Source organism: Chanodichthys erythropterus, chromosome 3 (assembly GCF_024489055.1).
Source record: "Chanodichthys erythropterus isolate Z2021 chromosome 3, ASM2448905v1, whole genome shotgun sequence".
Classification (NCBI taxonomy): Eukaryota; Metazoa; Chordata; class Actinopteri; order Cypriniformes; family Xenocyprididae; genus Chanodichthys; species Chanodichthys erythropterus.
In genome coordinates, this window is record NC_090223.1 from 19,536,366 (window position 1) to 19,603,873 (window position 67,508).

General features: G+C 37.7%; 4 protein-coding genes across 4 annotated transcripts; all 4 read right to left on the minus strand.

Moving 5' to 3' along the window:
* Positions 1-8,990: 8,990 nt before the first annotated feature.
* Positions 8,991-12,323, minus strand: LOC137017227 (gastrula zinc finger protein XlCGF8.2DB-like). Its single transcript, XM_067381248.1, has 2 exons — positions 12,057-12,323; positions 8,991-10,841 (listed from the first exon to the last, which is right to left on the minus strand). The coding sequence occupies exons 1-2, from the start codon at positions 12,133-12,135 to the stop codon at positions 10,096-10,098; spliced, it is 825 nt and encodes a 274-aa protein (XP_067237349.1). The 5' UTR covers positions 12,136-12,323; the 3' UTR covers positions 8,991-10,095.
* A 599-nt stretch (positions 12,324-12,922) lies between these two features.
* Positions 12,923-15,908, minus strand: LOC137017225 (gastrula zinc finger protein XlCGF57.1-like). The gene is made up of 2 exons (XM_067381245.1): positions 15,654-15,908; positions 12,923-14,272 (listed from the first exon to the last, which is right to left on the minus strand). The coding sequence occupies exons 1-2, from the start codon at positions 15,727-15,729 to the stop codon at positions 13,107-13,109; spliced, it is 1,242 nt and encodes a 413-aa protein (XP_067237346.1). The 5' UTR covers positions 15,730-15,908; the 3' UTR covers positions 12,923-13,106.
* Positions 15,909-18,619: 2,711 nt separating this feature from the next.
* Positions 18,620-30,097, minus strand: LOC137003916 (zinc finger protein 84-like). The gene is made up of 4 exons (XM_067364216.1): positions 29,828-30,097; positions 25,438-26,345; positions 22,779-22,917; positions 18,620-19,701 (listed from the first exon to the last, which is right to left on the minus strand). Exons 1-4 carry the CDS (start codon positions 29,904-29,906, stop codon positions 18,956-18,958), a joined length of 1,872 nt encoding a protein of 623 aa, XP_067220317.1. The 5' UTR covers positions 29,907-30,097; the 3' UTR covers positions 18,620-18,955.
* Positions 30,098-35,580: 5,483 nt separating this feature from the next.
* LOC137003921 (uncharacterized) lies at positions 35,581-54,749 on the minus strand. Its single transcript, XM_067364229.1, has 9 exons — positions 54,479-54,749; positions 45,482-45,826; positions 45,032-45,382; positions 44,590-44,694; positions 44,417-44,512; positions 36,480-36,620; positions 36,179-36,436; positions 35,709-35,715; positions 35,581-35,614 (listed from the first exon to the last, which is right to left on the minus strand). The coding sequence occupies exons 1-9, from the start codon at positions 54,555-54,557 to the stop codon at positions 35,581-35,583; spliced, it is 1,416 nt and encodes a 471-aa protein (XP_067220330.1). The 5' UTR covers positions 54,558-54,749.
* Between the last annotated feature and the right edge of the window lie 12,759 nt (positions 54,750-67,508).

Genomic DNA, 67,508 nt, shown 5'->3' on the forward strand with positions numbered 1-67,508 from the left:
TGTGTTTACTAACTGTTTATTCAGTTAAACATGAATTTTTAACTGTATGCCTACATAAGAGGTTGTGTTTACAGTCAGTAGCTTTGTGTCAATCAGTCCAAGCTCTATTTCTCCTCCTTCCACCAGTCACTCAGACAGACGAGCTTGTTCACATTTTCTGGTGACAAACTAGATGCACAATATGGCCTGCTAAAGAAAAAAGTCTCTCGCCTCGCAGGTAGTTTGTAAGATGGGTCACCTGTGGCCGCTTGGAGAACAAGCTCGAGCCCATCATCTTCAACCATGCTGATGGGCCGGCAGCTGGTGGCAATCCACTGAGCGAGGAGATTAGTTAGCTTGGCTGATAGAGCTGTGCTGACGAGCTTGCCTCGGTTGCACTCAAACGTAGTAGTTTGACAATGACTCTTCCCCTGGGCTACATCAGTGCTTGGCCCAGCATCTTCCACATTAGCTAAGGGGATGCTTTGCATTTAGGTGGTACTTGGGACTGGAAGAACTCCTGCAGTAAACTAATTCCGCATTGCGCAAGGTGCAAACAACCTTAGTCTTGTCAAGGTTTCCATTGGGAAGCTTCTTAAAAATAAATTTTCCTTGAAGCAAACCTGGCAGCTTCATAGCTGCATCCATGTTAGCAAGTCTTCTTCTTCTTCTTGTGTGATTTGCGGCCCCTTAGATGCTCCAAAGGCGTATTTGCTGCCCTCCTCATGTTAGCAAGTCACGTTTGATGTGGTAATTTCACAGTAGGCATACACAAAGGTACAAAGATTCTTTCTCGCCCCTTAAGGCCGGAACACACCAAGCCGACGGCGACGAACTAGTGGCGACGAAAGCAGACTGCGGGGTCGGCTGGCGTCGGCTGGCGTCGGCAGCGTCTGGGTCCAAAGTTGCCCTGACACACCAAGCCGACGTTCGACAGCCGACGGCCAAATAGCACGTCCGTTCTGCGCCTGCGTGAGATGAAATGCCTTTCCATGCCAGCAGGTGGCAGTAGTTTGTGTTCGTTGCTATGGTTCGTTGCTAGGGAGACCGGAAGAGCTACAGGGATACAAAACATAAACAAAGGTGCATGAAAAACCAGTTCTCGCTCATCACATACGGATTCGTGTTATTTCAAAAATGTCCGACACGTTGCAAATGGCACTGGCTTTGTCAGCCCTTGGTCTTTTGCTTGTGGAAGAGGAAAAGAAGAAGCGGATGAGAAAAAATACGGAGAAAGCGCACTAAATGGGTGAAACCATGGATACTCCAGAGACAGGCCCAAGGTGCTTTCCCGAACCTGTGTCGAGAGCTCGAGTTACAGGAAACTTGTGGTTTTAAAAATTTCGCTCGGCTTTTTCCCACTCAATTTCACATGTTAAAAGAACTTATTAGTCCAATCATACAGAGAACAAACACGAACTACCGGGATTGTATCTCCGTGGGGGAACGTCTGATGATTACACTACGGTTCTTGGCAACAGGTAAGGTTATTCGTTGTTTGAACATTTCATTAAAACACCTTTTCAGTTGTGTTTATTTTGGTGTATTATGAAGCATTATAAAAGTGAAAAGAATTTTATTATTTTGTATCCAGTTGTAGCCTACTTTAAAAAGACACAATGTATAAAACATTATTATGGTTGTTTGTAGCACAATGTCTTTAATAACTGATAAAAAAAATATTTGCTTTAATGTAGTGTAGTACAAATGCATTAAAAGTGTTAGATTTGACTCTGTAAAAGGTGTGGAAAATTAATAGTGGAGTTATGTGTTTGTAATCTTTGCAGGAGAAAGCTTCAAGAGCCTTTCTTACCAATTCCGGGTGGGAATGTCCACAATTCAGCAATTTGTTCCTGAAACCTGTGCAGCAATCTACCAAGTCTTAAAAGAGAAATACCTAAAGGTATACATGTATCTGTTTAATGTTTTTTGTTTTAGCCCAAAAATGAGCAATTTTTTTGATCTCTCAGATATTGTTTTAGGTGGCCTCTTATTTATAAATTAATTATTTTTATTTTTTTTTACATTTTAATATGGTTAATTTTAGGGTCTTATATTGTAGTAGATAAACTGAAAGAATAGACAGGATGGTAGACCATGTGTCGAGGGCAGAGATCTAAGTATTATCCATCAAATTATAATTTCAATGCAAATAAAATTCCACTACTACATTCAAACAATACAGTCTGGCTGGCCTATTATGCTCTCTACTTATCATACTAAAAGAACACATTCATCCCCCCAGAGCACTTACAGGTTCATATTCAAGACCATTCATACCTGTCCCTGAACAATGCAACAGGCATCTCCCCCCAAAATCCAAAACATAAAGAGCCTAATGCTGACCTATAAACACTTCTTCAACCCAATAGCATTGTGAGGACGAACAATAGAACCCATTAACTATGTAAATGTGATCTTGAGAGAAAAAAACATTTGCAGGCATTTTTTTTTAAATTTTTGAAAGTGATGTTGTAATTCTGCAGAAGTGGGCTTTGCAGGGTTAATTCAAGAATGTCAAAATCACTGGAGTTATTAATGGTCTGACGAGTTAAACTAATTTCTTTTAATTATATTGTTTTTTAGTGCCCAGACACAGTGGAAGAGTGGCAGCAAGTAGCCGTTGGATTCCAGAATCAGTGGCATTTCCCAAATTGCCTGGGTGCTCTGGATGGAAAGCACATTAACATTCGTCCCCCTCCAGGATCTGGATCTAAATTCTTCAACTACAAGCATACATTCTCAATAGTGCTTATGGCACTGGTAGACAGCAACTACAGATTTCTGTATGTTGATGTGGGCTACAACGGGCGCATTTCAGATGGTGGAGTGTTTGGGGGATGCTCATTGCAGGATGCCTTGGAGAAAAGAACATCCAACATTCCTGCACCTGCACCACTTCCTGAATCAGACCAGCTGGCCCCTTACTGCATTGTGGCTGATGAGGCATTCCCCTTAAAGGAATACCTCATGAAGCCATACCCGAACCGCAAGCTGTCTGTAGAGCAACGCATATTCAATTACAGACTTTCGCGAGCTCGAAGGGTGGTTGAAAATGCATTTGGCATCCTGGCAAATCGTTTTCGCGTCCTACTAACCACCATTAATATTCAAAGCACTGCCAAAGTGGAGGACATTGTTTTGTCTTGCTGTGCTCTGCACAACTTTCTGCGCAAAGAGTGCTGTGAAGTGTACATGGCAGGAATCGACCAGGAAGAACAAGATCATGACACTGTCCCTGGAAGATGGAGAGAAGACCCTGGCCTACAGCAGGCCTCTCTGCCACGCACAACCAACAGTACAACACACGCCAAACAGCTCAGGGATAAACTGTGCCAGTACTTTAGTCGGACACCGGTGCAGTGCCCTTTCAGTGGGGCAAAATATAAGCATGTAGCAAACTTGTTTCTTTCCCCCCTTGACCTTGGTTTATGTTTTATAACAATGGTGTGAATTTGCAAAATAAAGTTTATATTTTTACATCATTGTGTTTTGTGATTTTTTTTTTACATAAAGAACAGTGAAGTACCTTTTACACAAAGTCAGTGTTTTATTTTCAAATGTGCAAAAATAGCATTAAGGTAATTTACAGAAAAATATCAACAGTTGGTATTTAAAATAAATAAAATGTACAGAAATATAAACTTTGCATAAGTACTCTAATATAACGTACAACTAAGCGTGACATATTTACTAAATGCTACAATATCTGTTTACAATTTTGCTACATAAAAAATTACAAGTGTGTATACTGATTGGAAGATGCATCCAGTGCATGGTTGTGGCCCACTGAATATTTGAAAATGCAATTATCAACCTCATGCTGGAAATGTGGCAGTAGATGTGGTGGCAAATTCCGCATTCTGTGTTCAAGATTTTTGCAGTAAGCTGAGATGGCATCATTGGTGTTTTCCTGTGATGCCAACTTTTCCAGAGTTTTGCCGATGGTGCGCATCAAGTTTGTGGATTCCTCGCTGGAGGATTCGTCTTGCATCTTCCTGCGCTTCCCTGGAGGCTTTGGTTTTATGTTGGAGCTTTGCAAATGGTCCTTTCTCATGGCTGTGGACTCAGTTCCACAGATGGTGGATTCAGCCAAGGGTGTACTTGACCGTAGGTCAGCATCACTGAAGCTGGGGTCTTCATGGGTGCCAGTCCAGGTGTCACTGTTGGTACCATCTGAGGGTGAACAGGAATCACTATCAGCCGCAGGTTCCTTAAAAAACATAAGATACAAATGTGACAAGTTAATGTAATGGCTTGACTTAATATGCGGAGTTACTTGTGAATAGACTCTTTTAAAGAAGCACTTGCCATCTTACAAAAAGCAAAATGTTTATTTTATTCTGAAATTAAACAATAAATAAATAAATAAATATAAATATATTTGTTTATTTACCATGATCATTAGATTTGAAGTGCTCTCCTTCCTTTTGTGTGAGGCTCTAGAAACTGCAGGCGGTTCAGGATCCATTGCTGCCTGCCAGTCTTCTGAGCTCCAGAACTTCCTGAGGGTCCTTGTTTCTTATAACGCATGTATTGGGTTCGCAATGAATCCCACCGCTTCTTGAGCTCTTTTCTGATGGACAAAGTAAAATTTTGTAAGCATTAAGTGTTATGGCTGCTTATTTTGTCACTTTAATGAGTATTTGTTATGCCAACAAATGTTACTTTTTGCTGTATTGTTAATTATATTATTAACAATTTGATTAACTTTAATATTATTATGAAATATGAGATGCTAGCACAGCACATATTAATTACTGTCTGTTTCCATAAACAAACTTAGTTTGGTACACACAAAACACTAAAATGGTTATATTAGTTTTACTATGGACTATTGAACAATTACAAACAAGCTTTCTCAATTGCCAAAAAGGAAATCTTACCTGATATGACGAGTTTATTTTCGATCTCACGCCACAGTTCAGCTTTCAGCACACGGTTGACATAACATTTTTCCGTAATGTCATACAAACCCGGCCTTTCCTGGATCATGTTGATCAATTCGTCTTCACTTGCCTCGTTCCAGATAGCCATGTCTTTCACGTACCTAAGGTAAACAATGTGTGTTCCCTCTTGACTTCGTCGTTTACTTGCTTCGTCACTTCCGTTTTTCTTTTCTCATGCACTGGTTCGCTAGCTGAACAGCCAATCAGAATGATCATATGGCCCGACGGCCCGACGAGGTCCAACGCCGATTCAACATTTCGAATCGGCCGAAACAAAGCCGACGAGGACCAACTTCAGCCGACGGTGCAGAACACACCGAGGAAACTTAGTCGGCCGACGAAGAAAAACTGCCCGACGGCCGACCGTCGGCTTGGTGTGTTCCGGCCTTTACAGTGCAATTCGGCTGGGTATACATCCGCGCTAAAATATCAAGGTGAAAGTCATCATAGCTTGCGTAGTATAGACCCAGCTTCCAACCCAACTTTGAGAATAGATAAACGGCAATATTTTTTTTATCACCCGATAAGAGTCTCATGTTAACACAGCACGTTAACGCCGATAACGGCCCACCACTAATATATATACACGTGACTCGCTATACATGGAGAAAAGTAGCTCCGGCTACAATGTTCTTCAGCAAGACGCATGCAGTCCTGTTTATTAACCGCTAGAGGGCCAAAAATCGTGGACTGCAGCCTTAAAAAGGTGCGCTAAGTATAAGGGTACGATAACACCACAACAATGTACATAGGCTGCGTTTACACTGGCACAAAAAATCTGATCTTTTGCTCACATCTGACACAGATCGGAATTAGGTGCACACGTGTAAATCAGATTTTTTCGCATCCGATCTGAGCCACTTCCAAATGTGGTTTTAAATTCGATACATATCCGATCTCTGGACCTACGTCTAAACATGTCTTCACTGTAGCTACTCTCTCTGTCTCTCTCTCATGTGCGCTACCTCTCCACAAAAAAAAAATAAAAATAAAAATAATGGAATTATAAAACTAATAATACTGTAGATAAAACATCAAAACACAAATGACCCATTTTCCGGTCTATATCCGTTCAGTCATATTTTAGATGAATGCCCATGATCTTCGGGCCCTTAGACGGCACTGCATCACATACAGGAATGCTCCTTTAATGGAAATCACAACATGGGCTCAGGAATACTTCCAGAAAACATTGTCTGTGAACACAATCCAGTTCAGATCCGCTCAGTTCAGAAGCCAGCATCTCTGATGGTATGGGGTTGCATGAGTGCGTGTGGCATGGGCAGCTTACACATCTGGAAAGGCACCATCAATGCTGAAAGGTATATCCAAGTTCTAGAAGAACATATGCTCCCATCCAGATGTCGTCTCTTTCAGGGAAGACCTTGTATTTTCCAACATGACAATGCCAGACCACATGCTGCATCACAATTTTATTCACAATTTGTTCAGTGTTTTCTTGGCATCTGGTTTATAAATAAAAATATAAAATGCATTGAAAATGAAATAAAAAAGAAAAAGAGTTAAAAGAATAAAAAGATAGTATGTATAAAATAAAGTACAAACAGTTTGGACATAGCACATTGCTCAATCAGTAAATGCATAGATAAAAAGATGTGTTTTGAGCAGGGCTCTAAACCGGTTCAAGGAACGAAAACGAAAACTGGAAACGAACGAAATTTTGACCGGAACGTGACCAGAAATGGAAAGGAAATCAAATTTAATCTGCAGCGCTTCTGAACGGAGAAAACTAGGCCTACCTACATAACACATATAAAATAAAAGGCAATATTTAGTCCTATAGGCTTAAAAATTAGGTCTACAGATTAAGAAAACAAAATTTCTTAGACTTAAGAATAAATGTGATTCATAAAGGTTCCTAAGTGTCAAGACTAGGTCTTAGCTCCTAAATTATTTAGGAGAGCTGTAGAGGTGTCCTAACCTAGGTAAGTGTAACAAGATGGCAGCAGAGAAGAGGAGATACACGCTTCCCAATGAAGATATGATGTATTGGAATTATATGAGGACATGGAGTTGACAAAATTATATAAACTTGATTGTCAATTCTTTTTGTAACTGACCTAATAAGAAATGTAATAACTTTAAATAAATGTAATAAATTTAGAAAATATTACTTAAACAAAAATCAATGCATTTTAATACATTTAAAGGTGCTGTATTCAATTTCTCCAATTCGTTGTTGAACACTGTTGATATCTGAAATAAACCCAAACAAACACAGCCCTCTCTTCAATGCTAACCCTGGCCTGATCACTGCTGTCATGTGAGGCGAATGCACTACCAATGACTCTAAACACCTCTTTCTCTAGCGGGCGTCAGTGTGCAGTTGTTTACTTGCAAAGCTCTCACTATCTGGCTAGGGCTGGGCGATATATCGAATGCTTTTGTCACGCGCATTTCGTCAGTAAAGCCGGTTCCCTGATTGCCGCTAAATCGCCATCACCTGCTTTCAAATGGAGCGGCATTTAATAGACAGAGCCGAAGTTCACTGATAAGCCACGCAATATCGCGTTCAGTATCGATATGAATCGCCATCGATATACAGCTACACGATATGCTTACATCTTTTAACACATTTTTAAAAATATTTGAATTAAGGTTAAAGGTGTCAATTTTCATATGGCTGGACATCACATTTGGCCACTAGTTCATTGACTTTACAACTGAAAATCAAACCATGCAGCAAAAGAAAGCCACTTTTATGTTGACTGTGGGCTTACCTGGAGTTGTTGGAGCATTTGATGAATTGTGCAAGCTGCACCTTTTTTTTAACATATTGTACTTTTTGTTAAAGTACAATGTCGTTTTGACCGTAATAATGTATCAAATCTAACTTGTATAAATATTACAGTAGTATAGAAAAATACTATACATTTATAGTTAAAATCGAACTCCAAGCCACCTGTACCCATTCTGTTATGTCAAACAACTTCCCTGTACAAAGGATCATGGGGGCCCGAAGTGTCCATCAGTTGTACCCTTTGAAATCCTTCATTCCGAAGGGCCCTTTGAAGTGATTAGTTTTGAGCAGTTCAGTTTGGAACGACCCTTCAATATGGCAGCCATGATTATTTTCAACTCCAAAGTGCCCTTCAGATTGCCTGGAAAATCCAGCCTCACCACTGTACCAGCGGATGAGTCTGGTCGGCCATTGAATCAATTAGATTTCTTGGGCGGAGCAAATCCGAGCAAACAGGAAGCGGAGTAAACCAATCAGAGAAGGGTGGATATGACGTTAGCAAAGCGCCAAGAGAGTCAACAGCGAAAAGTAAATAATGTGTTTTTGTTCATTTAAAACTGAATTCACGGCTGAATAGAACAAACTCTTAGGTCTCGTGTGCGCAATCTTTGTTGATATTGAAGGGACTTTCGCCACACTAGAGTGACGCTGATGCAGCAAAAGAAAGCCACTTTTATGTTGACTGTGGGCTTACCTGGAGTTGTTGGAGTCGTTGATGAACTCGTGTTGTTCACATCATTGCTCCAATTGTAAATGAGACAGATATCAATAGAAAAATATTCCACACCATCAACACTACTTTGTGATAATTTTGCACAATGCATAGCTATTTTTAAAAATTAAATTTTAAAATATTAAAACGTTTTAAATGTCTTTTTCAATTTTTTTTTTTTATAATAACATTAAATGATTGCTGTTGTGCTGCTGTGACTTCACCCTTGTAGAGTCGCTATTGACTGATTCAGAGGTTGAGGGCGGCCATTTTGAGTTGACATCATTGTATTCCTTAGTTCACAACACTTAAGTCAGCACTTAAGAATCAGTCTTACACTTTACTAAAAGTTGATTTTAGCTTCTTCTTAAAAGTCTCCTACTCTTAAAAAAGGTCCTACTCTTTAACAAGAATTTTTCGACACTTAAATCAAAACTTAAAAACTATTCTTAAAAGCATTTCTGAGAAGTTTTATACATAAGGGCCCATTAAGACTTGCAGTGTAAATGCAGCCATATAGACGACTGTTACGTGCTGGTATAGATGAGGCGTATACGGAAATCCATAATTATATAGGCTTTATTAATAATCCAGGAGCAGGTAGACAACGTCAACACAATAACTAACAATAAGAACGGACAAGGGGTGCTTCTCAATTCTTATTTGTGCATCCTCGTTTCCTTTCCTCGCGTCTTAGCTCCACCCCTCCAGGATGCGAGGGAAGGACACAAGGAAAAGACGAGAGGACGGAGGAATTGAATCAAGTGAAATGATAAATCCTCGCTCCCTTTAGCGTCACTTCAAAGCGTCATCAGCTGCGCTCGAGGGATCTACCAACATGTTGTTAAAGCTTGGTTATTTAAAAAAATATAATAAATATTAATAAAGCAAGATGCCTAGTTGAAATATATAAAGTTTATTTAATCTGTAAAAGTAAAGCATACATTTAAATTATTGTGACAGATAAGAAGGGGGAGGAGAATTTATGCGTGCGCCAGGTTACTCGATGAGAAAGACTTCCGCAAAGGATGCACCTGCGTATCCTCGCTCATGACTCCTCAGGAAGCCTCCTCACTCCTCACTCCTCGCCTCCTCGCGGTGCAATTAGAGAATTGAGATGTCCTTCAAGATGGCTGAGCTCAATCGTTTTCCAGGTCAGAGGATGGAGGACGGAGGATCGAGGAGGGATATTGAGAAGCACCCAGGGAGTGCAGAGAGTAATGCTGCGTTCCAGGCAGGTTTTTGAGCCCGTAAGTCACAATTTCAAATCACTTGCATAAACACCGCATCCGTAGGGGCTGCCATTGTTGTTTCGCGGGCTATGTGACGTCAGAACCCGTAACTGGGAGTACATCAATCCAGTACGAGTTCACGGGTGTGAAGTCACGGGTTTGACTGCCGTTCCAGTGCGCTTTCACGGTAGAAGGTTGGAAAAACACGGGTTACGGGTTGCCTGGAACGCGGCATAAGTCCAACTTAAAGGGAGTGCTGACGAGGACAACAGGTGCTGGGAATCCGGGGAGATGGCGGGAAGACTGATAAGGGAAGTGCAGACAAGTGTGCAGAACAGGAGGATGCTGGGCTCTGGAGTCCGGGAAAGCGTGAATGTAACTATGACAACATTATCAAAAACACGAATCTGTGTGAGAAACATCTCATGGCGTTATACAGTGAGAACAGGTGAAATGCCTTTTTCAAGTATGAATTAACATGTGCCTTTTCAGGCTTCTTTTATGTCTGAAAGTGTTTCCACACTGAGAGCAGGTGAAAGGCTTTTCTTCATTGTGAATTAGTACATGTCCATTAAGGTGTCCTTTCTTTTTAAAACTCTTTCCACACTGGGAGCAGGTGAAAGGCTTTTTTCCAGTATGAATTAACATGTGATTCTTAAGATTTTCTTTACGTGTGAATGTTTTTCCACACTGAGGGCAGGTGGAAGGCTTTTCTTCAGTGTGAATTAGTACATGTCTATTAAGGTGCCCTTTTTGTGTAAAACTCTTTCCACACTGGGAACAGGTATAAGGCTTTTTTCCTGTGTGAATCAACATGTGCTTCTTAAGGCTTTGTTTTTGTGTGAAAGTATTTCCACACTGAGAGCAGGTGAAAGGCTTTTCTGAAGTGTGAGTTACCACATGATCATTAAGGTGTCCTTTCTGTGTAAAACCCTTTCCACATTGAGAGCAGGTGAAAGGATTTTTTTCTGTATGAATTAACATGTGACTCTTAAGGCTTCCTTTTTGTTTAAAACTCTTTCCACACTGAGAACAGGTGAATAGACTTGTGACTTCTGTTATTTGAATGCTGCTTTGTGAGCAACTGTTTTCAGTTTTGGAGCAACTCAATGGTTTTTCTTCAGCGGTGACATCATGAGCTTTCTGAAGCTGATATTTCTCCTCCACTTCATTCAGATCTTCTCTTTCCTCTTTCACTTTCACCAGGCCTAAAAAGAAAACATTAAAAGTACAATATGTAAGATATTTGCAGTAAAATATCCAAAAACCACTAGGCTAGTGTTATATATTTTGTCCAGCTGATTACTAACAATATCTCTAATGTTTTCAACTACTTGTAAATCATGAGAAAATTCCCATTCTAAACAGTGACACGGGGCAGTGCAGTCCCCTGTTAATGACGTCAGTTACCCTTTGTTACCGCCTTTACTGACGTAGAAACCACATGACAACAGTGTCGTGGACAAATGCGGAAGTAGTGTCTAGCATCCAGCAAACCACTAGCTTGCTTCAAGCAGTTCCTTATTTACTTCTTGCACGTTTTATGGTGGATTGTGTTACTTATTTATGGAACATAATTACTGTTTATTATGAAAGTAAAACAGTAGCAAAACCCGAGAGGTTGCTGATTTGAATGTGAGAACTTGTTGTATTAATATTTGTATTTGTATTTGTAAATTGAAATTTACACTCACAGCCCTGAAGTGAAAAGCTGAATGTTTCGATTTGCTCACGCAGACAACAATCAAAACACCCGTGTTACGAAGTTGTAGTTGCAGATTAATAATTACAAATGTGTCATTCACATAAACAAAATGACAGACACAAATGTGTGAGACATATTTACTGTTGCACTTTACTTCAGTTTCGCTGTACAGCTTCAAGTCGGCGCTTACAAACTCTCAGATCTGGCCATACAAGTTCAATTCCTGGCACTTTGACTTTTGCTACTCTTTTTGCGATATTCCTGGTGCAAAACTGACTTGTGCACCTGAAAGCAGATGTGAGAGCAGAAGGGGGTGGGAGTGGGGGGTGAGGCCGTTTTATTGGTTGATGCCTGACCAATGAACAACACCATCCAGTGCGACTTGGCATGCTGTAATAAATATTTGCATATGTATGAGACACTATTTTCATTAGAATATCATTAGTTTTAACAGGTTTTTATATTACAGTAAAAAAGAAGTAAAGTCATTTAATTGTGTGGCTGCTACATGGACCATCAAAACAGCATGATCTGCTTTATGTAGTCATGACATTGCTTACAAAAACGTCCCATTTCATTGGCTGACGCCAACCAATAAACGACTTTACTACTCTTTTACTGTAATATAAAACTCAGTTAAAAATGATATTTTAATGAAAACAGGGATTTTTATCTCAGGGCACAGAACTAGAACTAGAACAGAAGAATAGACACCAACCTCCTTGTTCCTCGTGTTTTATTCTCCAGGGTTCTGGTTCACTCATGTCCTCCTCACTCTCTTCTTTAACAAACACCATCTTCACAGTAGCAGATCTCAGTTCAGTTGATGCTCCTCCAGATATTCCTGCTTGCTTCAAACCTTACTACCGTCTGTGAGGATGATTTATTGATCTGATTCAACATCTTTCTATTTACTAAAAGTACACTTTTAACAGTTTGTATTGAGTCAGTATCACAACAACACCAGAGATCATTCTGAAACTAATCTTCTTCCTCTGTGGTTTAATGGTGGTTGACAAACACACGCATATGTCTTACTGCCACCCACTGGACTGGAGTGTGAAGCGTCGATAGGCGGGAAAATAATTTGGGATGGGATGGGGGAACTGTTTTCTTTCTTTTTTTTTAAAGATTTTTTTGTTACTGTGAAAAATCGCATACAGCACTCTAAAACTGCTGGGTTAAATATGGACAAAACCAGGGATTGGGTTGTTTTCACCCAGCCATTTTGTTCAACCAATTTTGGATTTATTTTTTTAGCCAACAATATAATAGTAATATAGTAAAAAGCATGTTTTTGCTCACCCCAAAATAGGGGCAAATTTGTGGGGTATTTTACGCTGAAACTTGACCAGACCAGAGAGTTATATTACATCATATGAAAGAGGGCATAATAGGTGCCTTTTAACCCAACCTGCTGGGTTTGTCCATATTTTACCCAGCTTGGGTTTTTTTAACCCAGCATTTTTTAGAGTGAGCACCTTTAAATGTACTAAAATGCATTAAACATATTAATGTTTAAGTAATATTTATTACATTTATAATAACATTTACATTGTGTTGTTTTACTCTTAAGTGCCTTTATAACTTGAATCAAAACTTAAGAGTATTCATAACAGCATTTCTGTGAAGTTTAATACATATAGGCCCTGTGCATTAAGACTTGCAGTGTAAATGCAGCCATATAGACGACAACATTACCAAAACCACGCATCTGTGAAAAAAATTCTCACGGCGTTACACAGTGAGAGCAGGTGAAACGCCTTTTTCAAGTATGAATTAACAAGTGCTTTTTCAGGCTTCTTTTATGTCTGAAAGTGTTTCCACATTGAGAGCAGGTAAAAGGCTTTTCTCCAGTATGAATTAACAAATGATCCTTAAGGTGTATTTTCTTTTTAAAACTCTTTCCACACAGAGAGCAGGAGAAAGGCTTTTCTCCAGTATGAATTAACAAATGATCCTTAAGGTGTGAGCTCTTTTTAAAATTCTTTCCACACTGGGAGCAGGTGTAAGGCTTTTTTCCAGTATGAATTAACATGTGATTCTTAAGGTTTGCTTTACGTGTGAAAGTTTTTCCACACTGAGGGCAGGTGGAAGGCTTTTTTTCAGCGTGAATTAGTACATGTCTATTAAAGTGTCCTTTCTGTGTAAAACTCTTTCCACACTGGGAGCAGGTGAAAGGCTTTTTTCCAGTATGAATTAACATGTGAGTCTTAAGGTTTGCTTTACGTGTGAAAGTTTTTCCACACTGAGGGCAGGTGGAAGGCTTTTCTGAAGTGTGAATTAGTACATGTCTATTAAGGGGTTCTTTCTGTGTAAAACTCTTTCCACACTGGGAACAGGTATAAGGCTTTTTTCCAGTATGAATTAACATGTGAGTCTGAAGGTTTGCATTACGTGTGAATGTTTTTCCACACTGAGGGCAGTTGGAAGGCTTTTCTTCAGTGTGAATTAGTACATGTCTATTAAGGTGCCCTTTTTGTGTAAAACTCTTTCCACACTGTGAACAGGTATAAGGCTTTTTCCCTGTGTGAATAATCATGTGCTTCTTAAGGCTTTGTTTACGTGTGAAAGTGTTTCCACACTGAGAACAGGTGAAAGGCTTTTCTGAAGTGTGAGTTACCAAGTGCTCATTGAGGTGTCCTTTCTGTGTAAAACTCTTTCCACACTGGGAGCAGGTGAAAGGATTTTTTTCTGTATGAATTATCATGTGAGTCTTAAGGCTTCTTTTTTGTTTAAAAGTCTTTCCACACTGAGAGCAGGTGAAAGGTCTTGTGACTTCTGTTATTTGAATGCTGCTTTGTGAACAACTGTTTTCAGTTTTGGAGCAACTCGATGATTTTTCTTCAGCGGTGTCATCATGAGCTTCCTGAAGCTGATATTTCTCCTCCACTTCATTCAGATCTGCTCTTTCCTCTTTCACTTTTACCAGGCCTAAAAAGAAAACATTAAAATTACAAAAATAAATTGGGACAATTGGAAAATAAAAGGAAATTAGGGTACATTTACACAACAATGTACTAAAACGGGAAGTTTTTCCCTTTTCCTTACTGAAAAGTACAGATGAAAACAGTGTCAAAACAGTCCCAGTTCAAACAGATCTGCAAAAATGGAAAAAAAAACCCACTCTTATTCATGCCAGGCCAGCAGTTGGCGATGACAACTTTGTAATGACACAGGGCTCCAGACTGCGACTAAATACTCGCATTTTGCGACCATTTTTCCTGCTGGTGCGATCTAAATTTGCTAGCACTCGCACGACCACCATAACGTTGCTCAATCTCAAATGGCAAACATAATTAAAGCAGAACGAAACTGCCCTACTCATTTGTGCTTCACGGACCGTTTATCGGTTTGGACCAGTCCAGCCGCGAGCTCTCATGAGCTGATCTTGATCACGCGACACTGTTACTACTCAGCGCTGGGAGATCCAGAAAGCATTTGAATTCGCCACAGAGTTAATAACATCGCTGTGAGATCTAATTCAAATTTGGTACAGAGTTCTCCATTATTAACCATAAGATCAAACAGCCCTGATGTGTAAAACCAGGAGAAACATTGTTTCATGAATGAACAAGTTATAGGGCTTTCAGTCCACAAATTGACAACATTCGCCATGGATTTAATGTAATGGAAATTTGGCAGGAATAGTAAAACGCTTTAGATAAATTGTTCAGTGGGGTTTGACCAGTATGCAGTTAGAATAGTTTATTTATGTACAAATCATCCAAGCACCCCAATCTGAGTAATTTCTTATACAATTGATTCAACTGATTACATATTAAACTGTAAAGATATTAAAGATTAATAATTGTGGAATGAATTCCAGGCGCAGTTCACTCTCAGCCAATAAGATTCAATGAGGTATTTTCATCTATTCTGACTGGTTAATTACTTTTGACAACGTTTCCAGAAGCAAAAAACTATTAATTTCTTGTGCAAGAACACAGAGATTCACGAGTGCACAGGACAGTTTAGGCGCACACAATATCTGAGAGAAAGGAGAATCAGGTCAAAAGAGAGCACTGCATACAGTGGAGAGCGCGTCCAGTTCTGTGGACGAGCTAAGGAATCCCGCGAGCTCTCGCGCTACAAAAAACAGTGTTATGACAAAACAAAGTCTGTATGATGATTAACACATGATGATTTACGATTCCAAAATTGAATTCGTATCGCTGCCTGTTCCTCTTGCATGTTTAAGACATTTGAAACGTGGATTAAATACGTTTTAATGTTAATTAACGCCTTGTATTAACATTAAATAATTTAAGACTAACCACAACAGGTAATTTATGAATGAAGAATAGACACCAACCTCCATGTTCCTCGTGTTTTATTCTCCAGGGTTCTGGTTCACTCATGTCCTCACTCTCCTCTTTAACAAACACCATCTTCACAGCAGCAGATCTCAGTTCAGTTGATGCTCCTCCAGATATTCCTGCTCGCTTTAAACCTTACTACCGTCTATGAGGATGATTTATTGACCCGATTCAACATATATGTTTCTATTTACTAAAAGTACACTTCTAACAGTTTGTAGACAGTATCACAACACAACTAATATTCTTCCTCTGAGGTTGAATGGTGGTTGGCAAACAAACGCATGTGTCTTACCGCCACCTACTGGACTGGAGTGTGAAGCGTCCATAGGCGGGAAAATAATGTGGGATGGGATTGGGTGGGGGTAAGGGCGTAGATTTGGTTTCAACATTGGGGGGTGGGGGGGCTGAACGTTGGTATGCTGCCTGTTATTATTTTTTAAATTAAAAAATACAAATATTCTGTTTTATTTGTAGCGTTATTTGATCATTTATTTCTTCTCTATGTATATATACTTCATAACTTTATGAAATTTATGTATAATCATTCATCAAATTCTAACATAACTGTGATTCTAAAAAGAAAGAAATTATATTAAATATCCCAGATAGCACACATTCGTCTGCAAAGATCACTTTGTCTGGAAAGCTGCTGTTTACAAACATCTGAAAGACTCTTTAAGACTTTAACACTCTAAAAAATACATCTTCCAGACATAAACACACACATCAAATAGACATCTCTGAGATGTACGTGTGCTATCAAACCGCGAGTAGGCACCTACCCCTGATAGCACACGTACAACTCGGAGACGTCTATAGACGTTTAGAAGACATCTTTAAGATGTTTATGATTTAGAATGAATGTAAAACTGACATCTTAAAGACGTCTATTAGATGTTTGTAAACAGCAGATGCTTTCCAGATGAAGTGATCTTTAACAGACGTCTTGCAGACGTACGTGTGCTATCTGGGACGTCTGCCTACGTACGTCTGCAAGATGTCTATTAAAGATCACTTCATCTTGAAAGCATCTGCTGTTTACAAACATCTGATAGATGTCTTCCCTGATAGCACATGTACATCTAGGAGACGTCTATTTGATGTGCGTGTTTACGTCTGGAAGACGTATTATTTAGGGTGTTTGCTCATCTGGAATACGTCTATAGGACGTATCCTGTCAGATGTCAAATAGACGTTTAGAAGACATCTTTAAGATGTTTATGATTTAGAATGTATGTAAAACTGACATCTTAAAGACGTCTATTAGATGTTTGTAAACAGCAGATGCTTTCCAGATGAAGTGATCTTTAACAGACATCTTGCAGACGTACGTGTGCTATCTGGGTTTAAGAGGTCAGTTTTACATACATTCTAAATCATAAACATCTTAAAGACATCTTCTAAATGTCTATTTGACATCTGCCAGGAAGCGTATAGACGTATTGCAGATGAGCAAACACTCTAAAAAATACATCTTCCAGGCGTAAACACACACATCAAGACGCCTCCGAGATGTACGTGTGCTATCAAACTGCCAGTAGGTGCCCGATAGCACACGTACGTCTGCAAGATGCCTATTAAAGATCACTTCATCTGGAAATCATCTGTTTACAAACATCTGATATACATCTTTAAGATGTCAGTTTTACATACATTCTAAATCACAAACATCTTAAAGACATCTTCTAAACGTCTATTTGACATCTGACAGGAAACGTCCTATAGACGTATAGCAGATGAGCAAACACTCTAAAAAATACGTCTTCCAGATGTAAACACACACATTAAATAGACGCCTCCGAGATGTACGTGTGCTATCAGGGTGGCAGTGATCACTTTTTAATTGAGTGGGTCACTTTAATCGTTCATTTAGCCAATTCGTAAGTCAGACTTAGGAAGAAAACAAACACCGATCCGATGTGAATACTTTTGTCATTGCTAATTACAGACACTATTGAAAAATTAACTAACAAAACAGACGGCTGTTTTGGTAACTGGTTACAGTAACACTGATAGTTATGGCTGAATTGCAATGGATTAGCTAGCTAAAATATACGTGGAGTGTACTTAGCTTTTGCAATATTCTCATACCTCTTTCTCAGTACATGCTTTATTCTTTTTAACGTCCTTCTTTGACCAGCAGTTTAATATAGTCTGCTGGGCAGCAGTTTTCTTCATTCTCTTCTCGTGCTCTCTCATTCAAGAAACATTAGAGCACCACTCGTGTTGTGTTGGTGAAAGTGTGACGTGCATTGGTTGGGTGTTAGCAATCTGTTCAATGAAGGGGGAGTATATTTTGTCTAATTTATAATGGACAAACTCATATTTGAAAAGAAACAAAATTGTTACAAAATAAATGAGTTCTACATATTTTTCATTAGATCTACTGTGATTTTCATTTTGATCTACTGTGATTTTCATCCCCCCACAAACTACTAAAAGATTTTTTAAATACAAATATTTTACACTACTTATATTTTATACAAATGCTCAGGTTGTCTTTTATATCCAGTGATCTTGGAAGGAATTGGAAGGAATCTGAAATGTTTAAAAATGGATCAGGGCCCAAATATATAAAACTTTTCAGAAATGCTTTTAAGAATAGTCTTAAGTGTCAAAATTCTTAGTTAAGAGTAGGACTTTTCTAAGAGTAGGATACTTTTATAAAGGAACTAAAATCAACTTTTAGTAAAGTACAAGACTGATTCTTAAGTGCTGATTTAAGTGTTGTGAACTAAGGACTACAATGATGTCAACTCAAAATGGCCGCCCTCAACCTCTGAATCAGCCAATAGCAAGTCTGCAAGGGTGAAGTCACAGCAGCACACTGCCAATAATTATTAATACATTTTATTTAAAAAAAAATTATTATTAAATAATCATTAAAAAAAAAGACACTGTAACATTTTAATATTTTATTTTTTTTAAATAGCTTTGCATTGTGCAAAATGATCACAAATTAGTATTGATGGTGTGGAATCTTTTTCTATTGATATATGTCTCCTCATTTACAATTGGAGCAATGATGTGTCATGAGTTCATCAACGGCTCCAACAACTCCAGGGAAGCCCAATATCAACATAAAAGTGGCTTTCTTTTGCTGCATGGTTTGATTGTCAGTCAGAAATTGCTGATTGGCTACAAGTGTTATGCTGCTTGATCTGATCTGAATAGTGCAGATGAGATCTGAGACTCGTGATCTATTTAAAAATTCTCACACAGATGACGTGTGTAAGACATCTCTTCAGTGTGGATTCTCATGTTGTTACACATTGAGAGCAGGTAAAATGCCTTTTCAAGTATGAATTAACATGTGATTCTTAAGGCTTCCTTTATGTCTGAAAGATTTTCCACACTGAGAACAGCTGAAAGGCTTTTCTGAAGTATGAATCAACAAATGATACTTTAGGTGTGCTTTCTGTTTAAAACTCTTTCCACACTGTGAGCAACAGAAAGCCTTTGCTCCAGTATGAAATAACAAGTGATTGTCAAGGTGTCCTTTCTGTGTAAAACTCTTTCCACACTGAGAGCAGATGAAAGGCTTGTTTCCAGCATGAATCAACATGTGATTCTCAAGGCTTTGTTTACGTGTGAAAGTGTTTCCACACTGAGAGCAGCTGAAGGGCTTATTTCCAGCATGAATTAACAAGTGATTCTCAAGACTTTCTTTACGCGTGAAAGTTTTTCCACACTGAGAGCAGCTGAAAGGCTTTTCATCAATGTGAATAAGTACATGTTTATTAAGATGTCCTTTTTGTGTGAAACTCTTTCCACACTGGGAGCAGGTATAAGGCTTTTTTCCTGTGTGAATAATCATGTGATTCTTAAGGCTTCTTTTTTGTTTAAATGTCTTTCCACACTGAGAACAGGTGAATGGACTTGTGACTTCTGTTATTTGAATGCTGCTTTGTGAGCAACAGTTCTCAGTACTGGAGCAACTCAATGGTTTTTCTTCAGCGGTGTCATCATGAACTTTCTGAAGCTGATATTTCTCCTCCACTTCATTCAGATCTTCTCTTTCCTCTTTCACTTTCACCAGGCCTAAAAAGAAAAAATTAAAATAATGAAAATAAATTGGGACAATTGGAAAATAAAAGGAAATTAGGGTACGTTTACACGACAATGTACTAAAAATGGGACATTTTTCCTTTTTCCTTACTAAAAAGTTACAGACAACAACACTGTCAAAATCCCAGTTCAAACAGATTCGTAAAAACAAACCCTGGCCCCAATGCTGCTGGCAGGTGAGTGCACTACCAATGACGCTAAACACAGCATTCTCTAGCAGTTGTCAGTCTAGCAGTCGTACAAACAAGACTTTGTTGTTAGTTGCCAACAGCACAGCAGCTCCAGACAATCAGTGACACTCAAACCCAGTGTTACTCACATGTGTAACAGAATCAAAGCAGCCTCTGTGTCTGTTTTCAGGCCTTCCCGCTTAGCTCTCTCCAGTGCTGGAAAGCTTTTCTAATATTAACGCTGGTCCTAAAGTGCTTGCCCAGTCATAAACCTTCATTCCAGTGATATTCTTTTGAGCTCCTTTGTATTGTAAACATAAATTGTTGCATTTACATAATTAAACGAGATGCTGCGTGTGAAAGTAGGGAAAAATATCACACACCAAACCGATGCCAAAGAACTTGCGCTGATGAAAGCGGACAGTGTTGTCGCCTGTGTTGGTGGAAAAAAGCTGCATTTGAACACACCATTCTGCTCCTGCGTAAAGGAGACAACTGCCCATTTTTTCGTAAATTTGACCATTTTCATCATTCAAAAGGGGAAAATGGCTCTGCTGAGTTATTTGGTTACACAAACCAAATGTAATATATTATATCCATTTGATTCAAAGTAAACTGTTGTAGTTTCAGGAAAGACTAAGAACATTCATTTTTCCAGGAGCTTATTGCTTCTACCTTCATCTAAACTGCTAACAGTGAATGTAAATTAATTGCCTAAATTATTACATTATTTGCTAACTGCATTCTTTAAATTGTAATGTTAACATGCATTCTCTGTAAAGCTGCTTTGAAATTATATGTATTGTGAAAAGCGCTATACAAATAATTTGAACTGAATTGAATTATTTGACACTTGTTATATATATAATATATATAATTTAGTTTATTGAGTCGCATCAGGGTAATTATAGTTAACTAAAACCATTTTTTATTACTTAAAATAAATGTTAATACTGAAATAAAAATGTATACAAACTATACTAAAATATAAAAATATGAAAATATAAAATTTCAACTGAAACAATGACAATAATAGATAATTATATTTCCAATCAAATCAACATCAAATGCAGCGGCAGATGTGATGCACAATATCTCACAATCAATGCTCTGCTAGAATCGCTGCTTGGACATGTATTGTTTGTTTGTTCATCCAGCATTTGTTTTCGTTCAGATTTTAGTTTGATTTTTTTTTTCTCCATGAAACCCCACTTCATATTGCCTACATTTAATGCCGCTTTCCTCCATAATAGTGAATGTGACAGTTACAGTCACTACATTATCCTAAAATGCATTGAATCCATCGAATATTAATGTCATAATATTATGACTAATATGTAAAATTCACAATAGTGGTACATTTATTTAGTATAAAAGGTTTTACTTAGGGAATGATGATCTGACCCTGATCTGATCCCTGATCTTCTGTCTTAAATCAGAAGTTTTTTTATAAATATATATTTCAACACAAGTGCAAACAAAACCAAATGCTTTTTTGTTTGTTTGTTTAGATAAATTGTTCAGTGTGGATTTACCAGTATCCAGTTAGACTAGGTTTATGTACAAATCATTAAAGCGAACCCCTTTTGATTCAAATACATTTGATTCAAATTATTAAATATTAAACTGTAAAGATATTAAAGATTAATATGATTGTCAAATGAATTCCAGGTGCAGTTCACTCTGTCAATAAGATTCAATAAGGCATTTTCATCGAGGGTATGCATCAACGTCACTTTCCCGCCAGAACGCGCTCCCTCAGCTGGACTGAGTGGAAAAAAGAACCTGTTGCATGACTGGATTTAATAGAGAAAACTGCAAAAATGGGAGTAAAACAAATAAATTACACTAAATCTTGGGCTCGAAAGGATCCATGGATATTGACATGCAGTCAGGAGTCGTGTTTCCTGACATTTGCCTGATTTCGACGCTGGGGAAATACATAAAGCAAATCTGCCTGTGAATATCTTCTATAACAACAATAGGTAGGTTTAAATCCGCGTAATCACTTATATCAATGTTATATCGTCCAGCACTAAAACTTGTCATTTTTTATTAAAAAAACACATTATGCAGAATATAAGATGGTAAATATTTAATTGATGAGTTGTCAACACAATATATAACAATAAAATATATGATTTTACCTCAAAATCCAACAATTTGACACAAAATGATAACTGCAAATCCATGTTCCTCTGCCTGGAGTCCAGCGGTTTCTGTGAATTGCAGTGAATCATTTGCTTCTTTCTTTCTGTAGCTTTCGGCAGTTTTTAAATATATACCTCAGGTATAGCCATTTGTACAGTCAATCACAAAGCTCTTTCCCGTTTTGTGTTTTTTTGGGGGGCATTCATGCCGAAATCAATGCTGCCATCAGTGGGCGTGACCGCAACCATAACGGTCGACGGAGACGTCACGTGCCTCTATACTGACTAGTAATAACTTTTGACAACCTTTAATCCAGAATCAAAAATAATTAATTTCTTGTGCAAGAACACGGAGAGATTCATAAGTGCACAGGACACAGTTTAAACGCACACAATATCTCAGAGAGAGGAGCAGTTCATAAGAGAGCACTGCACACACAGTGGAGAGCGCGCGTCCAGTTCTGTGGACGAGCAAAAGAAACGAGCTCTCGCGCTACTAAAAACAGTGTTATGACAAAACAACGTCTGTATGATGATTAACACAAGTTTAACGATTCCAAACACAAAATCTTAATTCGTATCGCTGCCTGTTTCTGATGCACTTTTAAGACCTTTGAAACGTGGATTTGAGACATTTTAATGTTTATTTACGCCTTGTATTTACATTAAATAATTTAAGACTTAATGTAGCACAACAGTCATTAAATATGAATGAAGAATAGACACCAACCTCCTTGTTCCTCGTGTTTTATTCTCCAGGGTTCTGGTTCACTCATGTCCTCCTCACTCTCCTCTTTAACAAACACCATCTTCACAGCAGCAGATCTCAGTTCAGTTGATACTCCTCCAGATATTCCTGCTTGCTTCAACTTTACTCACGTCTGTGAGGATGATTTATTGACCTGATTCAAAATGTATCTTTCTATCTACTAAAAGAACACTTCTAACAGTTTGTAGTCAGTAGCACAACACAACTAATATTCTTCCTCTGAGGTTTATGGTTAGCAACACACTCATGTGTCTTACCGCCACCCACTGGACTGGAGTACGCGTGAAGCGTCGAGATGAGGGAAAATAATTTGGGATGGGATTGGGTGGGGGAATCGCTTCTTTTATTTAAAAAATAAATAAATACAAATATTCTACACTACTTATATTTTATTTAATGCTCAGGTTGTCTTTTATATCCAACTATGATCTTGGAAGGAATTAGAGTTGTTCTGAATGTTTTAAAAAGGGATCAGAATTTTTATTTGGACCACAGTTCCAACAAAGATGTTTTATAGTTTGCTTGTCTTTGTTCCTGCCATCATTAGATGTCATGATTACTAAGTATGTAACTAACAGCTAACTAGCACACCTGTTTCATCTAGTTCCTTTGCCTGTGTATTATTATTTTTTTTTTCTGTTCATTGTCTGATGTTGGTAATGTTGATACTGTTATGTTGATTCTTCTGTTATTTTATTAAAGTTGCTTGACATGACTACTCTCATCTTCATCTTTATGAACCAATTTGTGACATCAGGAGTGATGGAGGTCCAAGTGTTTTTGCACTCAATGCTACATTATGAAACCCCATAGACTGAACATAATGCGCATGTGCATGTTCACATTTTTATTGTTTACATGGAGACCATTTTTTTCAAAAACTTGCACACTGAAACCTGTTTTCGGGCCACCAAAACGCCATTATTGTGTAAATTTATGGCCAAAATGCATTAAAATGTATCAGTTTTTAGTTGAAAATGGTGTTGTGTAAACGGCCCCTTATTACCCTGTTATTCTTGGTGGACACAGGTAGATATTTATGGACAATATGTGCGTTTGACATATCTTCATAACTGAACAGGGCAGCGTTTCCCAAAAGCATCGTAAGCTTAAGTTGATCGTAAGTCCATTGAAACCAATGGAGCTACGATCATCTTAGGCTAAGATGCTTTTGGGAAACGCTACCCAGATCATTTTGAATGTGAAGGCTCACATGATGAAATAATGTTTTTGGATGTTGTCTGAGAATCAACTCATCAGTTCTGATCAGAAATCCATATACATTTAGTTATTGTGCATATTGTACAGTTGTACTTATTCTTTGTAAACATGTGCCAAAACAAATTAATTTGCTTAATGAAATAAGAAATTCAAATCAGGGGCCGTATGTATAAGGCCTCTCAGAGTAAATTTTCTCAAGAGTGTCAAAATTGTAAGAATACACACACACACACAGAGTGGTGTGAAAAAGTGCTTCCTGATTTTTTTTTTTTTTTTTTTGCATGTTTGTCACACTTTACTTTCAGATCATCAAACAAAATTGCAGTTGTTGCTGCTAAGGGTGGCCCAGGATTTTGTTTTCCCTTCATAATAAACATTCAGGCAAGCCCTTTTTCACACCACTGTATTATATATATATATATATATATATATATATATATATATATATATATATATATATATATATATATATATCCTCTTGAGCCAATTAGGAATTGAGCTCTCTGGGTTGCTCTCAACATCTGTTGAAACATAAAAATGTGATGTGTTAATTGTATGTTAATTGTGCTTTGTTACTGCTCTTCTGAATGGATACCATTGATTGCCTGTCATCACTATATCAAGGTTGATCTCTCTAGCTGACATTAGCTACTAGCTAAAACCTTTTTTTTTTTTTTTTTAAAGGTGCACTAAGTATAAGGGTACAATTACACCACAACAATGGACAATACTAGACAACAACATTATCAAAACATCCGTTCACATGCATTTGTGAGAAAAAAACTAATAACACTGCATTGTTCATGCCAGGCCAGTAGTTGGCGATGTCACTTTGTAAAGAATCACTATGCAGCTATACTGAACAAATAATACACACAATATCACGGTCTTCACAAATTTGAATTATTGTAGTTTACATGGAGAACATAACAGTATAATTTTCAAAAACGTTCAATTTGAAACCCATTTTCAAAGGTTTGCATTTTAGGCTCCCAAAACACCATTGTCATGTAAGTTAATGGATAAAATCATAACTGTTCTTTTCCAGTGATTTTCCTGTGGTCTTTTCTCTTTTGTAATGTCTCTCAGACATCTCTTTTTCTAGTTTTTTTCCCCTTTCTCACTCTCTCCTCCCCCATTATGAGTAGACACGCCCCCAATTGCTGATTGGCTACAAGTGTTATGCTGCGTGATCTGATCCTCTTTCAACAGAGTTTCTGAGAAATTCCTTACTGTACCTTTAAATTGCCTTTCTGCAGAGTGAGAATAGTGCAGATGAGATCTGAGACTCATGATCTATTTAAAACTCTTCTCACAGAGATGACGTATTTAAGACTCTCTTCAGTGTGAATTCTCATGTGGTTCCACATTGAGAGCAGGTATAAGACCTTTTTCAAGTATGAATTAACATGTGATTCTTCAGGCTTCCTTTATGTCTGAAAGATTTTCCACATTGACAGCAGGTAAAAGGCTTTTCTGAAGTATGAATTAACAAATGATACTTAAGGTGTGCTTTCTGTGTGAAACTCTTTCCACATTGAGGGCAGGTAAAAGGTTTTTCAGAAGTATGAATTAACAAATGATACTTAAGGTGTGAGCTCTGTGTAAAACTCTTTCCACACTCTGAGCAGCCGAAAGGCCTTTTTCCAGCATGAATTAACAAGTGATTGTTAAGGTTGTCTTTACGTGTGAAAGTATTTCCACACTGTGAGCAGATGAAAGGCTTTTTTCCAGAATGAATTAACAAGTGATTGTTAAGGTGTGCTTTCTGTGTAAAACTCTTTCCACAGTGAGAGCAGATAAAAGGCTTCATTCCAGTATGTATTAACATGTGCTTCTTAAGGTTTTCTTTACGTGTAAAACCCTTTCCACACTGAGAGCAGGTGAAAGGATTATTTTCAGCATGAATTAACATGTGATTCTTAAGGCTTTCTTTACGTGTGAAAGTGTTTCCACACTGAGGGCAGGTGAAAGGCTTTTCTGAAGTGTGAGATACCAAATGATCATTAAGGTGTGCTTTCTTTGTAAAACCCTTTCCACACTGGGAGCAGGTGAAAGGATTTTTTTCTGTGTGAATTATCATGTGACTCTTAAGGCTTCTTTTATGTTTAAAAGGCTTTCCACACTGAGAGCAGGTGAAAGGTCTTGTGACTTCTGTTATTTGAATGCTGCTTTGTGAGTAACTGTTTTCAGTTTTGGAGCAACTCAATGGTTTTTCTTCAGCGGTGTCATCATGAGCTTTCTGAAGCTGATATTTCTCCTCCACATCATTCAGATCTTCTCTTTCCTCTTTCACTTTCACCAGGCCTAAAATAAAACATTTAAAAGACGAAAATAAATTAGGACAATTGGAAAATAAAAGGAAATTAGGGTAAGTTTAAACGACAATTTACTAAAAACTGAAGTTTTTTCCTTTTCCTTACTGAAAAGTTTCAAGTACAGACAACAACATTGTCAAAATGATCCCAGTTCAGACAGATCTGCAAAAACGGGGAAAAAACACTGTATTATTCATGCCAGGCCAATAGTTGGCGACGACAACATTGTAAAGAATCACTACACACCTAAACACTTACACATGCGCATAACACAAGGCTCCAGACTGCAACTAAATGCTTGCATTTTGCGATCATTTTTCCTGCCGGTGCGATATAAATTGCTTTACACAGTAGTAAAGTACTTCAAAGCTCTAATTATCATATTTAAATGTTATTTTTTATGTGATGACCAAAACATTATTTGTTCATCCATCATAAATTACCCCCATTTATAAAACTAAAAGTTTCAACATGTTGGAAAACTCACACTTATTTAAAGATTTAAAAAAACATAAAATTACCATTGTAGCCAGCAGATGGCTGCATTTCCATTCCCTAATATATTTTTTCAGTTGTTTTGCTTTTCAATTCTTTAATATTATGAAGGCATAAAATGAATAATATTTAGACATTATGAGTAATGATGCTGCACTCACATGTTAATCTGGAGCCTTGCAAACTTAAAATAAAACTGCACATTGTGATTTCTGTAAGTTATTTATTACCAAGGCATTTGTCAGTAACACAGTCAAAATGGGGGAAAATGTGAAAAACTGCACTGCAGGTCGACTTAAGGTGTGCCCCTAAATTTTCAGTAAGCAAGGGGCAACAGTGCTGTTAGTAAAAAAAAAAAAGTTATTTGAAATCAACCCAAAGAAACCCACCCCTCTCTTCAATGCTCCGCCTCAAACTCACACTCCCATCCTAACCACCCAATCCTAAACACTGCATTTTCTAGTGGTCGTCAGTGTGCAGTGGTTTACCTGCACAACTCTCACTATCTGGCCACTGTTACACACGCAATGCATGTGGATGTCTGTTTAACACAGCTGACACGTAACAAAATAATGATTAACGAATAATAAAGCGCAGATGATGAATGAACGACAAGGAAGCACAAAAAATAAATGTATAGTACACAAGAGTAAATACAAACAAGACTTTGTTGTTAGTTGCCAACAGCACAGCAGCTCCAGACAATCAGTGACACTCAAACCCAGTGTTACTCACATGTGTAACAGAATCAAAGCAGCCTCTGCATCTGTTTTCAGGCCTTCCTGCTTAGCTCTCTCCAGTGCTGGAAAGCTTTTCTAATATTAACGCTGGTCCTAAAGCGCTTGCCCAGTCATAAACCTTCATTCCAGTGATATTCTTCTGAGCTCTTTTGTATAAATTCACACATTATAACTGTAAAATTTACATGTTATTTGCGTGTTCTGTGACCAGTAGCCTATCACAAATGCTGCGTGTGAAAGTAGGGAAAAATATCACACCAAACCGACGCTAAAAAACTTGCGCTAATGAAAGCGGACTGTGTAGTCGCCTACATTGTTGGAAAAAAGCTGCATTTGAACACACCGTTCTGCTCCTGCATAAAGGAGACAACTGCCCGTTTCTTGTGTTATTTCTATGTAAAGTGTTGCTCTTAATCAAGGCAGGTACTGCAGGGAGGTATGAGGGAAAGTCAGGTGCAGGAAGCTGACCTGTTTGGTGGCTGTGCATCTTGGAGCATCTCACTACTACCCCTCCCTCCGAAGAAAAGCAAAAGTGTGTGGATGAAGGTCCTTAGTAATACTGAGTTCATTCAGTGTATTTAATGTGTTGTTTCAGTTTTACTCCTCTTTAAAACTTGCCGCCGCCATTGCGCATTCTGACGACCCCTGGCCTGGTGACGTGGTGACGTAGACGCGAAGTAATAGGTTTAACTCGTTTACATGGAAGAATTTTTATTTTGTTCAGTTTATAGAAAGGTTTATCCCACTCCTCTCAAACTGATTACAATTTCATTCGGTTTGGGCATTTTTATTCCGATTAGGGCGTTTATAGCAGTTTCATTCGGATTGGACTTTTAAACTGATTACAATGTTCCATGTAAACACACCTACTGATTAGTGCACATTTGTCAACCTATTGCTAATAAATTAAGACAAAGTTTACTTTACATTATTGATATTGTAATGTGTTGTAAGCGGTTGTAACAACGTAAATTTATCTTCCTCATCCGAACTTGAGCAGCAGAAGTAAAGCACATACATTTCAAAATAAGAGTCCTGCTGTATTTCTGACTGTTCATTAATCAGTCAAGTGGTATGTATACCCATCGGTTATGAAATTAGTCTGAATTTAAAAGCATTGCAATAAATTTTAAATGAAACAAAGACAGTAATAAATAATTATGTTTCCAGCCAAATCAACATCAAATGCAGCGGTATATGTGATGCACAAGATATCACAATAAATGTTCTGCTAGAATCACTGCTTGGACATGTATGGTTTGTTTGTGCATCTGGCATTAGTTTTCAGCAATTTTAGTTTGGATTTTTTTTTTTTTTTTTTTTCACGAAAACCCACTTCACATTACCTATATTTAATGCCACTTTCCTCTATAACAGTGAACGTGACAGTTACAGTCACTGCATTGTCTTAAAATGCATTGAATCCATTAATGTTATAATCTTATGACTAATATGTGAAATTCACAATAGTGGTATATTTAGTCTAAATATTTTACTTAGGGAATGATGATCTGACCCTGATCTAAATAGTTCTGTCCTAAATCAGAACCTTTTTTATAAATATATATTTCAACACCAAACCAAATGCTTTTTTTCTTTGTTTGTTTGTTTAGATAAATTGTCCAGTGGGGATTTACCAGTATCCAGTATGTACAAATTATTCAAGCGCCCCAAACTGAGTAATTTCTTATACATTTTGATTCAAATGATTAAATATTAAACTGTAAAGATATTAAAGATTGATATGATTGTCGAAAGAATTCCAGGTGCAGTTCACTCTCAGCCAATAAGATTCAATGAGGCATTGTCATCGGTCAGTCGTCTATTCTGACTGGTTAATTACTTTTGACAACGTTTATTCCAGAAGCAAAAAGGATGTATTTGTAGTTCAAGAACAAAGAGGTTCACGAGAGCACATGATGACACAGTTTAAGGGCACACAATATCTGAGAGAGAGGAGAATCAGCTCATAATAGATCACTGCATACAGTGGAGAGCGCGCGTCCAGTTCTGTGGACGAGCAAAAAATCCGCGAGCTTTCGCGCTACAATAATGCGATCTAACGAGGGAAAAAAATATATAAATCGTATCGCTGCCTGTTTAGTTATATTTTTAAGACGTGGATTTAAGACATTTTAATGTTAATTTACGCCTTTTTTACATTAAATAATTTAAAACTTAAATTTAAAAATGTAGCACAACAGTTATTAAATATGAATGAAGAATAGACACCAACCTCCTTGTTCCTCGTGTTTTATTCTCCAGGGTTCTGGTTCACTCATGTCCTCCTCACTCTCCTCTTTAACAAACACCATCTTCACAGCAGCAGATCTCAGTTCAGCTGATGCTCCTCCAGATATTCCTGCTCGCTTCAAACTTTAGTCACATCTGTGAAGATGATTTATTGACCTGATTCAAAATGTATCTATCTATCTAATAAAAGTATACTTCTAACAGTTTGTAGTCAGTATCAAAACACAACACCAGAGATCATGCTGAAAACTAATCTTCTTCCTCTGAGGTTTAATGGTGGTCGGCAAACACACGCATGTGTCTTACCGCCACCTACTGGACTGGAGTGTGAAGCTGTAGATACAACAAGTGAATAGGGAAATAAATTATATATCAATATTACTATTAATTATTTGATATTATTATGAAAATGTTGCCAATTATTACTCCCATTATTACACTTCTTTTTTTCATTGCAAGAACACATTAATATGCAAATTAGAAACACTGTATAGATACATTGTATTTAATGGGAAAATCCATATATGACTATTTTACCCACATATTGCATGAAATAAAATGGTATATCAATTAATTCCATTATATCTTTCATAACATAGTTGAGAATCTTTATACAAAGTTTGGTTTAGAAAAATCCTGAAGCCTAAAAATTAATTGGTGATTAAAAAAATCCCATTGTTTTTGCCTATACATGTCATTTCATGCCATGTTATTTTTTAAACAACTTAGTCCTGGTGTCCACTACAGAGGACATATCATAACACATGAATAAAATATAATTTTTCAAAAATGTAATTTTTTATGCTCTAAACAATATAATGACGTGAAAAAAAAACCTTTTTTTTCTGGGTCTCAGGAGGATATAGCCTATCCTATGAGTATATTTGAGTTATACCAATAGCTTACAGGCTTGAGTGAAGAGAAGAAAAGAGAAACGAGAGATTCCAAATTTATTTCAGTAAAAAAAAATCACAAAATATTCCCCAATGTTTAAATATGTTTAACTTTTAACAAACATTGCAGAATGACTGACATTAAATAGGGGTGAAACCAGCAAAATAGGGACACTTTTTGGAAAACTGTATATTAATTACAAATATTCTACACAAATAGCTAATATGTTATACAAATGCTCAGGCATGATACTAGATACAGTATGTGAAACATAAATGTGTGGCGTCACAAAGTCTATCTGCAGCTTATTTGGTCAAGACACCCACTGCTGTACTGTTGATATGAATCAAACAACAAAAGTAAAACAGAAAATTACTCCCTGTTCTTGATTGAATTAACTTTTAATAAGAATACATTTCTTACTTGAATGCTGCTGTTAAATGCTCTGGCAAAAAGATAAACATGGTGGACTCTGCAGCCAAAGACTAGATATAGAAAGACAGTTCACTCAGATTCGTTGTGAATGTGAGAAACTGCAACACGCAATAAAGCGGAATACGTTCTGTCTTCTAAATGAAAGAGCCATTAGCTGATTGAAGTCATTGCATCACTAAAGCTACCCGGTTCCAAAAGAAACCTGAGACTCTTATGACTGCACATGTGCATTGGCTCGTCTAGCATGAAACATAAGCTTTTTAATCCTATTTGAGCGTAAGAAACAACATTTTTGGGACAGTTCCTGTGCGTTTTTGTTGCTGATTTAAAACATGTTATTTAATTGTGAGTTTGCCAAGCCTATTGAACAGACTGATTAAACAGACTTTCCTTGGAAGCATCTTTGGTACAGCTCACTGAGGGCGGGTCTAGGCTAATAGGGCAGAGGTTGTCAGCAGTTGTGGGCGGGGCCTGTGTAATTTGATGTCACATTGTACAGAAACTATAAGTATCTGTTCTGTATCTGTAATAGGTCCCCTTTAAGGTCTCTCATGAAATCAACGAGTAAAACCACTGAAACCTGGACACATTTCAAACAGAAATGTATTTATTATGAGCTTGGAGACTTCCACAGAAAGAAAACACTATTTACAATCAGTAAACATTTATTTTTATTGAACTGTGATTATACACAAATAAACTAGCATTTCACACACTTTACAAATATGTAACTGACAAAAACTTATTTTACAGTTCATTTTACACATTACATAAATATATTTTCATAATTTAAATTTGGCACAGTAAACTGTAGGTTACTTTAGTTAAAACAGGAAATAATAGGCCTATGTTATGTGTGCTAAATGCCTGATCAGGTCCTTCATATTGAACTAACAAATACTGAATTGATTAAAGACAAATAGATTCACACTTTCATTACACACCACCTTGACATAAGAGCTATACCAAAAACCCCAGAGTATACAGAAAGTAATGGGCAAAAGAAAACCAAACCTGTAGAAATAGTTTTTTGCTCTTAGTTTGTTGATTTAAGGTACTCGTGTTTTTGCAGAGCGAGAGTGCAGGATAAATGAGAGGATAGAGCCTCATTTCTGTGTTGGCGAACCAAAATGAGGTGCAGAAAGATTCTCCATTTCATGAAGTTCTGATGGATTGTCCTGTTTAAAACAACACATTGACATCTACACAACTGAACTCTAAGAGATCAGCTAAAACATCATATGATAATTATTACATTACCCTCAGATGACATCTGAATCTCTGACGTGAGTTCCATTGTTTAAATATAAATCTGTGTTAAAACATAATTAAAAATGAATTATAGAGTTAGTAGTCATTTAAAGTTTGACTCAAAAAAGAATGGGAAAAAAAACTGCACTTACTCAGGCTTAATCTTCACTATAGGACAGGAGGCATTAAAGGAAAGAAAAATATTTACATGACATGTACATTTTATGTAAATATATAACATTATTTGCATTGAGGGTATTAATAAGATTTATCAAAATTAAAACCACAGTGAGTAAATCAGGTAACTGACTACAATTTGTAAGTAACTTACACAGCACTGCCTGTTTTTTGTTACTGAGCCTATGACTTTTCAATGAACCAAACACAGATTGCACTATAATTAATGAGTCTGAGTCATTATTTATAATGTTAACTTCTCACACATTTGACAGTCGGGCTGATTTTAGTCTCTTTTAAAAAATACTTAAATAAAATAAAATAAATGTACTTACAGAAAACACATATTTGTAAAAACATCCAATATAAGGCAAAAACACATTCAGAGAAAAACACAATGGCTCTCAGTTCCTTCATGATATGCTCAAAATTTCCTAAGAATTAAAATGAAAGAACTACATAAAGAGAAAGGAAAATAAAGACATTTGAAAACAAAATTATAATTGTAATGTAATCTTGTTGTTTGTATGCATTTTCTAAAGACACAGATTGTTTTGTATATTAGATTAGATAAAACTGTATGATATTACAATATTTAAATCACTCACGTGCTTTCAGGATCAGTTCTGCTGTCGGCGTAACAGAGTTCAACAAAACAAGACCAACCGCTCCAAACATGTACATGATTTCGTAACAGAGAGGCACTATAACACACACACACACAAAAACAAATCAAGTAGTTGCAATAATACATGAAAATGTGTTATTATAGAATTGCCTTATGCATTTATACAATTAAGAGGGTTTTTATAAATATTAGGTAAATCAAGAAAATAAGAAATAAAGTAATTCATATTGTCAGTATAATTACAAGTATTTGATCCTTGTTGGTTTGTCTCAGTCTGTTGTTGTCTCTGTGCTTCTGAATGTTCTGCCTCTGTGTAAAAACAAAACTGAAATGATTCAAAAGCACAAACAAAGAGTGTGGATGGGCTCAGGACACACATCTGTTCTAATAACATGTTTATGTTCATTAATTTGTAAAATGAGACTATACTGTAACTGCTAAGCACAGCAAAACCCCCAGTGATAAATTAATGCTCTCTATGTTTATATAATCCACACTCAGCGTGTTGAAAAAGTAACACTGAAGCAGTGTTAATGATATGAGTGATTAATCTGAGCATTTTTGAAGACATCTGATGATAACAAGCAGAATCACTGAAGAAAAGAGAAACATCAAGAACGGAACAAAATAGAAGAGATGAGCAGAAACACAACAACTACAACTGACTTCAGCCCCAGCCTTAGATGGAATCAATGAACGAAAAGGAGACATTCAATCTCTCAGGATTTAAGAGGATTAAACAACTCAAAAAACAGCTAGCATTACCAGCTTATTACTTATCACTTATTACTTGCAGTTTGATTTTATTTCTGTCATACATCTACAAAAGGTCTTAATGAGAATTAACAGAGGTCTGATGGATAATACCAATAACATGATCTGGGTCTTCCAAGGCAACCATAATCCTCAGAACCTCAAGAAATGCAACCAAGCAGGTCCACTGTAAGAATTCTGTTAATTGAAAAAAGAAAGGAAAAAAAAAAAAAAAACTGTGGATCTAAAAAATGGAAAATACATTGATCAATGTCCCAGACTCCTAACCTTAACCTCACTAGAAATATTTGGCCTTACATAAAAGATTATGTATCTATGATGTATTACAATAAATCAACTTTAAAGAAATTCCAAAAAGTGGTTTTAGATCTACTTTATTAAAAAAAAAGAGAAAAAAAAGAAAAGAAAATGGTATCCATTATTACAATAGTTGCATACCTTTCTCTCCTCCAAATATGCGTACATGAACATAGACCTCTAGGACGATATATAATGTTATCATCAATTTCCCGAAAATGGCTGTGAATAAAAACAAAATGACATTTTGCATCCATAAACCTTCACAGTTCATATAATACAACTGATCTCAGATATGATACAGTTGAATTTAACATTTTGAAATGTTGATCAAATATTATAACTGCTGATTGATCAAAGCTGGTGGTTGTTAAGCTTGTTATTTATATTCTTATTCAACAGCATACATTTAAATTCATGAGAAAAAGTTTACATTTAATATTACTAAATTTAATTACACATACATAAATAACATGCACTTACTTCGCATACACGAAAGCAGTATAGCCTGAACCACTGGCACAGCTAGAAAAGCTAAAAAAAGAGACTATTGATTAATTTTTCATTCAAACAAGATTATATTACATAATATGTCATGAAAACATCTTGGTTACATATGTATTTCCTAAAAGAGGGAATGGAGGAGACATACGTTGGAACTGACAGATGAACTGGGGATCTGCTTTGAGAGACCAATCTACTTTGAGTGTAAACTAAACAAGCCAATGGACATTGGCATGCAAACTTTGCATTCGACGCTCCACCCTGGTGTGCGGGTATAAATAGGAAGCGAATGCCTTGCATATTTGTTTTTCCACTGAGGAACTGAGCTAGTGACCCAGCTGTACAGTGGAGGAACAGCAAATGTGGCGATGGGACATACGTCTGTTCCCTTTTTCAGGGAATGAGGGTTACATATGTAACCAAGACGTTCATCAGAACTGACCAACAAATTGGGAATTTTTACCTGCTTTTTTTGAGGCGTTAAATAATGCAGCAAATACCAGTAAATTCACAAGCGCAAATATTATTCAATCATGTTGTGTGATTCATTTAAATACTCTCCTCCCATAAATTTTGCATCTGAAAAGGAAACTCCTACAAATGCATATGCAATAAGGCCAGCCGCAAAAACAACCTTTTCAGTGCTAAATTTGCACTGCATGTCCTTAGTAAAGGCCAAAAGAGAGTTTTGCGCTGGTGCAAGCTGTTAGTAAATCTGGCATATTATCTACTTTTATAATTCAAATAATGTAAATTGTTAGGCTGCATAAATTAGGTCAGCCGGAACCAGATGAGATGAAGGATCTGCACCTAGACACGACAACAATGCATCTCTAAAATGTCAACTGAACTATCCCCTGAGAAGGCCTCCAGGTGAAGTCACTTTGTAAAAAAATGTGCATACCTATAGACTACACAAATAATTGAACAACACATCAAAAGTCTTCTGTTTTCAGTTAAACATATGTAATTTAAGCAGCCCCGAAGTTATAATTAATGATTTTTTTTCAACGGAAGTGATTCAATCAAAAACTTAGTTTAGCTTGATAAAAACTTTTTTGTAGAGCTGCTGTTAAGCCAAACCAATCTCTGTCCATTAATTTTCCTATTATCACTGTCAAGCTTCTTTGAAACAATCTCTATTGAAAAAAGCACTATATAAATGAAGATGACTTGACTTGACAGGGACAGCCCGAAGGGTAGGACTTCATATTGATATGCTCGACCCTCGAACACAAAGTGCAGGAATGGCCTGTGTTGAGGAAGAAAATTGTCCTTCAGGTTGATCACTGCAAAACCGTGCAAGCCGGACCAATGGGACCACAGACATACCCCGGGTAAGGCAGCTTGTGTGGTGTGTGGTGCAACACTTACGTGGTTCCAAGATTGGGCAGAGGGTGTGTGAGAAGGCTTGGTGGCACTCTTGAGCCACACACTGCTGCCTGCTGGTGATAGTAGAGTGGATGGGATGGGCAAGGCATTTTTTCAGCATTGCACTAGGCAGTTCCTGCACAATGCCAGGGTCAGAATTACCCTTGTGCAGTTCCTTGAGTGCTTTGGCCTGGTAGACCTGCAGGAGCACCATGGAATGCAGGGCGGAAGAGGCTTCTCCACTAGCTGTGCAAGCCTTGCCTGCCAGAGAGGACGAGAACTTACATGCTTGGGAGGGGATTACCCCACCAAGAAGTAGCAGTCTTGGGACACAGTTGCATCGCCATAGACCGCTCCACTGAGGGGAGCTCCACATACACCTTAAGCCCCGGGTATATTTCGGCCGTCCGCGTTCGTGCGTTTTGAGGCCTCTTGGCCTTTGTAACTGTAAGGGTCAAACAAGTTTACTTGAGCATATTTTGTTGGTAGTTTTCCACCAGACAACAGGTGGCTGTGAAATGAACAAGACCATTATTAAGGGTGTCACGTGAAGGCTTCTTGCTTCTGGGGAGTGTTGACTGTTTTGATACAATGTTTCATTTGGCCAATGGGAAAAGGGTTGACCATCAAATTGGCAGAAGGCCCATGAGAAATGAAGTCAAAAGATGTACAGTAGCTGGAAGCTGGTCACCCTTACTAAGAAAATTCTATTACATAAGCAACACCTGCAATTATATTAGTGATGTGTCTATGGCAGAAAGGTCGGGGAGTACATGGAAAGGAGGTGTGAGGGGAGCGCACGTGTAAGTGAGAATATGGGAAAATGTAAGAGCGAATATTACCAGCCAATGATATTAATTTGGTGTGTTTTAAGAGATAAGAAAAAGCCAATGATATTAATTTGGTGTGTTTTAAGAGATAAGAAAAATGTCTAAAACTGTGCCCCAGCTAAGGGAGCCTGAGATAAATAATAATAATAATAATAATAATAATAATAAGACAATAAAATTAAATACTTCTGAGACCTGAAACTTCGACTCTGCGGGTTTTTCTTCGAGACCAGATCTGAAGGGGCAAAGAAACATCAAATCTGCTACGAGGAAGAGAGACCAGACTGGCTTCAGGCAGAAAAAGGTGTCGTCCACGAACTAGTCCCCTCTTCATGCACTTCTGGAAAGAAAGGCACTGGGGCGGGGCACTGAGAAACAGCATGGGCCGCCTCAAGAAACAAGTCGTCCAGTCGCGAGGCTTTGGGACACTGTGGTGGGTTCTACTCGAGGTCCGGGAAAAGCATCGCTGTCAGCTCTGGATCTGGATCTGACTCAAGCAATGCTGCAGCACCCAAAGGGGGCAGTGCCACCGAACCTTCATCCCCAGAGGACATAAGCTCACCCTCTGATGCAGCATTTGATATCCGTTCATCTGGCGGTTCCCCAAAAGAAATGACTGGCACCGCAAGATATGGACCAGCACTCTCTCGGAAGCTCCACAGCTTGCGGTGTTGGAAAGGATTGAGGAGCCCGAAGAGGTTGACTCGGCAGGGTATTCCTCACTGTGATCCTCAGTTCATCAAGGCTATTAACTGAAGTAGGCTTCTTCTGAGGAAGCCCGGAAGAAGAACTAGATTCTGGAATATATGAAGGGACTCCACTTCTTTTGAGGTACTTGAGTCTCCACTGTAACACAGCGATGGTCATATTCCCGCAGTGGGAACATGAACCATCCATGAACGCCACCCTAGCATGCCTAAGGCCCAAGCATGTGAGACAGTGATCAAGACTGTCAGCTGAAGCCAGGTAAAGACCACATCCAGAAACACATGGTTTGAATGACGTCTTGAAAAAGAATTTGCTCTCTAGTGCTGAAGCTTAAATGGCTTTGGCTACACAAACAGGACGATAGTGCAAGCCTGTTGTGAGCACTCACACTCTAATGAAGATGCAACCTCTGTTTAAGCTGATTTTACAGCACTCTCATTGAAGGCACACAATCTAGGTGAACTGTGAAAACATTAACTTTTCCCTGCTAAGAAGACAACATAAAGAGTCTGTTTTCCTACTGTTTTCCTGTTTTCATACTTTCAGTCATCACATTCATGTCAATGTTACTCAAGTAGATTTTGTTGTTAGTATGGCTCATTCCTGTACTCGTATTAAAAAACTTCACATGAAGGGATCTGTATTGAGGTGTTGCTAACCTGGATTAGGAAGTCCAAATGAGGAAATCAGTAGGAGGAATTGTGGCAATAACAGAAAGTATAAAAAGACCCACTTTACATGCATCCTGATAAAACCTAAAGAAAAAAAAAAGGAAAAAACACAAAATGAATATATGCTTATCACATCTTTTCTCACATAACAAAATTCCAATTAAAGGAACCTGTCACAACAGTATGGTTTGCGGGTTGGTCAGAGCTTTAGTTTAGTCACATTGTAAAAGAAAAAAGAAAATTAATGTAACCTATGCTCACTTTTTCTAGTTGTGGTACTTATTGCTTTTCTTTACCTGAGCGCTGCCTTATACACTTATACACTTCAGAAGAGTGAGTCAGGCTACACTGGCATTTCCTACTACAGACTGTGGCCTTTAAAAGATTAGTTCCTGTAACGAAGCGGGACTGAGGCAGAGATCCATTTGCAAGCTTTTATTCAAAGTGAGCATAGTCGTACAGGCTGGGTCGATCAGGGGCAAACAGGAACAGTAAGGAACAGGCAGAGTCGTAGTCAGGGTACAGGCAGTAGATCGAGGCAGGCGGATATCATTCACAGAACAGTATACAAGGCAAGAGTCAGGACAGGCAGCAACGGGTCAATAAACAGGAACAGGCAAGATCAAACACAGGCAGACAGGATACAAGGAAACGCTCAGAAATTACACACTGGGTAATCAAGACTTCGCAAACTGGTGGTGTGAGTGTGAATCCTTTATAGTCCTGATAATGAGCTGCAGCTGGGTGTGGTGATCAGTGTGGTGTGCAAGGGTGGATGTGGCAACAGGTGATAGGTGGAGTGGGTGCATGTGATTAGGGGGGATGATGGGAAATGTAGTCCGGAACTGACAGGATTCGTGACAGTTCCCTTCAGAATTTCCTGATAATTTACTCATACCCATCCGAGGCGCTTATGCCTTTATTTCTTCAGTCAAACATTCCAAGATTTTTTACCATATAGTGGACTTCAACAGTTACCAATGGGTTGAAGGTCTAAATTGCAGTTTCAAAGCAGCTTCAAAGGGCTCTATATGATCCCGCCAAGGAATAAGGGTCTTATCTCACAAAACGATCAAAAGGTCAATTTATATACTTTTTAACCACAAATGCTCATCTTGCACTAGCTCTGCGATGTGCCACACATTACGTAATAACATTGGAAAGGTCACGGTGAAGTAGGCGGAAGTACCATGGTAAGGCGAAAAACTAAATCGTCCGAGTTTTTCTTCGAGACCAGATCTGAAGGGACAAAGAGACATCGAATCTGCCACGACAACATCAGAAGATGGAAGCTTTTTTTTTTTTTCTTAGCCTGACACTCAGCTATAATAACTTATGGAAACAAATAATCTAAAAACTCTTACCTCTACTCAACTTGAAAGACAGCAGCACAACATATCCAAATAACATTCCAAAAATTACACGACGTGCAGAGGTATTATAATGTGCACTCTTTTTCCAGGCATCTATAAAAAAAACTGCCAGAGGAAACAAACATTAAAAAAAAAAGGTGTGACTGTAGAAGAAAAGTCAAAATTTGTTTTAATTTAAGTTGTTTCTAATTTATGTGGAGATCACCTCATCTTATTTCAGAATGAGGAAGAATTTTAATTCTTATAGCTCAAACAGTAGAGAATGGTGCTTGCAATGCCACGGTCAATCGCATACAAAGGCTTTTTTTTCCTTTTTTTTTTTTTTTTTTTTTAACAAAAGCTACATTGGCTTTTAATTGCTTTTAATATCATAATACTGAGCATGAATTCTGCTGTGCAAAATGTGGATTCACCTACCTGAATAAACAAAAACGGTGAAAACAGCTAATTCTCTTTTTCTACTTGAAAATTTAATCCATGTTTTAAGGTTGTCTGTAAATACAAAATATTGAATATACTGTATTAAAATTTTATAAAGCAATACAATGTTTGTTCATCATGTTCTGCTTGAGTAAATTGTGTCCCCCTCTGATATAATTAAATATAGATATAAATAGATAAATACTCTTATTCCAAAAAAGCATCAAATATTGAAACATGGTTGCGAGTCACCAAGCAGACACCAAATTAATTCCTCAGTTTTACAAACTTGTTGTCTTTATGTCTTATTCTATTAGACCATGTTTCAATATTTGACATCTTAAAGGTTCTCTAAGCGATCCTGGGTGGAGTGACTTCCTGTTGACGTTCAAAGTGTTGTCAAACAAAACAGAGGCTAGCTAGACCCTCCCTCCTCCTCCTCCTCCTCCCCCTCCCCTCCGTGCTTCCTGAAACAGTCATGAACGCACATTTAAAATCATTCTTGTTGGTTATTGGCTGGAGCATGTTTAATATGTTTCGTGGTCCAGGCTGGACCAGTTTGTTTTTATTGCCGTTTTCGGAGCTTGTGGAGACTACAGAGACCGCGTTTTTTTTTACAGTGTGTTCAGGGGACAGGCAGCTAGCGGATAGTGAGGACATTTGCTGTATGTGACAAAAAATGTTTTGGCCTAAAAACGCGTGACATCGCTTAGAGCACCTTTAATGTATGTAACTGCAGCAGCATTAATATCTTACAATAGGCTAAATAATAATATGTCATCATCAGTGTTTCTTCTAATGATGCCCCCCCCCCCCCAAAAAAAAACAAACAATTTGTACATGGTAAAACATACCTTGAAGATAATTTAAATAGGACAAAGTCCAAACCAACATAAAAGACCTCAGAATATTAAGAGCACAGCAGTTGATAGTCTCATTTTGAAATCCTGGAAAAGAATATTAAATGATGGGTATTAGATGATGTAAGATTAAAAAAAATGTTTTCTTATGAAAGTTTCTCATCATGAAAATGATCACAATATTACAAGACTCTTATATTCTTAATATTGTGTGTGTGTATATATATATATATATATATATATATATATATATATATATATATATATATATATATATATTAATAAATATCTGTATATGTGTTACAATTGCTGGTTACAACAAGCACGCATGACGAGGATGATAGAAGTATAACACACTTTAATAAATCCACAAGGACCAATTAGGGGGCCAAGCACAAAGAAGGCACAACAAGTCATGCCAACATGGCTGTGAGCATCAGACCAACTGCTACAGTGAGCAATTACCGACCTATTAATTTTAGGCGAAATAGCTGAAAAATCATAGTCAACAATAAAGATTTACTGGTTTATCACATTCGACCAATAGGTGGTGCTGTGACCAAATTAATGTGGTATGGTCAGAGTGAGGTGACAATGACAATTGCAAAGTTTGGTGTCAATATGTCAAAGCACCGCAGAGATGCAGCCTCAAGAGTCTTTTTGGAATCAATGCTCTAATTCATTGCTGTGGTATACGAACATGGTTTCGTCTACCAACATGAAATAACTTTTTGCCGGCATGGTCTGAAGATGATATGATTCAATTTTGGTGAAAACTGTACCAATGGTCTTGGAGTAGTTTGAAAAAGTATGATATTAAAGAAAATCAGAATGGTGGGGAAAAAAATGGCATCAATGTGCTCAGCATGACCAACAGAATCTATTAAAAGATTAGTCCACTTTCAAATTAAAGTTTCATGATAATTTACTCACCCCCATGTCATCCAAGATGTCCATGTCCTTCTTTCTTCAGTCGAAAAGAAATTAAGTTTTTTGATGAAAACATTCTAGGATTTTTCTCCTTATAGTGGACTTAATTCAATGGACTCCAAACGGTTGAAGGTCAAAATTAAAGTTTCAGTGCAGCTTCAAAGGGCTTTAAACGATACCAGACGAGGAATAAGGGTCTTATCTAGAGAAACCATCACTCATTTTCTAAAAAAAAATTATATGTTTTAACCATAAATGCTCATCTTGAACTAGCTCTCTTCTTCTTCTTCTTCTTCTTCTTTTCTATTTGAATTCCAGCAGTGTAGACACTGTTAAGTGTATTACTGCCCTCCACAGGTCAAAGTTTGAACTAACTATTATATACTTGAACTAGCATATTGTATATGACAATTTAGTTCAAACTTTGACCTGAGGAGGGAAGAAATGGACTGTTTGGGTGGCATTGAAGTCCACCATATGGAGAAAAATCCTGGAATGTTTTCATCAAAAACCTTAATTTCTTTTCGACTGAAGAAAGAAAGACATGGACATCTTGGATGACATGGGGGTGAGTAAATTATCAAGAAATTTTAATTTGAAAGTGAACTAATCCTTTAAGACCAGACTCATTAGAATAAGCCACATTTATATAAATCTATTAGCATTTAATCTATTTGACTACAAAGAGGCGCTGTCTCAAAACCTTTTGAGTACCTTCAGAGTATGGTGCCGATGGCACATCCTGAGTTTCGTAATGGTACATCAAAGCATTCATATAATATAGCATTTTATATCATACTGTATTGTAGTTAATGGTAATTTCATGTTTTGTCACCACGTTGCACAAACCATAAGGTGAAACCTAGCATGTTTGATATCATTAAACTTGGCAAGGGTTCAGCAGTCTAAGGAGATGACTCCCATGAAAATAAGTCAACCGCATCCAAAGTTATAAGTATATAAATAATTTTTTTTCTCCACTAGGTGGCACTGGTCTATAACTTCTCAGGCTCCTTCAGGGCATCGTGCTGATGACCTATACTGAGTTTTATAAAGATACACTAATAGGTGTATTTTAACATGTCGCCCTGAATCTAACAAGACCAGATTTATGATTTTTGGAGTTATAAGCAAAAATAGCCATTTTTTTGTATCTACAGACCAGTAGGTGGCGCTGTGCTGAAATGCTGCATGTTTTCTTAGCTTATGCTTATGATGACTTACCAAGTTTGGTCTGAATGTGGTAAAGTGTTGCGGATATACAGGCTTATGTCTATTTTGTGCTTCATAAAATTAGTTCATGCATTTTTCGAAAACGGTGTGAGAAATCAATTTGAATTCCATAACTTTTTGTCAACATGGTCTGAAGATGATCTGGTTCTAGGAGGATTTCGAAAAAATAGTTTTTTTATGGAAAAATCAAAAGGGCGGGAATCTTCTTGAGCCAAGGAATCAGAGGAAAAAACTATTTTTAATTTTGTTTCTAGCCCTTACGATTCAAAAGTTATTAGCATAACTGAAACTTTGGACAGGTGGTGGCGCTAATGAGTTGCGCTACGATTTGCTATGCTGACATTTCAGACTGTCCTCTATCTGTGTGCTAAATTTCATAACTTTCCCACATGTGGTTCTATAGGCAGCCATAGATTCAAGAGGGAAAGAAGAAGAAGAAACAGAAGACTAATAAGAAAACCAACAGATACAATAGGTGCCTATGCGCCTTCGCTGCTTGGCCCCTAAATATAGCTCCAAGCAACAATTACGGGGCCAAGCCACGACCACCAATAACATAAAGTCTAACTGGTTGTAGCATTATTGTGATTATTTTTGGACAAATGGTTTAAAATTCAATGAGAAGAGGAGTTTTGAAATTATCTACCAATTAGGACATTAGTTTTATTGTTGCCCGACCTTAAGCCAAGATATTACATAAAACGCTACGCTGTGTGGAATTTACTGATGATCGGACAAATGGTATAGGATAAGTTTGGAAATGGCATACAGACATAATGGCAGACTGTTGAAAAATGTATACCACTGGATTATGTATTGGAATACACCTTTGTATTTAAACCTAAGCAAGTTTTTGCATTATGTAAGTTTTGTTATATCTTTTGATCACTAGGTGGTGCTGGCCCAAAACTTCATAGGTTGCTTCAGGGCATAGTGCCAAAGAAACATATACATTTTCATATGCATTTGGCAAAGAGTTCATAAAATACAACATTGATGACAAAATTCAAAAGTGGTAAAACTCAATATCTCAAAAAGTTTGGTACAATATGACAAAATTGGTATTGTGGTTGACAATACCAATTTTGATGACTATAGATGACTATCATTCGACTTCACATGTTGCAAAGAATCTAGATTGGTCTCCTTATTTTTGGTCAAACAAATTTTCAAAATAATACAATAACTAAGACACTAACTATTGTTCTTAACTCACCTTCAACAAAACCCCAGAAGATGAAGGCAAAGAACAAAAAGACATTTGAACAAATCACAAGAGAAACCTGAAGATTGGAAATCCTTCTGCTGGTGACTGGAGGGAAGATGTAGAATAATCAGACATTTATGGTGAAAAATACAGAGCTAAATCCCAAGAAATAAAAAAAGCACCTGTGTTTTTTGATCTGGAGTAAATCTGATAGCAGAGCAGAAGTGAAGCTCCAGATGCCTCAGCAATACAGCCAAGCAATACCATTATGTGCAAAGTAGAGAAATCTGTGAAACACAAGCACAACTTTTACATCTGAACTAATATTTGGTCATTGTTTCTAATAGAAGAATATTTAGAAAGAATTTGCAATTAAGAACATTCATTCTTTTTCTGTTATACACTATAAAATAGTTTGCACCATAAATAGCAACACATAGAATCTTGTTTACACAAAGTACAAATGGCCATTTGCAAGATAGTCACTGGCTTATTATTTATACATACATATATATATATATATATATATATATATATATATATATATATATATATATATATATATATATATATATATATATATTTATATATATATATATGTATTTCCATGTTTTGTCGACTCACCCAGTCTGTCCAGTACTACAGTTGCATTGGCTGAAAGTCCTCCAGCAAACACTTGACACATGTAAACTCCTTTATCTTCACTTCTGACACTCTTCAGTCTGAGAGAGAAGTTTCCTTTGGGGATTTCATCAGTGAAGAACTCAACTCTGTCTCTGTATTGTTCATCTGATGAATCTGGAATAATTTTGTTGTTTTGGTAGAGCAGAACCAGAATATCATCATCTGTTTTTATCCATTTAACCTCTTCAAAGTGTTCAGGTATGATGTGAGAGTCTACAGAGCAGTCCAGAGTAACATCCTCACCCACAGACGCAGATATGGAGTGACTCAATCCTGATACTAGCAAGTACTCTAAAAGAAATTAGTATTACAGAATGAAATATTACATAAATTAAGAAGCCTAGTTTTCAGTTTCAAATTTAAAGGAGGACTGAAATCATTCACACTCACCAACATCTTTTATTTCAACCAAAGTTTTGACAGCAACCTGTTGACTGTAAATTTTACATCTGTAAACCCCTTTGTCTTCTGGTCTTAAATTGTCCAGACGGAGGGAGAAGTTTCCATGTTGAATCTGATCAGTAAAGAAATGAGCTCTATCATGATACTCCTGCTGCTGAGCCTCTGGTCGACTCTCACCATCTTGATACAGATGAACCAGAGTCTCTGAGTCTGTTCTTCTCCATTCCACCTCCAGATCCTCCATTGGTAAGAGTTCATCAACATAACAAGGCAAAACCACTGAAGATCCCAGAGGAACAAACAGAGGACCAGAGGGACCGCGCACAGTGAAGCCTAAGAAGAAATAGACAAACTGATTATTGTCTAAAATGAGGAATAAAGAAAACTGCAAACAACATTTTCAACTAAAGTGATAATACGTACCATCAGCAATCATCAGCGATATTGGAATAAAAATACACTTTATATACATGTCCATGTATTAAAAAAAAAATTGACAAAACTATTAGATCATAAAATAAGTGATCATGTAACAGAACTTTGTCTGCAGGTTCTCATACCAGAAAACATGTGAAGTTATTCTTTTAGTTTCGCTTTTTTTTTTTGTGCATATCAAGGTTTAATCAGAAATTGTCACAACAATATCTTGTTGACCCACCATAACACAGCTAATGGAGAAGGTGACTTCCATTTACACTCAAAAACCTTTCATAAAATCGAATGCACATAAACACACACACAAAGAAAGAAAAAGAAAATTGCACAAAAATACAAACATTATCTGAAAATGTATCCACCATGCATTAGATTTCATTTTTAAACTTGAGTAAATTTGTATTCATGCGTTTATAGTGTGTATATAGGCTATGCGCGTGTGTGCGAGTGTTTCATAAGTGTGCTGATTATGTTTATGTATAAACATGGTTTTATGTATAAACGTGCATGCGAAAAGTGTTGTATAGGTAAATCAGTCTGCATTTCACAATAGTAGGTACCCATTGGCTTTTCTGAGATAGTATGAACTGAGGGATGTGAAATGTAAAAGCAGCGCAAATATTCAGTTTTTATTACTCAACAGGGCTAGTAAGGTTTTTTTATTGAACAGAAAAATTGCTATATGAATCTTATTGTAAAGCATTATATATTGTGAAGGGTCATTTTATTACCGTTGTTGTAAAGCTGTGCTGGAATTTATTTAAAACCATGTCTATTAATGGGTAAAGATACTGTAACGTCTTCAGCTAGTCAGCTTGAGATCTTTTCCATCTAAACTGGTTATACCTCTTAAAGCTAAGGCCTAGTGCACATGTACACTGGCATTTGCATCCACACAAGCACGTTTTTAAAAAAAAAATTCCTCATTCACATGAAAACGCAAAAACACACTTTCAAGCACTGTCAAAAGGCATGTTAGCCTATCAGAAACCTGGAAAGAAGTTTATAACCGGTTCCGGTAGGTTAACAGCATTGCCATTTTATGAAGGAATTTATTATTATTATTATTATTATTCCATAAACCAGAATAATACAAAGAGACATGTTCATTCAAAGTAAAAAAAAATAAAACATTGTCATAAGCAGTGACCTGCATAGTATTGCATTCTGTCACCTCTGTTCCACAATATAATGGGAGAACTGTGCATGTATGTTATAAGCCCTGTTAGCAGCAATAAAAGAGATAACAGCGCGCACTTCGTTGTCAATGGCCAAAAAGTTTGACGTCCACACAACAACGATGTAACCGGATTTTCTAAAAATCTTCACATTGGCCCGAGTTTTCAAAATAGATTGGTTTCAAAGACCGGATACTGCGTTTGCATGTGGACGAATGGCCAAACCGCATAGAAAAAGCGGTATTGAAAATACCCATATTCGTGTGGATAGGGCCTTAGTTTGCTCATCTTTGTTCTTATGTTTCTGCCATCATTAGTTGTCATGGTTATCAAGTATGTTATTAATTAGAGCACACCTATTTTGTAGTTACTTTGCCTGCGTATTTAAGCCCATCAGTTCTTTCAGCTCATTGTCTGATGTTGATTCTTCTGTTATTTTATTAATGTTGCTTGACTATTGGAAGCACAACTACTCTCACCACTAATGCTCATTCATCACTCCATTAACCACTGAATTATCTCATTAAATCCAACACTGATTTAGTGTTACTTTTATCACCCTGTAGTGTGCTTACTCGTCTGTTTCATCCAATTATCTGGGCAAACCCATGTGGAAACTGGGGTCAAAATTGGCTGGGCCCCAGTTAGATAGCCCATGTCTGTGCTGGCTGGAAAATTTCAATGGTAGGTAAAAGTTTACTCAGAAACGTCAATGCTGTAGTACACAGAGAAAGAATATGCACACTTGTATGTATACAATATGTATGTATGTATATATTTGTGTATCAGTTTTACATGTAAACAAATTCACACTTGCATGTTAATTTTTACACATTTCTTTCATGTCAACTCATATATAATAAAAAATTATTCTGGAAAAATGAAAGGTCTGTATTAAAAATAAATAAATTGTACCTCCTCAAAGTACATAACACTACAAGTTCCCATATTCTTGGTGGACACTGGTAGATATTAAGGAGTATACGTGCGTTTGGCATATCTTCGTAATTGAACGGATCATTTAGCATGTGAAGGCTCACATGATGAATGAATGTTTGAATGTTGTCTGAGAATCAACTCATCAGTTCTGATCACATCCAAGCTTCATAATGGCAGTGAACAGGGGTCATGAGTATGAGCTGAACAAAGTGCTTCCATTCACATCCATCCGTGATAAACATACACCACATGGCTCCGGGGGGTTAATAAAGGCCTTTTGAAGCGAAGCGATGTGTTTGTGTAAAAACCCCTGACCCCTGTTCACTGCCATTATAAAGCCCAGATATGTCAGGATATTTATTAATATTTCTCAGGTTGTGTTCATCAGAGAGAAGAAAGTCATATACATCTAGGATGGCTTGAGGGTGAGTAAAGCTTGGGCTAATTTTCATTTCAGAGTGAACTAATCCTTTAAATAATGAGAAATTCAAATCTGTTGTGAACAGGAAACTAATTGTTGAGACCAGCACTTATAGTTCTGAGAGGAAAAAAAAAAAAATCTAATTTAGGAATTGAGCCAAAGTGACTGAGAAAAAGAAAAAAAGACTAAAAACACTGCATTGTTCATGCCAGGCCAGTAGTTGGCGATGTCACTTTGTAAAGAATCACTATGCACCAACAGACTAAACGCTTAACAGGCATGATATCACCATTTTCACAAATTTGCATTATTGTAGTTTACATGGAGAAGATAACAGTACCATTTTCAAAAACTTGCAATTTGAAACCCGTTTTCAAAAGTTTGCATTTTTAGGCTCTCAAAACACCATTGTCATGTAAATGAATGGATAAAATCATAACTGTTCTTCTTCCAGTGATATTCCTGTGATCTTTTCTCCTTTGTAATGTCTCTCAGCCATCTCTTTTTCTACAGTTTTCCCTCCTTCTCACTCTCTCTCCTCCCCCATTTCAAGTGGACACGCCCCCTACTGCTGATTGGCTATGAGTTTTGTGCTGCTCGATCCGATCAACTTTCAACAGCGTTTCTCAGAAATTGCTTACTGTACCTTTAAATTGCCTTTCTGCAGAGTGAGAATAGTGCAGATGAGATCTGAGACTCGTGTTCCATTTAAAACTCTTCTCACAGAGATGACGTGTGTAAGACTCTCTTCAGTGTGAATTCTCATGTTGTTCCACATTGAGAGCAGGTGAAATTCCTTCTTTTATGTTATTTATGGCCTTTCTCAAGTATGAATCAACATGTGCTTCTTCAGGCTTCTTTTACATGTGAAAGTGTTTCCACATTGAGAACAAGTAAATGGCTTTTCTGAAGTGTGTATTAATAAATGATATGTAACAATGTGATTCTTAAGGCTTCCTTTATGTCTGAAAGTGTTTCCACATTGAGAACAGGTAAAAGCCTTTTCTCCAGTATGAATTAACAAATGATACTTAAGGTGAGCTTTCTGTGTAAAACTCTTTCCACACTGAGAGCAGGTGAAAGGCTTTTTTCCAGCATGAATTAGCATGTGAGTATTAAGGTTTTCTTTACGTGTGAAACTCTTTCCACACCGAGAGCAGGCAAAAGGCCTTTTTCCAGCATGAATTAACATGTGAGTATTAAGGCTTCCTTTACGTGTGAAAGTTTTTCCACACTGAGGGCAGGTGAAAGGCTTTTCTGAAGTGTGAGATACCAAATGATCATTAAGGTGTCCTTTCTTTGTAAATGTCCTTCCACACTGGGAGCAGGTGAAAGGCTTTTTTCCCGTATGAAGTAACATGTGAGTCGTTAGGCTTCCTTTATGTTTAAAAGTCTTTCCACACTGAGAGCAGGTGAATAGCCTTCTGACTTCTGTTATTTGAATGCTGCTTTGTGAGCAACTGTTTTCAGTTTTGGAGCAACTCAATGGTTTTTCTTCAGCGGTGACATCATGAGCTTTCTGAAGCTGATATTTCTCCTCCACTTCATTCAGATCTTCTCTTTCCTCTTTCACTTTAATCAGGCCTAAAAAGAAAACATTAAAATTATGAAAATAAATTGGGATAATTGGAAAACAAAAGGAAATTAGGGTATGTTTAGCTTAAGTGACGACTGAAGGTGGATAGTAATAGGCACTATATGTAATGTACTGGTGGTGATAGCCTGTTGCGCTGTCGAGGCTCACGCAACCTCTTGAGAAGAATTCAAAACAAATGAAGAGTTATTCAATTATCAAAAGAAACAGTTATCATGTTGCAATAAAAATTAAATATGTGGGGTTTTTATAGCCTATTTACAACATATGATAAAGTTAATCACACAACGAAAAGTGCTGAATTCCTGAATATCACCTTAATTGAAATTGTGACAAATTTCGTACAACAGTTCAATAAACAAGTAGTTAATACTAGTCACTTATGTTTTAGGTGCAATCTTGCCTGTTTTTTATTTTATTGTAGCAGTGAAAATGGTCCCAAACAAAGCAGAACCAGCGCATCTCGCAGCTCAGATGTTTTGATTGATTCAGCATTTTGAACGAATCGGTTGAGTGAAGATTCAATGGCCCAATCATAAACAACTGCTTCATTCTCAAATGATTCAGCCTTTTGATGAATCGTTTTAATAAATGACTCAATGGCTCACTCATTAAGACCAGACATCATATAGGTAGACGCCCTGTTGGCCACTGAGATTTGCGGCCGCATGAAAACATTGGATAGCCACTTTATAGTACACGAATTGTGCTTGTAAAAAAAATGAGGCAGTAACACTTTTTCATGTTTGATACTGTTAAGCTGCTTGATTTTAAGCAATGTATTGAATAAAGTGCTATATGACGTGACGTGACGTGACTGGAGTGCTACTTTGCAGAGCTCGTGCTAACATACTATGGCGTTCGGACGAGGTCAAAAATATGACGTTGCAACTTGCACTCGTCTCACTGAACGTCTCACTGACGTCTTAATTTTTTGCTATTAAATCCATTCATTTTAAGACGCAGACGAGGCGTAGACGTCACGCAGACGTCACGTAAATCACGTGTGGCAGTGAAGTGTCGAGTCAGACGTTCACGCGTGATTCACGTGTAGCAGTGAAGTTATTTATTTATTTTTTCGCTAACACGTATCAGAACACGGTCCTCACACGGCTCAGTGCAGTGTGTGAGCCAATGCAGTATTTACCTGCACTTCATTCACTGCTCTCAATGGACGTGACATCTCAGTCTGAATTGTAACGTGACTTCTGCGTCTGACTTTTTTTTAATTTTTTTGTCAGTTTTTAGTGCAACTTTTCCCCGGCAAACTCAATATACATTAATTACGTGCATATTAAATATACATATATTAATATATAACAATTTAGACTTTTTTTTTTTTACTTTTTTAAATTGTAAAAGTATAAAGATAACATAAAAAGTATAAAGCCTAAAAGCGAAGTTTGTGTTGCTCTTAGGTATACTCATGTCGTTTAGTTTAATGAAATCCGTTTTGAAATTTTTTACATTTGGGGGTTATTGTTTTTTTATCTTTTTACATTTTTAATATAGCCTACATGCTTGATGGCCAACCCATCGATCGCAATCAGCTGCTAGATCTGAGACTGTTGCTGTAAATAATAATAAAATACATGGAAAAATGCATTATGCCTGATTAATGTTCAGTTTTTCAAGCACCTCTCTTCTTATATTTTACATTTAAAATATAAATTAGGATTCTAATATTATTTTATCATGTTTTCCTTTCTTTTTTAAAAAGAAAATGTTAGCTTTTATTCAGCAATAATGTTAAATTGATAAGATTTCTATATTTTGAATAATAATCTGCCAGTATTCATCAATCAATCCTGTAAAAATATCACAGAAAAATATTAAGCAGCACGATTTTTTCCGACGTTGACATTGAAGGATCATGCGTCAAAGACGACTGGAGTATGATGCTGAGAACTCAGCTTTGCATCTCAGAAATAAATATAAAGTATATTAAAATAGAAAACCATTATTTTAAATTGTAACAATATTATAATAACACTATAAACCAGACCCCGCCTCTTCAATATATAAATAAATAAAACCTTATATAAATGATTCACCAATTGTATTTGTTTGTTTATTTATTTATTTGTCGTGTCCTCGATCCTTATCGTTGCGTGAAATGAAAATAGAGCTAAACAACGACGCTGGCACTCGCTCACCAATAGATGGCGTCGTTGGCCCATGTTTAATTCATTTTATCCGACAACAGAAATAAATGATTGGGTGCTCATACAAGTATGTAAATAAATAAATAGTTTCAGTAGCCACAAGAAGAAAAGAAAACAGATAAGTTAACAAAGAAGTCATGAATAGAAGTAAAAACTACTGGAAAGAATTCTAGCAGCTGCATTATGGACTAACTTTAACTTGTTTATTGAAGATGCAGGACAACCAGATATCGTTGAGAAAAGATAAGTTTTTTTAAGCTTTATGATCAGTGGATTGTGTACCAAACAAGAAAAGATTAATTGAATAGGCTATATAAAGGTGTGCGATAGAGACAAAAATGATATCTCGATATTTTCTGGGATTTTTAGCCATAACCATAATCAGACTATATTTTAGCTGAGTCTGTCTTTCTCTCTCTCTTTCCCAAACACAGCTGATGTGCAGCCATTACAATATTTCAGTTTTGTTTTTAATGGCAAGGTGGTCAATTTCTTTTCGTTTCTTTAGTTAATTTAGAAATATTTTGGGAACATTCTATGTTTGTTAAAATCAAGTTTTTTTTTTAAGGAACAACCGAGCGGCCAGTCGCAGGAAGCGCAATGAGCATATGTTTGATCAATTTAGCCTTCTTCACAAATCAACACGACTTGCATAAAATAATATTTATGGATGAGAAAAAAGAAAAAAGAAAAAAAAAACATGTCATGCATTTTACCATACTAATTAAAAAAAAAATTACCCTAGATAAATGTGCACTACTGATTAAAATAAATAAATAAATAAATAAATAAAAACAAAAAATAATAATAAAATGTGCTCGCTTTTGTCTTTTGAGGTGTAAATGTTTTATAGTATTCTAACAGATCGCCTGTCAATCACTTTGGCGAAACTATAAATCTAAATATTACAACTCCAAAATAAAAGATTGCAAATATTGTTTATTTTAGTAAAATTAGCCCATAATATAGCAGTGTTTAAACATTCGTTCTTTTGGTGTTGGTCTAGAGACTCCTAGTGGTGAATACATGCTAGAACAACTTTTTTATGATTTCTTCAAAACATCCGTGGATATACTTCGGTAAAGTTGGTTTTATATTCGCACATTCAGACTTCTGATAAATTCAGGCTTTCCAATAAATGTGCAATAAATTAATGTTTGCAAATTTTAAGCAGCGACATGATATTGACAACCAACGATTGTCAACTTACAACATTTTTCACAGTCGATCAAAATAGGCAAGCATTGTTTTAATGGCATATTTACTTGTGAATGTCCACTGAATGTCCAATATAGTGTGATTAACAAGGCTATTGAATACGGATGTGCGAATGTGCGAATATAAAACCAACTTTACCGAAGTCGTGGATATGTGGAAGAAGCAATTGCATACAGAATTTTTTATATCATTTGTATAAATGTTTACTTTTTGGAATAAAAAGCTATACATAAGAAAGGTAAAAAGCACTTAATTGCTAATTAAACATAATTGATGATAAGTGTAAACAATAATAGAGAATGAATAGGTATAATAAAGCTCTAATTAGTGTATGGAATGTGCTGGAAACCCTTGCAGCAAAGCAGACGTCACGTAGACGTCACGTCCAGGCAGTCGAACTGTAATGTGGCAGACGCAGACGTCACGTTCGGCAGACGCAGACGTGACGTTCAGTGAGACGAGTGCATGTTGCAACGTCATATTAATGAGCTCGTCCGAACGCCATAACATACCCATGCATGAGAGAGCACTGCATAGGAGAGTGCGCGTTCAGTTCTGTGGTCGAGCACTTGGGTAAAGTTGGTTTTATATTCGCACATTTGGACATCCGTATTCAATAGCCTTAATCACACTACATTGGACATTCACAAGTAAATATGCTATTAAAACAATTGCATTTTGATCGACTGTGAAAAATGTTGTAATTTGACAATCGTTGGTCAATATGTCGCTGCTTAAAATTCGCAGTCATTAATTTATTGCACATTTATTGGAAAGTCTGAATTGATCAGAAGTCCGAATGTGCGAATATAAAACCAACTTTAGCCAAGTTGGAGGAGCCAAGTAAATCCCTCGCGCTACAATGCGATCTAACAAAGCAAAATAAAATATAAATCGTATCGCTGCCTGTTCAGTTGTATTTTAAGACGTGTATTTAAGTCATTTTAATGTTAATTTACGGCTTCAAGACATAATCAATTCAAGACTTAATGTAGCACAACAGTTATTAAATATGAATGAAGAATAGACACCAACCTCCTTGTTCCTCGTGTTTTATTCTCCAGGGTTCTGGTTCACTCATGTCCTCCTCACTCTCCTCTTTAACAAACACCATCTTCACAGCAGCAGATCTCAGTTCAGTTGATACTCCTCCAGATATTCCTGCTTGCTTCAAACCTTACTACCGTCTGTGGGAATACGTATTCATTGAATTGATACAAAATGTGACTTTCTATAGTACACTTCTAGTTTGTGTTAAGCCAGTATCACAACACAACACCAGAGATCATTCTGAAACTAAACTTCTTCCTCTGAGGTTTAATGGTGGTTGACAAACACACGCATGTTTCTTACCGCCACCCACTGGACTTGAGTGTGAAGCATCCATAGGCGGGAAAATAATTGGGGATGGGGGATGGGGAACCGTTTCTTTTCCTTTAAAAATATTTGCATAACGAAATGAAAAGGACTTTGATTATATAGCCTATTCTATGGGTATTTGAGTTATATCAATATCCTATAGTCTTGAGTGAGGAAATGAAAAGAGAAATCAGAGATTCCAATTTTTTTTCCAGTTAAATATTTCAGTGAAAATCACAGATGTTCCCCAATGTTTAACTTCTGTTAAACATTTTAGCTTGAAACAGGGACACTTTTGGTATATTAAACACCAATAAGTTTCAAAACATGATATGCAAATGTTTCTCCTCCCCCATTATGAGTCGACACGCCCCCAATTGCTGATTGGCTAGTTCATTGAATCAGATTAGACCGTTAGCATCTCCCTCAAAAATGACCAAAGAGTTTTGATATGTTTCCTATTTAAAACTCGACTCTTCTGTAGTTACATCGTGTACTAAGACTGACGGAGAAAGAAAAGTTGCGATTTTCCTGTGCTGCGTTCAGCCCCGACAAAATGTTGTAAAACGTTTTTAAAACAGAAACGGCGGTGTGTTGAACACCCCGTTCTGATGACACAAGTGTTGACTCTATGGCAGCTGAGAAGGCCATTCTTTGTGTTCTTTTTGAAGAATTTTCGGAGCCTGATGAAATGAAATCGGTAAAAATACATGTTGAATACTGCAAAATATGCGTTACAGTCACTGCCCTTGCCGCCTCCAGAATAAAAGAGAACATCCCAATCGAGTGAAGGGATTTATGGAAACATATGCAACATTTGCCTCAAATTTCAGGATGAAAAGACAAACATTTCAGTTGAAGGATAATCCACTTATTCCCTCCGAGACTGTTGATCTATATTATTTTTATTTTGAGTATTAGGCTTATCGTTATTGCTGATCACTGTTGTTGTGCTATGGTTTTGTAATATTTACCATTATATAGCCAAGCTAATTAGAGGAGTATAGAAAAGTTTATTAAAGTGTCACTTCACAATACAATAGCAAAATATATAAGTCCATTGTGCGAGCTGTCTCTTTAATACTGCGTGGTTTATATGCATGTTGATGCTGATTGGGTTGAGATTTTTGACACACCCACAAAACAAGAGAAAACGTATCTCAAACCTGTTGCACACCGTTGCACACCATTTCCAGGAAACATGTCGTTCAACCCAGAAACCGTAGCAAAACGTTGCCCGCTGGTTTGAGCTTGAACTTGCCCCTGGAGATCGGTTGAATGGATTTGAAAACGGTAAAACTCAACTGTTTAATTCTGATTTATTGTAACATTAAGGTGTTCAGTTTTATTTTGATTTTAGAAAAGAAACTTGATTTCTCATCTTACAAATCAATTATTTTGTATTTTCACAGGCAGTCTCTTAGGACTAGTGCATCTCTGAACCTACATTCAGCATAAATAAAAATACTTAAGCACTGTTAAAATCAGATACTTTAAGACTTTTACTCAAGTCGTATTGGAATTGGTTACTTGTAACTTGTAGTGGAGTCATTTTTGATGTAAGGTAGGCAAGGCAAGGCAATTTTATTTGTATAGTAAATTTCATACACAATGGTAATTCAAAGTGCTTTACATAAAGAATAATAATAAAAATAGAACATAAGGAATAGAAATAACAGTAAAAACAGAGAATTTTGCTTTCAAATTTCCTCTTTGGAAATTTCCCCCTTTGGAAAGTGTCCTGACTGTAATCCAGAGATATCTTAACCATGCACTACAGCTCAAATTTCCCCATGGCTTGTCCCCTTATCCAAATTTACCAAATTTTAACCTAATCACTTTCTTCCTAATTCTCCCAGCAGTTTCAACCAGACAGTAATATTTAAAATGCATTAAAAGTCAGAATAACAAGATGATACATAAAAGATATTAAAAATGAAATAAAAACTGGAAAAGGAATTAAAAGAATAAAAAGATAATACGTATAAAATAAAGTGCAAACAGTTCGGACATAGCACAGTGCTCAATCAGCAAATGCATAGATAAAAAGATGTGTTTTGAGTCTGGATTTGAATGTGGCTACTCTTGGAGCACACCTGGGGCCTGATGTATAAAAGTTGCGTACGCACAAAACGGGCATAGAAATATGCGCACGCATTTTTCCACGCACATATCGGGATTTATAAAAAATAAACTTGGCGTAAATAAGTGCGCACCGTAAGGATGCTCTTGACCGTGCGTACGCACTCTTTTAGAGGAGTATGTGTTTTGGCGACACCAACTGGCCCAAATAGCAATAACTATTTAAAATGAACAACTTCTAAATTATCCTATTACATCACCCAATAAATCAAATTGCATCAAACTGAATTATCATTATCAGCATTCTTAACCAGGTGCAAATACTTTGCATTTACCTTTTTTTTTTTTTTTTAATGAATGGGCTATAAAAAGGTATGTGCGTATATAACATATCATCATAATGGATGCTCCCACTCAGGGGAGACAAAAGTGATATGAATTGAGATAGTAGATGTGCTACTTTTCCAGTGACACGCTGTTTTAATGGCAGCGTGGAGCGCTGGAAGCACAATAATTCCTCTTTAAACTAAACTGCAGATGTTATGACAAAATATGTTTTCGAGAATGACGATCAGTGATGCACACTTAACTTAGATATTATGGAAGACACTGCTGGATTCGGTGGTCGAACGGTCCGTTGTCCAGTTTGAATAGGTCCAATAATATCTTACTGTACCACAGCTGCAGGAGGTGTTCGTGTGAAGGATCTTCAAATAATTACCATTTGAAGGATATAATTTGAGTAAAAAGGTAAGATTTGCATGTTTTCTTTTAAAAATACTTTGTCAGTGACGCGCCGTTTCAGACAATTGTATTTACACTGCAATAAATAAGTGCCTATAAATAATAGCCTATAAACTTCCTAAAAGATATGTTCACCTTATCAGCAAAACTGCATACATTTGCATAAATACTATCTGGCCAGTGGAAATGAATGAATCATCTCTATTCTAAAACCTTTTTCTGAAGTATTTTATACAATTTTGTTTTATGGATATTTTGATATATTTATTCTAAAACAAAGAGGATATTGGATTATCTTTATCAACATAATGTGTGGCACAAATTGCATTTATAGTCCATTTCTAATATTTTCGAATGTCTTGTACCTTTGACGGTGTCAACCGTGGATGTCACGTGGATGAGAACATGTATGGAAATGATATGCAGATGAGGTTATGCATAGTAAAACTAGGCGTCGTAAGCTCCATATATGGTGATGTCGGGGAGGAGACGGGGTGGAGATGCACGTACACACAATCGTCCACTGACTGGGATTTATAAAGGGATTTGTGCGCAGGATCTGGCGTACGCATGGTTTTATAAATAAGATTTTTTTTGTGCGTACGCAGAATCTAGCTTTTGCGCGTACGTACACTTTTAGGATGAAATCTACGCAAAGTTTTATAAATGAGGCCCCTGATCTCTTCTGGAAGCTGGTTCCAGCTGCGGCTGGCGTAACAGCTAAAAGCAGACTCTCCTTGCTTTGAGCGAACCCTTGGTATTTCTAAATGACTTGATCCTGATGATCTGAGTGATCTGTTAGGTTTATATTAATGAGCATATCTGCAATGTATTGAAGTCCTAGGCCATTGAGTGATTTATAAACAAGTAACAGTACTTTAAAATCAATTCTAAATGCAACTGGAAGCCAGCGCAAGGACCTGAGGACTGGTGTGATGTGTTCATGTTTTCGGGTTCTGCTCAGAATCCTGGCAGCAGTGTTCTGTACGAGCTGCAGCTGTCTTGTGGTCTTTTTGGGAAGACCAGTGAGGAGGCCATTACAATAATCCACCCGGCTGGTGACAAAAGCATGATCAAGTTTCTCTAAGTCTTGACTGGAGACAAAGCATCTAATTCTTGCAATATGTTTGAGATGATAATATGTTGATTTAGTTATTATCTTTACATGGCTACTGAAACTCAGGTCTGACTCCAAAATCACACCAAGATTCCTGACTTGATTTTTAGTTGTTTGACCCCGAGAGTGAATGTACATGTTCACTTTGAGAACTTCATCTTTGTTTCCAAACACAATGATTTCAGTTTTGTCTTTGTTTAACTGAAGGAGGTTTAGGCACATCCAATTTTTAATTTCATCAATGCATTGGCACAGGGTTTCAATGGGGCTGTAGTCGTTAGGTGATAGGGCTAGGTAAATCTGGGTGTCATCTGCATAGCAGTGATATGCAATTTGGTTCTTTCTCATTATTTGGCTCAGTGTGGCAGCATATATAGGTTGAACAGGAGGGGTGCAAGTATTGAACCTTGAGAGACTCCGCATGTCATGGATGTCCACTCAGACTTATGATCACCGATACTCACATAATAACCTCTCCCTTCTAAGTATGACCTGAACCATTTAAGGACCATCCCAGAAAGCCCAACCCAGTTTTCAAGCCTGTCAAGAAGAATGTTGTGATCGACAGTGTCAAACGCAGCACTGAGGTCGGGTAGAACCAGCACTGATAATTTACCTGTATCTGTGTTAAGGCGAATATCATTTATAATCTTTATGAGTGCTGTCTCTGTGCTGTGATGCGGTCGGAAACCAGATTGAAAGTTGTCGAAGTATCCATTCAAGCTTAAGAACTTGTTCAGCTGATTAAAAACAACTTTTTCAATGATCTTGCCTATGAATGGAAGATTTAAGATTGTTGTTGTTTTACCCCATTGCAGCTCAAGGATGTGCTGATCGCCTTTCTGATATTATTAATTTTTCTCAGAGAAAAAGGAAGCAAACTCACAGCATTTGCTGTCTGAGAGCATTTCACTGGGAATCTGACTTTGGGGGTTTGTTAGACTCTCTACAGTAGCAAAAAGAGTGCGGGTGTTGTATAAGTTTCTGTTTATAATATTTGAGAAGAAGGTCTGTCTAGCTTTGCCTAATTCCACATTGAAAGCATGAGAAATATCTTCATAGATGTTATAATGGATTTCAAGTTTTGTCTTTCGCCACATGTGCTCAGCTTTTCTGCATTGTCTTTTCATATTTTGCACTGCTGTTGAGTTTCTCCACTGTGCTTTTTGTCTGCCACTTTTCTTCCTGACTTTCACAGGAGCAATGTTATCAATAACATTCTGTACTTTTGAGTTAAAAGAATCAAGGAGAAAATCAGATATGCTTGGTGTTAAAGATATAGCCTTCATATCAGTACTTTTACTCAAGTATGGTTTTCAGGTACTCTTTACACCTCTGAAGTTTACTCAGAAAATATAGTACACAGAGAAAGAATATGCACATTTATATGTATACAGTACATTTGTTTGTGTAGCAATGTGTTACATGAAAATTCACACTTGCATGTCTATTTTTTACACATTTCATTCATGAGAAGCCATAATATAGTGAAAAGAAAATTCTGGAAAAATAGAAGTTCTGTAAAAAAAAAAAAAAAAAACTAAATTGTACCTCCTCACAGAACATAACACTACAAGTTCCCATATTCTTGCTGGACATTGGTACATATCTCATATATAGCTTATAAATGAAAGGATCATTTTGCATGTGAAGGCTCACATGATGAAAGAATGTTTGGATTTTGTCTGAGAATCAACTCATCAGTTCTGATCAGAAATCCATAAACATTGTTATTTTGTAAATTGTACAGTTGTTCTTACTCTTTGTAGACATTTGCCAAAACACATGAATTTGCCTAAACAATGAGTTCAATTTCAAATGAAAATTAGCCCAAGCTTTACTCACCCTCAAGCAATCAGGTGTATATGACTCTCTTCTTTCTGATGAACACAATCAGAGAAATATTAAAAAATATTCTGATGCTTCCAAGATTTATAATGGCAGTGAGCGAGGATTAACAAGTATGAGCTGAAGAAAATCTCTTCATCCACATCCATCCATCATAAACTCCACACAGCTCCGGGGGTTGATAAAGACCTTCTGAAGCAAAGCAATGCATTTATGTAAAAAAAAAAAAATCCATATTTAACAAGTTATGAAGTAAAATATCGAGCTTCACACAGACCGTTTTCTGTATTCAAAGTACAAAGAAATGTAAACATGGATATATTTTTACACAAATGCATAGCTTTACTGCACTTCACTTCACTTCACTTCACTTCACTTCAGAAAGCCTTTATTAACCAACCCGGAGTCATGTGGAGTACACATTTATGATGGATGGATGTGGATGGAGGCACTTTCTTCAGCTCATACTCATGAACCATGTTCACTGCCATTATAAAGCTTGGACGTGTCAGGATATTTATTAATATTTCACAGATTGTGTTGTTCAAAAAGAAGAAAGTCATATACACCTAGGATGGCTTGAGGGTGAGCAAAGCATGGGCTAATTTTCATTTCAAAGTGAACTAATCCTTTAAATTAATGAGAAATTAAAATCTGGTATGAGCAGGAAACTAATTGTTGAGACCTGCACTTATAGTTTTGAGAGAAAAAAAAAATCTAATTTAGGAATTGAGCCAAAGTGACTCAGAAAAAGAAAAAAATTCACTCTGGGCTTCCTTTCAACATCTGTTAAAACATAAAAATGCAAGAAATGTTAATATGTTAATTGTGCTTTGTTACTGCTCTTCTGAACTGATAGTTGAACTCTCTAGCTAACATTAGCTACCAGCTAAAACCTTTTTTTCCAAAAGGGGTGCCAAGTACGGTACAATTACACCACAATGATGTACATATAGATGACAACATTATCAAATCCATCCATTCACACACATCTGGGAAAAAACTAAAAACACTGTTTTGTTCATGCCAGGCATTTTTAGACCGCCAAAACACCATTATCATGTAAATGAATGGATAAAATCATAACTGTTCTTTTCCAGTGATTTTCCTGTGATCTATTGTAATGTCTCTCAGCCATCTGTTTTTCTAGTTCTTTTCCCCTTTCTCACTCTCTCTTCCCCCATTATGAGTCGACACGCCCCCAACTGCTGATTGGCTTAGAGTGTTTCTCAGAAATTGCTTACTGTACCTTTAAATTGCCTTCCTGCAGAGTGAGAATAGTGCTCCATTTAAAACTCTTCTCACATGAATGACGTGTGTAAGACATCTCTTCAGTGTGAATTCTCATCTCGTTCCACATTGAGAGCAGGTGAAATTCTCTTCCTTTATTCATGGCCTTTTTCAAGTATGAATCAACATGTGCTTCTTTAGGCTTCTTTTACATGTGAAAGTCTTTCCACATTGAGAGCAGGCGAAAGGCCTTTTTCCAGCATGAATTAGCATGTGAGTATTAAGGTTCCCATTCAGTTGGCCACGTTCAACGTACGTCGGACAGACAGAGGAATAGGAATCTCGCTAGAGAGGCCAATCTACTTCGAGTGTAACTACAACGAGCCAATGCACATTGGCATGCAATCATATGCATCAGCTGCTCGCCTCGCAGCGCGGGCATATAATGAACAGCAGCTGCGTTGCATCTTCAGCTTTTCACCTTGGAGCCGAACCTTCTGTTACAAACAGTGGTGTCTACGAGTGTGTTTTCTACTATGAGTCAGCTTCTTTTGGAAGATCTCTCTTTTGTGTTGGTGCAGGCTGTAATGGCTGAGGCAAATCAGACACAATTATTGGTTAGTTAACCAATAGTTTTAAGCTCACTCTGGAGCCTGTCCCCATCCCCCAGGAAGTTTTCAGTTACAAGTTTATTGCACTGAGGAATGTGTTTGCCGCATGGAGAGCAGAGTAGAGACACAGAAAATCTGCATCTTCCCTGCATTTTCCACACAGAACACAGACTCTATGGCATTAATGTATAGACAGACTGTGCTATAAATGAATCCTTCTCAGGAAATGGTATCCATTATTACTGTTGTTGTATTGTACTCATTGTATTTACATGTTTGATGATTGTTAAATGTTATGACCTGCACGGTAACTTCAATCATGCCATGTTTAGTGTCTATGCGTTCGTATCGGGATGATTTAAATGCTTGTGTATGCGGTATGTCCATACCTGTGCAACACAGGAGTATTACAAGACTCTTTAATAGTTTTATTCAAAGACTCAGCTTGTTAATCTACTTGGTCATAAAAGCCCTGTCAAGGGGTGTGTGTTGTCACCCAGAAATACAACATCTTCATTGGCCCCCATCATTCCTAAGAGGTTGGACTTTGACCAGAGGTTAAAAGCCAGCGAACCATGCCACTCCCCCCTCTTCTTCCTTGCTTCTGGATGACCGAACAGGTCTCCTTGCGGCCGGCCTCTCTAGGCCCGGCCGCAAGGCTGGTAGGCCCCTGACCTACAACACCCAGCCATGTGCTCATCACCCAACAGACTGGCAACAACTTCAGACGATAACTTCAAGAGTTATCCTCAACCTGCAGATCTGACACTCCTCAGCCTAAAGGCATCTTGCAAGTATCATACATTTTAATGCTAAACAGCGATTTAGTATTGATTTGTAAGACTTACCTTTGCTATTGCTAAAAGAAACTAATGAGTCCTTTCCAGATTGCCTTTGACATTTCATGTAGCTCTAGTAACAGCATCTCTTCCGGTTCAACTCTTTCATTACTAAATTCTGACTTGCGTATGTGTGTGTGACCCTTTGTGTATGTTATGTTACGTGTGTAGTGAACAGCACATTCTAGGGCCCAGTTTATGGCCGGGCCTCTCTCTGTCCGTAACAGCGGACAAACGTTTGCTACATTTTGATTGGATCTTGGTGGCCTTACACAAACAAACTGTCCAACGCCATCAGATAAAGGTGGAAGGACAACATCCAGACCTCTCTTAGAGGGTAAGAAGAAGACCTCTTGTACCAAGCCTGGGAAGGACAAGGCTTCTCATTGGTCCACAGGCAGTTACTGCCCTTCACCCATCTAGACATTATTTCCTAATGTTGGCCAGAGACTGCCATAAAAATTCCTTGGGACCTTAGCAGAAATGGGTGAAACAAAGAGAGATCACAAAGATCCATCCGAATCCATTCAAAACTATGTTTGAAAACCTTAGAACTGATGCAAACTACACATCCATTTGATACTTATTCACCGAAATAAGTATTCTCAGTGACAGCCATTTGTAGTGCAACATCTGATACAAATACAGCTGTTAATGTACAATTGAATGACAGTTCAATCTTTTTCCATCATGTTTAGTCTCTATTTGTTTAGAATATTGCCAAAGGTATTCTGGTGGTGGTTTGAAAAGTGAGAAATGCATTGGTAAACTTCAAAGACACTGTAAAGACTTCCAACTTTGTGCTTTATGCAAATGAGTTCCACAGGGGAGAGAAGGGTGGGCCACACTCTGTGTGTCCCCTCTGATGCCAGCAGCCAATCACAGCACTCGAATGGAGAAGCACCAAAATGCAATCTCCTCCTCATCAGAAAGGGATAAAGGTACCCTGTGGCAGGGAGGGCGTGGTTCAGTGAAGTCTGCAGCAGGAGAGAGAGTCGGGAGATGCTTGGTAAAAGTTCGCCGACCCCTGGGCACGCCACCATATGGTCCTCTGCCAGATGGATGGCCGAATCCAGCGACGTGGGCCGGTGGCACTGGACCCACTCGGCCGTTTTCTTCGGAAGCCGAGTGGTAAACTGTTCCAGTACCACCCGATCGATGACTTGCTCCACGTCGCTTCCGTCGGCCAGCTGCCATTTGCAGCAGGAGTCCCGGAGCTGTTGGGCCATCAGGAATGGCCGGCCGGACTCCCCCAGCCCCAATGAGCGGAAGTACTGGCGATGTTGTTCCGGGGTCCGGCCGACGCGCTGTAGGATGGCCCGCTTGAGATCGTCGAAGACCAGGAGGTTCTGTACAGGGAGCTGCTGCGCCGCCACCTGCGCTTCTCCTGATAACAGGGGGATCAGGCGCACCGGCCACTCCCCCCGGGGCCACCCAGAAGCCTCAGCTGATCTTTCAAATAAGTCCATGAAGGCCTCTGGGTTATCCTGTGGCCCCATTTTATTCAGCGGCAGGTGGGTGGGCGCAGCGAGTGTGCTGGTGGTCTTAGCACGAACCTCCTGGTCAATCCAGCTCCGGAACCTCTCGCGGTCTTCCTGCTGGACCTGTATGATGGCCTCAAAGCGGCGCTCCTGATCCGTACGCAGGTCCAGCAGGGCTTGATGATGTTCCTGTTGCATGACCGCGAGGGATGAGATGATCTCCGCAAACGGCTGGGCAGAGGTCGAGTGCATGGCGGCGGCTCCCTTCTTCCTTCCCGGGTTTCGGCACCAGTGTAACAAGTTCAAGTTCGTAGGGAAGGAAGAGGACAGGGTCGACTTTGACTGCTGACTGAGTTTTTATTTCAATAACAAGATGTCCAAACAAAAGTCTGTGCAACGCACAATAAACAATCCACATCCACAGACGGGCTTCACTCCAGTAGTGCTCTCCAGCTCAGTCCCAGTGTTTCTCAGTCAGCAGTCCCTCTCTCTCTCCCCCACTCCTGCTTCTCCTGGTGTTTTATCCTGTCTCCGTGCCAATTACTGGAATTAGAAACAGGTGTTCGTGATTTACAATTAACCCACTCCCTTACCAAGCATCTCCCGACTCTCTCTCCTGCTGCAGACTTCACTGAACCACGCCCTCCCTGCCACATACCCTTTCTACCGACACTCCTTGTTCTGAGTCTGCCCTTCAAACAGGGAAAGACGTAACAGATATTGTTCTGAGTCTGCCCTTGAAAGGGGGAAGACGTAACAGATATACCATTCTGAGTCTGTCCTGCATGGGGACAGATGTTAACAGATATACTGTTCTGAGCCTCTGGTCCATCCAGAAGAGACAACAACAGAGACGACCATGTTCTAAGCCTCCAGCTTTTGAGGAAAGAGACGTTAACCAACACTACGTTCAAAGTTTCCATCCAGCGAAACAGTGACGACATCCGCAACAAGGTTAAGCTCAGGAGAGCAAACCTTCACTTCAAGGTACCTTCGTCTGCGTGTTCCAGATTGTTAAGGACCTTCTGCACCTACACCAGGGCCTCATCTGCGTGTTCCAGATTTTAGGACCCTTTGGTGCTCTAGGAGATCAGCATCCCACAGAGCTTCGTGCTCAAGACTGTTGAAACAGATTCTGGCTCCACAACCAGTGGAAGACGTCACCGTCATCGGACTCGACCAAGTGGAACGTAAATATCACTTAACCAAACCTCTTTCCAGAGACCTTGGCATTGTTGTATTTTATCAGTATATAATTTCCTAATTTCCATTAGATGTAATATAGCTGATGTTAGTTAATAACAAATAATCCTTCTTTATTTGTTTGGTGCATAATAAGGTTCTCCATCTTATTATTTTCAGAGAAACAGTTTATCTTTCCCTAAGATAACGTAACTCTTCCATAGCCACACTCAACTTAATCACTTGTATTCTATGTATCTTATGCACTTTATTCCTTTATCATTCATGGTATTCATTTAGTAGCTGTGTTAGTTATTCTTGTTTATCTTTTTGTTAATAACATTTATTTTATTACACTTGTGTCTTCCTTGTGCTGATAATACAGAAAAGGCTCTACAAGTTAGCAATTTCACCAATCTTTCAGATAAATCAGCTAACCACTTTACATTAATTCTAAATGAATGAAAGCCCCTGTAGGGAGTGAAAGACCCTGACTGGTGCCCTGAACTAGGGAAAGGGGGGGAAAGTGGTTATCTGATGTACTCATAACCACACCTTAAGAGACGTGTGATCCAAAATCACAACGTCAGCGGTGACGTGAGTACCAATCCCTATTTTACTTCGCGTCCTTGGATGGACAAAGTAAAAATCACTACACGTGTTTGTTAGTTTAGTTATGTGTTTGTGAGTTAGTTAATAAAGATTGTGCACAAGACATGTTTGGTTCTGACTCCGTCTGCTAATGAATTGCCTCTTAAGTGATAGATCCGGACTACGTGCTCTGAGTAGTACAGTACAATAAGAAATATTATTTTTCCATAACTTGGAAATTAACATTTCTTAGAATTAATAAACAATCAACACTGAGCGTTCACTGGACGAACAGTTTAACTGATTGTAATATTAATTTTAATGTAGCTACGTCCAGTTAATCTGATTAACGGATTTGCATATTCACAATTAATCATAATTAATAATCATAATGAGTTATGAATAATTGTTAATATTTCCCCTTTGAGTTAATTTTCGCTACAAGGCGGACAGCACTGCAGCGGGACCGATCTCTCTTCTTTACTTTCACTTTCGTTTTGTTTTTGCCTTTTTCAAGAGAGCAAAGTCCAGTTGTAAAAGCCATTCTCACGGCTGGTGAACGGTGCGCTTTTGTGCACTTAAGAGCTGTTCTCACAGCTGGTATGAGGGCGGCTACAAGGAGAGAGAGTGCACACGACAGGCTGCACTATTCCCTGTCTGTGTTTGCAGCGGTCATTCCCCTGCGTGCTTCGGCACCTAAAAGAGTAGTCCTAAAAGGTTACACAAGTAGATTTGCGTCTTTTTAAAGATGTCGTTCTACTTGTGTGTTTCTGGATGCGGTCGTTATCTGTCACCGCGGGATGGTCACAAACACTGTATCATGTGCCTGGGCTTAAAGCACGCTGAGGCGGCGTTTGTGGATGAGTCATGTACCCATTGCGGAGAGATGACCATCGCAGAGTTGCGGTCTAGATTCCAGTTCCTGCAAAGGGGCGGAGTCCCAGTCCCAGTGCCGCTGCCTCGGTCCAATCCCCCTTAGAG

Bases quoted from the DNA above. Each gene is read 5' to 3' on its own strand.
- LOC137017227 (XM_067381248.1), bottom strand. From the start codon at position 12,135: ATGGTGTTTGTTAAAGAAGAGAGTGAGGAGGACATGAGTGAACCAGAA. The intron at 10,842-12,056 runs GTTGGTGTCTAT...TTTTCTTTTTAG, and splicing joins AAAACACGAGGAACAAGGAG to GCCTGGTGAAAGTGAAAGAG.
- LOC137017225 (XM_067381245.1), bottom strand. From the start codon at position 15,729: ATGGTGTTTGTTAAAGAGGAGAGTGAGGACATGAGTGAACCAGAACCC. The intron at 14,273-15,653 runs GTTGGTGTCTAT...TTTTCTTTTTAG, and splicing joins AAAACACGAGGAACATGGAG to GCCTGGTAAAAGTGAAAGAG.
- LOC137003916 (XM_067364216.1), bottom strand. From the start codon at position 29,906: ATGGTGTTTGTTAAAGAGGAGAGTGAGGAGGACATGAGTGAACCAGAA. The intron at 26,346-29,827 runs GTTGGTGTCTAT...GTTTTATTTTAG, and splicing joins AAAACACGAGGAACAAGGAG to GCCTGGTGAAAGTGAAAGAG. The intron at 19,702-22,778 runs GTTGGTGTCTAT...TTTTCTTTTTAG, and splicing joins AAAACACGAGGAACAAGGAG to GCCTGGTGAAAGTGAAAGAG.
- LOC137003921 (XM_067364229.1), bottom strand. From the start codon at position 54,557: ATGGTGTTTGTTAAAGAGGAGAGTGAGGAGGACATGAGTGAACCAGAA. The intron at 44,695-45,031 runs GTGAGTCGACAA...TGTGTTTCACAG, and splicing joins TGTAGTACTGGACAGACTGG to ATTTCTCTACTTTGCACATA. The intron at 36,437-36,479 runs GTAATCCCCTCC...CCTCTCTGGCAG, and splicing joins GACTGCTACTTCTTGGTGGG to GCAAGGCTTGCACAGCTAGT.